General features: G+C 58.7%; 1 protein-coding gene across 7 annotated transcripts; it reads right to left on the reverse strand.

Annotated features, from left to right (window-relative positions):
• Positions 1 to 5628: 5628 nt before the first annotated feature.
• On the reverse strand, positions 5629 to 34437 carry Ctbp1 (C-terminal binding protein 1). Of its 7 annotated transcripts, none has more exons than XM_070021656.1 (10): positions 34263 to 34437; positions 26025 to 26215; positions 19976 to 20130; positions 15392 to 15536; positions 14128 to 14334; positions 8683 to 8897; positions 8218 to 8348; positions 7261 to 7388; positions 6884 to 7001; positions 5629 to 6517 (listed from the first exon to the last, which is right to left on the reverse strand). In XM_070021656.1, the coding sequence occupies exons 2-10, from the start codon at positions 26029 to 26031 to the stop codon at positions 6331 to 6333; spliced, it is 1293 nt and encodes a 430-aa protein (XP_069877757.1). In that variant the 5' UTR covers positions 26032 to 26215; positions 34263 to 34437; the 3' UTR covers positions 5629 to 6330. The 7 variants fall into 7 exon arrangements, with proteins under 7 accessions (XP_069877757.1, XP_069877758.1, XP_069877755.1 ...); XM_070021657.1 differs by lacking the exon at positions 34263 to 34437 and adding an exon at positions 33590 to 33829; XM_070021654.1 differs by lacking the exon at positions 34263 to 34437 and adding an exon at positions 33535 to 33829.
• Between the last annotated feature and the right edge of the window lie 24934 nt (positions 34438 to 59371).

The raw sequence follows: 59371 nt of genomic DNA on the forward strand, positions 1-59371 counted from the left end.
CGCCCCGTGTCCTGGCGTGCGTGCCGTCTGCCACACCGTGTCCTGGCATGCGTGCCGTCTGCCGCACGGTGTCCTGGTGGACGTGCCGTCTGCCGCCCCGTGTCCTGGCGTGCGTGCCGTCTGCCACTCCATGTCCTGATAGACGTGCCGTCTGCCGCCCCGTGTCCTGGCGTGCGTGCCGTCTGCCGCCCCGTGTCCTGGTGGACGTGACGTCTGCCGCTCCGTGTCCTGGCGTGCGTGCCGTCTGCCACACCGTGTCCTGGCGTGCGTGCCGTCTGCCGCCCCGTGTCCTGGTGGACGTGCCGTCTGCCGCCCCGTGTCCTGGTGGACGTGACGTCTGCCACCCTGTGTCCTGGCGTGCATGCCGTCTGCCACACCGTGTCCTGGTGGACGTGCCGTCTGCCGCCCCGTGTCCTGGCATGCGTGCCGTCTGCCACACCGTGTCCTGGCGTGCGTGCCGTCTGCCGCCCCGTGTCCTGGCGTGCGTGCCGTCTGCCACACCGTGTCCTGGCGTGCGTGCCGTCTGCCGCACGGTGTCCTGGTGGACGTGCCGTCTGCCGCCCCGTGTCCTGGTAGACGTGCCGTCTGCCGCCCCGTGTCCTGGCGTGCGTGCCGTCTGCCGCTCCGTGTCCTGGCGTGCGTGCCGTCTGCTGCCCCGTGTCCTGGTGGACGTGCTGTCTGCCACCCCGTGTTCTGGCGTGCATGCCATCTGCCATCCCGTGTCCTGGTAGACGTGCCGTCTGCCGCCCCGTGTCCTGGTAGACGTGCCGTCCGCTGCCCTGTGCCGTCCGCTGCCCTGTGCCGTCCGCTGCCCTGTGCCGTCTGCTGCCCTGTGCTGTCTGCTGTCCTGTGTCGTGGTGTGTGTGCTTTCATTCCCAGGGTGGTATGTTCCCACAGGGTTTGGCCGCCCCCACCCCTGTAGCATTGACTCCCCTTAAACTGCCCGCTACATCCTGAGCTGGGAATAGCACAGAGGCTGGGGCTTCTGCAGGGACTGAAGGCTATCCCTGTGGGGATGGGCTTTTCTGGCAGCCCCTCGTCTCCACATGACATCCGTAGAGGCCCCTGTGGGCAATGGGACTAGCTCCTACTTCCTTTCCTTAGTGAGGGCTGGTGGGGAAGCATGGCCCCCATCAAGCTAGGGACCAGGCCCACGTTGGCTGGACTTCCTGGGGGAGGAGCTGGCTTTGTCCTCCGCTCTGGGGTTGGGGAGCAGGGTGTGGTTTCTGGTGGTGTGTATCCGGCTGAAGAGAGGAGGTGACTTGCACCCTTGGGTGCTGACCAGCCTCAGACCTTCATGAACAGCCAAAGTACCTGATCAGTCTGAGCCAGCGCTGCCCCAGCAGAGCTGTGAGGCCCCTTGGGCTCAGGGCACAGCACCTGTGTGCCAGGGCCAGGCCCTTAGCCGACCTCAGCCCTGCTGAGTTTACAGTGTTGTGTGAGAAGTCTCAACTTTCTGGATACTCATCTTACTCTGGACGTTAGCTCCTTGTTACCCAACAAAGCGAGCAGGAAGCAAGCTCCTTGCCTGGTGCTGCACTGAGGCCTTCAGGACTTCTCTGCGAGATACCCAGGGTCATCCTGGCTGCTCCCTGGGGTCCCCCTTCCCTGCCTCTGTTTGGGCAGACTTAGGGTCCCCTGGGTTCTGAGTAGAGTGACTCCTCTTAAGGAAAGAGGTTCTCATTATTTCTGCACAACCCCACCTCTGGGACCTGTGTGGTAGCATCCACTGTACCTCTCTCCTGGGGACAGACCTGGCCACCCAAGCCCCCCAGTCTGTCTTATTCAATGTTCCCAAGATTTTGGAACACCTACTGTGAGTTAGGAGCAGACACTCCTGACTCTGGCTCTTCAATGGCAGAGAAAGATGATAAATGTACCTGTGAACACAACAAAGGATGACCCTGAGTTCGTAACTCCTAAGATAGATAAAAGTCTTAATTGCCTTAATATACAAAGAGCTCTCAAGTCAATAAGCAAAGGGCCCCCTGGACCGGCCCAGGCTTGGGGTGCATGGACGCAGTGCCAGGGCAGCGTGAGCCCTGCCGCACGGCATGGCGCCGTCTCCACAGACTGCTCACACGTGCGCACACGCACACACACGCTTAGCCAGAACAGCCTCCTCCCTCGGAGACATGCTACCCTTTGGAGTGTAGTGTGCGAATAAAGTTCCTCCTACAGTGGAGACCAGATAGCCCAGGGGCCAGTGACACCACAATGGCTAGAAACTAGAATCGCTTACTCAGAGAGCAGCAAACCAGGATGACTTTACACTGTCTGTAAGCCTTCCCGAGCCTGGGCGGGGCCCATGTGGCCTTCTGTCCTTCTGTTCTCCATCTCCCACATATGACCTATTAGAGACATTCCCAGATCCTGAGCACGAGGTCCCTCTGGACGCCGATGGAGGGTGGGCTGAGGGGCAGGAGGGGGCATGCCCATCCAGAGCAGTGGGAGGTTTGGGCCCATGTGGCGTCCAGATGTGGGGATAGCAGAGATGGGCCCTCCAGATGTGGGTGCTTGGATGGCCAGGCCCACTGCCAGGGTGGCCAGGGCTCCAGCCAGAGGGAGCAGGCCAGGCAGGAAGAGCCCTTTGGGGCCAGCTGGAGAGTGGAGCTGGCCAGAGGGCCAGAGGCCCTCCTCCGGCGCTGGCCCCGGCCCAGGGGCCCAGATGGTTTAGCTCACTGCGGGGCGCAGGGCGTCCGGAGGAGGGCTGGCAGCCGGTCCCTGCTGCTGCCTCCACTGTGATGCAGTTGCTGTTCTTTTTTCGAGTCCTGCTGTGCTCTGGCTGGGGGTAGGGTAGCAAGGGGCAGAGGGCGCTTCCTGGCCTCCTGGTGGAACCTTTGCCCAGGGCAAAGGCTAGGCCTGGAGTGAGGGTGAGGGATGACTGAGGAGCCACCAGGGACAGAACGTGGCCCCTGCCCTGGCCCCATGCAGGCTGCTCTGAGAGGGTATAGAGGAAAGGACACGTCTGAGGAGATGCCCCAGGCCCTGTCCCGAGGCCCGGCTCCCCCCCCCCCCCCCCGGGCAGGCCTGGAGAGCCGCCTCACTGCTGCTCCAGGGGGCCAGGCTCTGCTCTTGCTTCTCCTGCCTACCGTCTTTGGAATAGGAGCTACCAGGGGCCCAAACACAAGTCAGCCCAATTCTTGCTTCATGGTTTGTGCTAAAACGTTCCCCATCTCTCCCACCTGGTTAGTTCTACACCTTTTGCGGGGGTGGGAGGGGGGCAGTCCTAGGGCTTGAACTCAGGGCCTGAGCACTGGCCCTGAGCAACTTTGCTCAAGGTTAGCCTTCTACCACTTGAGCCACAGCTCCACTTCTGGCTTTTTCTGTCACTTGAGCCACAGCTCCACTTCCGGCTTTTTCTGTTGATGTGGTGCTGAGGCTTCATGCATGCAAGGCAAGCGCTGTACCACTGAGCCACATTCCCAGCCCCAGTTCCACACTTCTGTCCACTAAAATATAAACTTTCCTGATCAAGACTTCAGTTGTAGGCATGTGCACACATGCACATATATAAGCACCTGATATGCACACATGCACGGACACTCACCTCTGCACATACATGTACAAGTGAATTCAGCATTTATTCTAATGAGTAATGTAGGCCCCTAAGTTTGGGGTTCTAGAAAGCAAACATAACAGTCTGATTCTGACACAGCTCTGATGGAGCAAGTTTGATGAGTGTGCACATGACGAGTGTGGCAAAACTATTATGGGGCTCACTACAAACAAACATCATGCACTGGGGCTGCACATCCCGGGCTGCGCAGCGAGCGTGCTGCTGTGGTCCTCAGTGCCAGCCCTCCGCACGGGGTCTTCCTTACTCAAGTCCACACAGCGTGCTCACCTTGGAGACCAGGCAGCCCATGGCAGCAACTTCCTGTGTCGTACCTCACGTGGTACGACGGATGTTCCAACAACGAAGCTGACAGACGCTGTGTCTGGGGGCCTGCTCGGGACGCCGACTTCGGCGCTGGGAGGCCGTGCTTGATCCATTTTTTCCCACAATACTGTCCAGCTGCCATTCAATGCAAGCTGCCTCCAGCAAATCCAAAAGTTTCTCCTTTTCACCTAAGTTAAGTCCTGTTTATCTTGCTTTGAGGGCACTGTTTGCTTTGGGGGAGGCAGATTTTCACACAAGAGCAAGGAAACAGCAAATCACACAAGGATTTAAACGCAGTAATAATAGTACAGAGCCGAGCTTCTCTGGATCAACTAAACTGCTTTTTTGTCTTTGACATTTGATTTTTAAATTTTTATTTCTTAACCATGCTTGGCCAAACCCATAGGTACTAAATCCACAAACAAACTCACTGAACTTTGTTTCCACTGGCATCTCTTTCACTCAGTTGAAAAAGGCAGAGAGCTGCTTGCCTGGGGCTTGTTGCAACGACCCTACCAACCTTCAGTCTACTCTGCTCAGGCCTGGGTCCCGAGATCAGGGTCAACTCAGTCCTCCTGGCCCCCTGGAGTACCTCAGCACCCCCAAGGCCGTCCTGGATCCACCTTCAGACCCCTGCTGGGAACCCACAGTGGGACTCCGGACTTTTCCCTCGGGCTGTGCATGAAGGGACTCCGTCTGCTTACAAGGCTGCAGCGCAGGCTGGGCTGTGTGCCAGAAGAGGCCAGAATTGTTTCTTAGCTCTGGTCAGTGGAGCCAGACAGGTCTGTCACTTTCTCCCGGTAATTTGTGTTTGGTTTTCTTTCTTTCCTTGTTGAGGGTGTGGGGGTTGAAGCCCCCTTCCCCCTCCCTCGTGTCTGCGCTGTCTCTGGTCTACACCTCAAACAGCTGGTTATCAGCATGTGCCCTGCTCGGAGCTCCAGGGCCTCACCACACTGAGCTGCCTTGGGGCAGGCGGCACGCTTCCCTTTGAACAAAGGGGAGGACCCTGCCATCTCGTTTGGATGACCACATGTGCATGGACGTCTCCTCCCTGTCCCCAGCACTGCGTATCTGTAACTTGCGCTTTCCACCCACTGGGACAAAGTTTGATCAATTTTATACTAAGTTTTCCAAAGAACTAAATGTTGTTTTTCTTAATCCTGCTTGTTTGGTTTCTAATCTTACATGTTTCTTTTAATTCTGCTAGGGGCTTTTTATTTGCTTAACCAGGTACACATGATGCACATAAGATCCACCTTAATTTATTTTTGGGGGGGTTGGTTGTGGGGCTTGAACTCTGGGCTTGGGCGCTGTCCTTGTGCTCTTCAGCACCACTTCCTGTTTTTTAGTGGTTTATTGGAGATAAGAGTCTCACGGACTTTCCTGCCCTGGCTGGCATCGAACCGTGATTCTCAGATCTCAGCCTGAGTAGCTAGATTACAGGCGTGAGACACCGGTGCCCGGCTCCGCCTTAATTTCACCCTCTGGTCTTTTCTAACATTTGTGCTTAAGCCGACACTGAAGGCCGGGGTGGGATATGATGGCCACCAAGGAAAGGTGGTGCTTGGGGCTGGCAGCGCTAGAGGACCCCACACCCTGGGGCTCACAGAGTGGGAGAGCCGGGCCGAGGTCATGGGCCATGAGCGGTGGTGGGGTCGCAGGCCGGGCCACGGTACTGCTGGGCTGCTGGCTCAACGGGATGTCCCAAAAAATAAAACCACAGCAACAGACATGAGACAGGCCAGCTCTTTCTGGGCTTTTTATTTCTTTAAAATAATTCATACAAATGGTTACAGTCACAAACATGATTTTAACCAAAATATTGCTAGCCTACCACATGAGCAGGACGGCACCAGGTGACTGGACGGCGGGGCCGCGGCTCGCACCGCGCTCCTCAACCTGCTGCAATGCCGTCTTCATTTGGAACAAGGGGGTTCATGCCAAAATTAGGAAAAACAGCCTTGGTTTTGTTCTTCTAAATTATTCTAAAAATAAGAGAAGCGGGTAGAAAACAATGCACGTGTGGCGTAAAGGAAAGCGGGAAGGATTCGTTGTCCTGAGAAGTGGCCAGCGGCCTCGCTCTGGGGCTCGCTCCAACGCAGAAAGGGAAAAATAACCTCAGACTGACTTGCTGAATGCTCCCTCAGGTGTTCTTCTTGTTGACAGCTAAGCAAACAAATCCTCTGTAATGTTCTAAAAACTGTACACAGACAAGAACATTCATGATAGAATTAACTACTAACTTCTTTTGCTTAACGAGGAACGCAAAGGACATAGGACAGTGAGGCAGCCCGCGGGGCGGGACACTACAATCGCAGCGGGGGCCGCGCTGCCTGCTTCGCGCTGGGGCCAGTCTCTGGAGCACCGGGCTGCCGCAGGCACCACCGCGGCGCCGAGGGCTCGTGGTGCCCGCCACTGGGCACTGAGGCTGGAAGGCCCCTCCTGGGCTACAACTGGTCACTCGTGTGGTCTCTGTCTGCCTCAGGCTTGACAGCTTGGCCAGGAGATGGGGCGTGGGGGGGGTGGGCCACGGGGGGCAAGCCATGGGACAGGGACATGGCGCTGGGGACGATGCCTTCCACAGCAGCTGGGATGCCCGTGGGGGCCACGCCCACCACGCCCGGGGGGTACCTGCTGGAAGAGGAGGGGGACATGAGGTTGCACGAGGAGCACCCTGGCTGGCCCTCACCCCTGCACACAGCCTTTCCCGCGGCAGCACACCAGCAGCTTGGCACAGGGAGGCTAGGGCACAGGCACCACTGGCCTCAGCAAGGAGGCCTGGCCGCCCCCACTGCAAAGACGGACCCTGTCCATCTTGTGTCCCCGAGGCCAGGGCTGGCCCGTCCGTCCCCTGCTGAAGACCAGGAAGTAGGCCCGGCTCTCCGCGTGCACACGTGGTCCTGGCCATCGGGCATCACCCCTGAGGACACGTGCCTGGTCCCGGGGCCCCGCCACACTGGCCCTGGGCTGGGGCCTGTGTCCCTCTGCCTGCCCGCTCACCTGTAGGCAGCCCCGTTGAGTTCTGGGTGGACCACCGCAGGGTCCATGCTGGCCCAGTGGGTGGCAGCCGTCAGGTGGTCCTTATTGACACAGTTCTTCAGGCTGTCCGGAATCCGGCCTGAGAGAAGAGCAACGACACCAGTCAGGACGCAGGCACCTGGTGTGCGGCCCAGGTACCTGCCCACACTCGGGCCGGCACCCATACAGGGTCCTAGCCATCGAGTACGATCTCGAGGACCCCCAGCCACAGCACGCGCCCTGGCCTGCTTGGGAGGTCAGAGCAGTCACGGGGTGCTCTGCATGGCGTTCTGCATGTTCTGCCTGGGGTCTCCCCCCAAGCCAGCAGAGGGGTTTGGGGTGAGGACAGGGTGGCCCACCTGTGATGGCCCGCCGGATCTCCCTGGCGGCCTCCTCGCGCATCTCGATGGACGCCTGCTCACTGTACCAGGCGGCGTGAGGGGTGCAGATGAGGTTGGGTGCATCCTTCAGAGGGCCCTGGCTAAAGCTGAGGACAGCAGACGAGGTGGTCAGTGGCCTGATGCCACACTGTGGACAGGCAGGGGATAGCCTGGGACCTGAGGGTACCACCTGCCCTTGGGCACAGCAGGCAGGCTGGAGCTCTGAGCAGCCAGTTGCAGAAAAGCCCCTGGGGGGGAAACAGACCCTAGAGGGGGGGGGGACAGATGCCAGAGCCTGTGGGGGGAACAGACGCCAGGCGTGGGGACACGGGAGCAGGGACGGGGACAGACGCCAGGCGTGGGGACACGGGAGCAGGGACGGGACAGACGCCAGGCGTGGGGACACGGGAGCAGGGACGGGACAGACGCCAGGTGTGGGGACACGGGAGCAGGGACGGGACAGACGCCAGGCGTGGGGACACGGGAGCAGGGACGGGACAGACGCCAGGCGTGGGGACATGGGAGCAGGGACGGGGACAGGGAGCAGGGACGGGGACAGGGAGCAGGGACGGGGACAGGGAGCAGGGACGGGGACAGACGCCAGGCGTGGGGACACGGGAGCAGGGACGGGGACAGACGCCAGGCGTGGGGACACGGGAGCAGGGATGGGGACAGACGCCAGGCGTGGGGACACAGGAGCAGGGACGGGGACAGGGAGCAGGGACGGGGACAGACGCCAGGCGTGGGGACACGGGAGCAGGGACGGGGACAGACGCCAGGCGTGGGGACACGGGAGCAGGGACGGGGACAGACGCCAGGCGTGGGGACACGGGAGCAGGGACGGGGACAGACGCCAGGCGTGGGGACACGGGAGCAGGGACGGGGACAGACGCCAGGCGTGGGGACACGGGAGCAGGGACGGGGACACGGCAGCACCTGAAGGGCTCCGACTCGTGCACATCCAGGGCCGCGCCACGGATCCGGCCCTCCTTGAGCGCCTGGGCCAGCGCCTTCTCGTCCACCAGGCCCCCGCGCGCCGTGTTCACCAGGAAGGCCCCTTGTCTCATCTGGAAGGCAGCACAGGGTGGAGCGCGCGCAGACTCGGCCCGGGCGGCGCGGGGGGGGGGGGGGGGGGGGGGGGGGGGGAGGGGGTCGGCGCCGCCTGGCCTCACCGCGGCGGGCACAGGATGCGGGCTGGGAGGACTGGGGGGGGGGGGGTGGCCCGGGTGCCCAGCGACAGCTGGTGGCGGGCAGCTGGCACTGACCCACAGGGGGGCGTGTGGGGAGGGGGCGTGGCGTGGGGCGGGGGTGTGGCCGGGGCATGCGGGGGGGGGGGGGGGCGGGGGGCCTGGGGCGGGGGCGGGGCGAGCGGCCTGGGGCGTGGCGGGCGCATGCTCACACCTGCTTGACGGTGAAGTCGTTGATGAGGTGGTGGTTGTGCTCGTTGAGGCCGCAGTGCAGCGTCACGCAGTCGCTGTGGAAGAGCAGGTCCTGCAGCGTGCTCACGCGCTGCAGCCCCAGCGCCCTCTCGATGCCGTCCGACAGGTACGGGTCGTAGAAGAGGACGTTGAAGCCGAAGGCCTTGGCCCGCAGCGCCACTGCCTGCCCCACGCGACCTGCAGAGACAGCCGCCACCCGGTGACGGCGCGCACGCACGCACGCACGCACGCACAGGCCGCCTGCCCCACCGACCTGCAGACAGCCGCCGCCCGGTGACGGCACGCACGCACGCACGCACGCACGCACGCACAGGCCGCCTGCCCCACGCGACCTGCAGACAGCCGCCGCCCGGTGACGGCACGCACGCACGCACGCACGCACGCACGCACGCACGCACTGGCCGTGGGAGACGAGGGTAGCGCCGCCACCGAAGGGACCGGACCATTCAGTAAGGGCGGGGCAACAGCCGGGAGCCAGGCCCCTGACCTGACCGACCCGGTTCCGACCCCGACCACGATCCGACCTCGCCCCGGACCCGACCCCGGGGGACGCCCCAGGCCCACAACGCTTCCAGGCTGCGCTTCCTGAAGTATGAGGTGTGTGGACAGCAAGGACAGCGGCCTGGAGCCGGTCAGCAGCGACCACCCTCACCTGAGCTGTCCACCCCTCACCTGAGCCCCCACCCCTCACCTGAGCCCCCTCCCCTCACCTGAGCTGCCCACCCCTCACCTGAGCCCCCACCCCTCACCTGAGCCCCCTCCCCTCACCTGAGCTGCCCACCCCTCACCTGAGCCCCCACCCCTCACCTGAGCCCCCTCCCCTCACCTGAGCTGCCCACCCCTCACCTGAGCCCCCTCCCCTCACCTGAGCTGCCCACCCCTCACCTGAGCTGCCCACCCCTCACCTGAGCCCCCTCCCCTCACCTGAGCCCCCTCCCCTCACCTGAGCTGACCACCCCTCACCTGAGCTGCCCACCCCTCACCTGAGCCCCCTCCCCTCACCTGAGCCCCCTCCCCTCACCTGAGCTGCCCACCCCTCACCTGAGCCCCCTCACCTGAGCTGCCCACCCCTCACCTGAGCCCCCTCCCCTCACCTGAGCCCCCACCCCTCACCTGAGCCCCCTCCCCTCACCTGAGCTGTCCACTCCTCATCTGAGCCCCCTCCCCTCACCTGAGCTGTCCACCCCTCACCTGAGCCCCCTCACCTGAGCCCCCTCCCCTCACCTGAGCCCCCACCCCTCACCTGAGCCCCCACCCCTCACCTGAGCCCCCTCCCCTCACCTGAGCTGTCCACACCCCTCACCTGAGCTGTCCACCCCTCACCTGAGCCCCCTCCCCTCACCTGAGCTGACCACCCCTCACCTGAGCTGCCCACCCCTCCCCTCACCTGAGCCCCCTCCCCTCACCTGAGCCCCCACCCCTCACCTGAGCTGTCCACCCCTCACCTGAGCCCCTTCCCCTCACCTGAGCTGACCACCCCTCACCTGAGCTCCCTCCCCTCACCTGAGCCCCCTCCCCTCACCTGAGCCCCCACCCCTCACCTGAGCCCCCTCACCTCACCTGAGCCCCCACCCCTCACCTGAGCCCCCTCCCCTCACCTGAGCTGTCCACTCCTCACCTGAGCCCCCTCCCCTCACCTGAGCTGTCCACCCCTCACCTGAGCCCCCTCCCCTCACCTGAGCTGTCCACACCCCTCACCTGAGCCCCTCACCTAGGCTGCCCATAGCAGTTGCTTTAGTCTCCATTGTTCTCTATTCTACACAAGGTCTTGCACACCACAAAAAATTGAAGACACATGTAAAGTAGGAAATAGTAGTAGCTTCTAATTAAAAGAACACAGAAGCTGACCCCCAGAGAGCTCAGGTGGTGGAGCCAGCTGACAAGCATGAGAACCACACGTGCCCTCTTCAGACAGGAGCAGATCCGCGTGTGTGGAGACACACGCGAAGAAGGTGGGGTTCGGGGCTGGAACAGGGCCATCAGGAGGCCAGAGAGCAAAGACCGAAGTCCAGATCCCCAGAAAATACCCACACTACAGCAGAAAGAAAAAACTATTAAAACCTTTTGAAAGAACAAATGACCAGCTGAGCACAAAAGGATAACGAGCAGCAGGTGGGAGGGACAGAGTACCGGCCACAGGGCGCCCCATGCTACAATCAACAGCAAAACCCAGGCGCTGGCTCCAGGTCAGGACCAAGACAGGACACTGGCAGCTTCTGCCCAGCAATGCTCTGCTCACCACAGGGCAGGCATGAGAGGAGGGCCTGACCCGCACGTGTGGGCAACTCACGGAGCAGTGTGCAGAGAAGACCCAGTAAGATCCTCAGCTGCATTAAGAAAAGCCACGGAAACCCAACCACAAGCAGCAACTTAGTATGTTTCTAAACACACCTAACAGCCAACTATTAGAAAATAAAATAGGTAATTTGTAACAGCCTTAAAATACGCTATCTGCTTGGTTGTGTGGCTCAGTGGCCAAGTGCTTGACTAGATGGGGGGGTGGGGGGGACTCACAGTAAATTTAACCAGTGTGGTTCCTGAACACTGTCCTTAATTTCCTGAACTATTTTTCTTTTGTAATTATAAAACACTTGGAGTAAAGGTGTGGCTCAAGTGGTAGAGCACCAGCCATGAGCAAGAAAGCCAAGCAAGAGCACCAGGATCTCAGTTTAAGCCCTAGTACCAACACAAACCAGCCACTGCTGTATGAAATTCAAGTATGAAGTAACTACATACATGGGCCTGGAGATGCAGCCTTGACAGGCCAGCATCCCAAACACCAGAATGACTCTGCAAACGCAGGGACAAGGCAACGCTGAAGCAGAGCGGCCAGGATAAGCTGGAGAGAGGCCGGTGGGCAGAGCTCAGGATGGACCCTCTCTGTGCAGCTGCTTGAAAAGCGTGCCACGCAAGCTGGGGAGGACTCTGAAGGGTGCAGATGGTAGCCCCAACCTCAGGCCAGGTGGAAGCTTCTAGAAGGAAACAGGGTCTTTATGACTCTGGGGCAGGCAGACTCTGAGGACACAAAAGGCACCATGCTAGAAATGAGGACCCGGGAACGTCTCAGCACTCAGGAGACACACGGACAGAACACACGGCTCAAGGAACCACAGCTACCTAAAACGGGAAGCCTTCCCGACAGGTGCCGGAAGGCCCCCAGCCTGCCTGGCTGCTGAAGCCCGCTGGGAAGGTGTCGGGGGCACCGGTGGGGTCTGAGCGCCAAGTCAGTGGAGCTAGGCCTCCGCCCCGAGAACAGCCAGGCAGCCTCCTCCCTGCTCTGCTTTGGCAGCCCATTACTGCTGTCAGCCCAGGAGATGAGTGTCCCGTGCCACAGGCAGATGCACTGGCCCTCACGGGGCTCCCTAAATGGTCCCCCTTGACTCAGATGCTCTTTGCTAAGGCAAAGACAGACAGGGTCCTAGAACCTCCCCTGTCCTCCAAACCGAGTGCTGGGAGCCCGGGGCTGATGGGGTGGAGAGACACACGTTTTCCAGTGTGTACTCGGCACAGGGAAAAAACAAGGCAAACAGACAAGAGCAAGGGAAGGGTACGCTGTGGGTACTGGAGGCCTGCACAGAGAACATGGCTCGTCTGCATTACGGCACACCTACGCAGGGTGTGTGGGGGTAACGGAAGCACAAGCAGGCAAGGGCCACCCTCAGGGCCCTGGTGGCCGAACCTGTCCTCGGCAGGCCAGAGCACGCGGACGGGCTCAGCCAGGACATGGGAAGGAGAGCCCCTTAGGCAGCCAGGACACGGGGGGACGGGGAGCCCCACGGGAGACAGGGAGCCCCACGGGCAGCCAGGGCAGGGCGCAGGGGGACGGGGAGCCCCACGGGGGACGGGGAGCCCCACGGGAGACAGGGAGCCCCACAGGCAGCCAGGGCAGGGCGCAGGGGGACAGGGAGCCCCACAGGGGATGGGGAGCCCCACGGGGGACAGAGAGCCCCACGGGGGACGGGGAGCCCCAGAGGCAGCCAGGACAGGGCGCAGGGGGACAGAGAGCCCCACGGGGGACGGGGAGCCCCACGGGGGACAGAGAGCCCCACAGGGGACGGGGAGCCCTAGAGGCAGCCAGGACAGGGCGCAGGGGGACAGAGAGCCCCACGGGGGACGGGGAGCCCCACGGGGGACAGAGAGCCCCACGGGGGACGGGGAGCCCCACGGGGGACGGGGCAGTGGCTGTGCCATGCTAAGCAGAGCTTTTCTCCTCCCGGTGGCGCTCTGAGCTGACTGTAGCAGGCCCAGAGGGGCGTGTCCCGCAGGCTAGGTGAGGAAGCGGGCCTTGGGGGGCTCCTGTGCGAGGGGCTCCCGGGGGCGCACCGCTGCCATCCTTGGCGACGAGGTGCAGCAATGGGACAGGAGAGCGGCTGTCTGTCACACCAGCCCCGATCTCAGCCACGCACCTGTCCTCCAACTCTTGAACAGACTGGTCTAGGACCCTAAGATGGGAGATGGAGGCCCAGCCTGCAGTGGATAGGGAAGGAATGTTCCGTGCCCTCGTATCAAGTGTGAATGTCCAGGGAGTCAGTCCACTCCCACTCGGCCAACCAGGGCTGGGAGCAGTGTGTGCTGGGCCAGGCCCCAGACACCCCAGTGAGTGGCTGCATGCCACTCACGATGTCTGTGTGTGTGCCCTGTGCTTGCTGGCCCCGTGTGATAGATCCACACCAGGTGTGTCATCCAGGTGTGATACACATGATGTCTGTGCGTGTGTATGTGCCATCTACCTGTGATATGTACGTACACATGCCCACACAGCCGTGCAGGTCATGTGTGACATCTGTGTGTGTCACCACATGCTGTTCACGATGACTGTATACACACCCACAAGTACACTGTCCGTGTGTCATCTGTCACCTATTTTTTGTTGGTCACGGGGCCTGAACTCTGGGCCTGGGCGCTGTCCCTCAGCTCTTCAGCTCAAGGCTAGCGCTCTACCACTTGAGCCACAGCGCCACCTCAGATGGATGACAGGCGAGAGCCACTGCTGCCCAGCTTCTGTCACCCATCTGTGGTGTCTACGTATATACCTGTGTTTCTGTGCATGTCATTCATGTAGCATCCTCATGTGAGGTGTACGTGTCTATGTTAGACATCACCTGGCATCTGTGTGTGCTCATGTGTTACCTACATGCAGTGTCTATGTGCACACCCCTGTCTCTATGTGGGCTACCTGCGTGTGACTTGCTGGCACATGTGTGACACCCAGGGGCCATATCCACAGGTACAAAGCACTAGGTCTGGTGCACCTGGCCCGCCCCTTGGCTGTCTGTCCTCTTGCCCTCTCCTGGGCTGAGGTGAGGCCAGGCCCAAGCCTCCTGGTGTCCCCAGCGTGGGCTGAGGTCCGCAGCAGCGCAGACGCGGGCTGGGCTGTACGTGCTGAACCATGTGACCAGCCACGCACCTAGTCCGATGATGCCCAGTGTCTCCCCACGGATCCGGGCCGCCCCCGAGGCCACCTCACGGATCTGCTCCACGCTCTGGACACGCGTGCCTTCCCGTAGGGCCTGGTGCAGCCACGTGGTTCGTCGGTACAGGTTGAGGATGTGGCACATGGTGGAGTCGGCCGTTTCCTCCACAGAGGCTGCAGGCACGTTGCAGACAGCGATACCTGGGGACACAGCACACGTGTGGGGACAAGCACCGGACAGCCCCAAGAGCTGCCGCCACCACCACGCATACTGCCAGTGCCTTTCCCTCAGCTGGACCTCCCGAGCAGCCAGAGCTGCAGTAGGGAACCTGAACACACACAAGCACCATAGCTTCCTGCTCTCCAGATCAGTAGGCTCTAGCAAAGGACTCTGATACCCTAGAACCCCTGAATCCCTCTTACCACTCCACTGGGATCAAAGCAAGAAACTAGAGCACGCCAGATAGCACTGATCACCCTGAGCCCCAATAGAGTCCCAGTTCCCCTATGTGGTAAGGCTAGGTCCCCCTGCCAACTGAACAAAATGACTGCCCTCCTCCCTGCAGCTCCCTCCCCCAGCCTGGAAGGAGCAGAGGTCTCAGGCCACAGAGCCACCTGCAGACACTACAGGTGTGAGCTGCTGTCACACACATGCATGCACACCGACACAGTATCAAAAGGCTACCCACATGGCACGGCAGCGTGTGCATGTGCAGACATGTTTGTGTCCACAATGTGATGTCAGCATATGCCTTAGTGAATGTGTGTGCAGTGGGCACATGTGCCTTGATGTATGTGCACATGGTGTATGTTAAACTGGTCATACCTTTATGTGTATGCGTTGAGGCCATACACATCCTGGTATGTCTGGTACCTATGTGGGTATACGTGTGTATGTACATAGGTAGGTCTGCACTACATGTGTGTGTGGGCATGGCACCTGTGTATGCATGCATGTCTCTATACACTTCTTGGGGTCAAGTCATCAGTGGTCTCTCTCATACGCACAGCTCCACTTCTTTTTGTTCTTTGGTAGCTTAGTAGAGATGAGTCTCACAGACTTCCCTCCTGGGCTGGGTTCAAACCATGATCCTCAGCATCCGCCTCATTTGCTGTCCAAGACCACCCGCGGGAGGCTAAGGGAGGCTGCTCCCCATCCTCACTGAGACCTCCAATCACCCCCAGGAGCCCAGAGGCAAGGCAGACTCCAGGAAGACTCCCAAGGTCAGCACCAAACAGCAGGGACGGAGGCTCCTACCTAAATCCCCAGCTGACTTGATGTCGATGTTGTCGAAGCCGCTGCCGATTCTGACAATGATCCGGAGGGCCTTGAACTTCTCTAGATCTTCCCTGGTAAGCGTGATGGTGTGGTACATCAGAGCGCCCACGGCCTCATTCAGCACCTGTGGAGAGAGGACAGTGGCACTGACGGGGTGGGGGAGGGCCCCACTGGGAGATACTGGGGGGGAGAGGGGGGGTGTTGCCTGCGAGGCTGGGGGCAAACTCGAGCCCTGCATACAGTGAGCCTACCCATGACCACGTCCACATCTGCGGGACACGCCCACCCCTCTGGCCATGTCCTGACACAGGGCAGAGGCTGCCTCTGTCAACACTGCAGTCTCGCCGGCTGTTCTGCTGTAGAGACCTGAGAGGTCAGGGAACTGTGAGGAGGTGAGGAGCCCAGGTCTGGGACTGGGGACCAGGAAGTGGAAGCCCCAGGTGGCGGGCTGTGGCCAGGAGAGCCAGGGTCTGTAGACCCAGATGTGCGCAAGCCAGACCTGACTTGGCAGACAGATGCTGCCCGTGGCCGGGGCTGGGCCCGGCCGAGGTGTGAGCCGGCACGCATGCAGTAGCCTGCACCTCGATCCTTGCCTTCACTATGCTGGGGGATCCGTACAGTGCAGATCTGTACATTCCAGCAGGCGCTTAGAACGAGTTCTTAGAAATGGAGAGTCCACTGTAGAGGCTCTGGCCCTGCGGCTCCAGTGCACAGGCCGGGGGCATCACAGGGGTCAGGTGGCTTCCCGACACAGGGCCTGGGAGTCCAAAGCCCTTCAGCTTTCATTTGGGTGACTTGTGGATCCACGTTTCTTGAACTTTTCCACCAAGAAATTCATGCTGAGTGTGCCTTTACTAACAGTGCTAGCCAGCAGTGTTCTAAGAACAGGAATCTGAGTACGACTGACTCCCTCCCACCTGTTTGGGGTGGAACACAGACTGCCCTGTACTCAGCCCACAGGGCAAGTCTACTGAGGTAGGCAGACAGCGGGGGGCTGCCCAGAGACCTACAGCCCCCAGCAGTTCTGTGCGCTCTGCTCTCCTTAGTGGTGGCAAAGTGGCTATTTTGCCTGTGCGTGGTGCGTCGCCGTCAGGAAATCTGCAGAAGTTGGTGCAGTTAGACCTCCCAAACCTCACCTGCACACGTCCACCGGCTGTGTGACTGAGCAGCGCTCCATGTCTGCCAAACCTCACCCTGCACACGTCCACCGGCTGTGTGACTGAGCAGCGCTCCATGTCTGCCAAAGCTCACCCTGCACACGTCCACCGGCTGTGTGACTGAGCAGCGCTCCCAGCATGTAGCTGGGAGCAGAGTTGCCAGTGTATGCTGAATGCCCGGCCACACTCAGCTTGGCTGGAAACGGACCCTGGTCCAGCAGCAGCTGCTTCTCACCCACTCCTGGCTGGTGACTGGGGGGAAGGGCACGAACCCAGACGTCCTGCTCCTCCCCACACGGTGCAGCTCAACCTGCCATCCCAGCTCCCCAGGACACAGCTACCCGCAGGACGCTCAGGCTGCGGACGCAGGCATGCTCCCATGGGGTAGTTCAGCTGCTGTGCATCCTGAATGCCATCCTGTGACCCAAGAACCCGGCTCCTCAGCACTGCACCACAGGCCTGGAAGCCACGTCCATGTCCTTGTGTCTGGGACCCAGCGCCCTGGGTCCTCTGCGTGTCCACTCCCAGTGGCAAGGCAGCAGGTCTCAAGGTCTGGAAGGTACTGGGAAGGGCAAGTTCTGGGAAGGAACACCAAATCTGCCCACACAGTGAGGTCTCTGTCAATAAATGTCTGTCTGGTCTGAGGCACACCTGTCACTTGGTTCTGAGTTCGGCGTCACAGCAGCCTGCCTGCGTCAGAGGTCTCCTCCACCCAACACCCCACAGCATGACGGTGTCTTCTTCTGGTGTTGTCAGCAGGTCTGGGTTACTCTCCGGCGAGATGCCCCGCACCTGGTTCCAGAGCATGGACCCCTCCCTCCTCCTCTCGCCTCCCCAGAGCTCCCCACCTCACCCTCTGGTGGGAGCTGTGCCCCGGCCCGCAGCAGCCAAGTAAGAGTGCGGTAGGAGGCTGCAGATGGCTACCCTGGCCTCTGGCTTCCCTCCTATACCGTGGCACAAGAGCTGAGGTATCCAAGCGCCCCAGGGTTTTCTCCAGCAGGTTCTGCACTATACTCACATTCTCTCCACGGAGACACACATGGTAGCACCCCACTAGCCACGAGGGCAGGTGAGTTCCAAGTGGCAGGGCACTGCCTTCCCACGCTGAAGGCCAGGAGACTGGAGGCCTTTACCCCCGCCACATGGCCCGTCTGGCTGCTCCACCATGCACCTGAAGGCCAGGATGGAGGTCGGGGTCTGGGCTCCCCACACATCTTTTTCCAACCAGCAGGAGAGGAGAGGTGATTGTACACTCACAGAGGAGGTGAGGGATGGGCACCCACAGCTTCCCTTGCTAGAGTTCTGGCACTTGGCCGCACCCAGAGCTAGAACACTTGGAAACAGGCTTTTCCCAGGACTGGCACCTGGTCACGTGGGCGGGTATGAAGGGACGGCCAGACGCGCTGGCTGGCTTTCCTTCTTACCCCTGGGGCTCCTGTGTCAGGACTTTCATTCGTCCTTTGGTTTCCAAGTGTTCACCGGTACAGAATTGCAGCTGTCTGGGGGTGTAGCTGGACCCGGGACCCTGGATGGCTGTTCCTGACCACAGTGCTGTCCTCGGGGTGGGGAGTGACACCCCAGGGCAGAGAGCATGACCACCAGGATGAGGACCACACCCTGCGCTCTCCTTCCCGGCTTGCTGTTTGTGTGCAGCATACATTCATCTGTTGAGAATGTTTATTGGTAAAAGTGGTTTTAGTACTGCTTATGAGTTGGAAGTTTCTTTTTCACTTGACGCAATTTTTTATGAAGTTCTTCCTTCTCCACTTTTCCCTTGTATTCGATGTGCCAGCCACATAACCAGGTCGATGTCAGTTCGTAGCCAGCACCCATCCCAGACTCAGAGCCGGTGGGCCTCCTTGGCGGCCTCCGCCTCATACCATGCTGGCCACTTGGCAGCGACGTCTCCCACAGGGCACCTCTTGAGAAGGGCAGCCACGCATGGTGCAGAGCCATGTAGAAGTGGGCTTTGAGCTCAGTGTGAGGCCAGAGACCCACCGACATGCTGTACAAGTAGCAGCAGCTCCTTCTTCTGCCGTGGTGCCTGCAGACCACCCCTTCCCCTCTCAGCAGGATTCCACAGCACAGGAGCCTGCATGGCCCCTCTCCCCAAAGATCCTGGGCTCTCGTTGGACAGACACCAGCACCTTTCCCTGAAGGCCTCTGCTAGGCCTGAGGTTCATTTCTCCAGAACAAGCGTCCTAAGGGTGGTCACTGGTCACACGGGGCCATCTCTCCAGGGAAGCTATGTGCTGGCCCTTACAGGCTCTCCGCACTGTACTGGTAGGTTTTTTCTACCATTTTGGGGATTCTCCCGTTGCTGGGCCCTTGGATTTTGCCGGCGGCCCTCCTGGCCCTCACCGTCTCTTCCGTGCCTCACCCGCTCCCACACAGCCTCTGGGATGAGACCTGTAAGCCCTTGCCATCCGCTGTGCTTCGACTGGCCATTAAGCAGGCCCATCAATTCTTGTTTTCAGCTTTGCTACTCTAGTTCTGCATTTTTCACCTTTCTCCAGATCTGCAACTTCACCTTACGTGTTTCCAAGTCAAACTTTTCTCTCTTGCTATGGTGGCCGTACCAGACTGTGTCCCCCAGCAACCGGGCTTCAACTCCTTGCTCACCTGGCTGCTGGTGCACAGCATGGAGAGCCAGGGAACACACACAGCCCAGGCGGGCAGGCATCCTCGGTGGGACTCCAGGTCTGATGAAGGCATTGTGGACGGAGGCAGCCAGTGTGATGGCATGTGGGCCTCAGCCCAGACCCGCAGGGCAGAGACCTATCCGACGGAGAACTCTGGTATTTTCCAGCTGTGTATCCTTGACCTTTCTCCTTCAGACCTGTCACTCCTCCCAAAGGAGTGAGGACAAGGCCCAGTGGCCAGATCCAGCCCCACTGGCAAATGCTGAGTTTGCTGTGGGTGTAGCCTATGACTGTTCTCAATCTATTGGCTCCTGGAGATTTTGGATTGAGTTTAGATAGGGAACACCAGTTCCCACTGCTGGCACTGAGGTGTGACACAGGTAGAGGCCAGGTGAACAAACTGTACATCACCTGCAGATCTGAGGGAACACAAATTGTGGGAGCTTCCCAAGACTGGACTACTGCTCCAGGAGTTGGGGGAGAGGCAGTCCGCCCAGCCTCCATCGCCACCGGTGCTCCCTGGTCCCAGTTCCAGAAAGAGCTTGTTAGGACACAGTCAAGAAGCCACAGTGAAACCTATCTTGACCTCCTGACAGGGCCAGGGGCAACAACAGCAGTATTCCCAAGCTCAGGTGGGGCTTAGACCAGCCACAGCCAGAGGCTGAAGAGTTTGGCCAAGTGTCTTGAGCCAGCTCAGGCTGTGGTCTATGGTAGGACAGCCTACGCTTCAGGCCCCTCCCTAAGGCAGGGACGCACAGCCTTACCTTCTCATGGATCTCCTGTGTGGACTGGGCATCACAGAAAGCCACCGTAGCTACATCCTTTAGGATGGGCATCTCCACTGTGCAGTCCCGGCCATCGAGCAGCGCCACCAGGGGCCGAGGGTGCATGGGCCCATTCATGATGGGGGGTCGGACGCCTGCGGGAGAGGGGGGGGCAGTGAGAGCCGGCCACGCTCAGATCACCTCCCGCCACGCAGCAGCCTCTGCAGTGAGAGCCACACACGCTCAGATCACCTCCCGCCACGCAGCAGCCTCTGCAGTGAGAGCCGGGCACGCTCAGATCACCTCCCGCCACACAGCAGCCTCTGCAGTGAGAGCCACACACGCTCAGATCACCTCCCGCCACGCAGCAGCCTCTGCAGTGAGAGCCGGCCACGCTCAGATCACCTCCCGCCACGCAGCAGCCTCTGCAGTGAGAGCCACACACGCTCAGATCACCTCCCGCCACACAGCAGCCTCTGCAGTGAGAGCCACACACGCTCAGATCACCTCCCGCCACACAGCAGCCTCTGCAGTGAGAGCCACACACGCTCAGATCACCTCCCGCCACGCAGCAGCCTCTGCAGTGAGAGCCAGCCACGCTCAGATCACCTCCCGCCACGCAGCAGCCTCTGCAGTGAGAGCCACACACGCTCAGATCACCTCCCGCCACGCAGCAGCCTCTGCAGTGAGAGCCGGCCACGCTCAGATCACCTCCCGCCACGCAGCAGCCTCTGCAGTGAGAGCCGGCCACGCTCAGATCACCTCCCGCCACGCAGCAGCCTCTGCAGTGAGAGCCACACACGCTCAGATCACCTCCCGCCACGCAGCAGCCTCTGCAGTGAGAGCCAGCCACACTCAGATCACCTCCCGCCACGCAGCAGCCTCTGCAGTGAGAGCCACACACGCTCAGATCACCTCCCGCCACGCAGCAGCCTCTGCAGTGAGAGCCGGCCACGCTCAGATCACCTCCCGCCACGCAGCAGCCTCTGCAGTGAGAGCCGGGCACGCTCAGATCACCTCCCGCCACGCAGCAGCCTCTGCAGTGAGAGCCGGCCACACTCAGATCACCACTCGCAGGAGTGCAGGGGTGGGAACCCAGAACTTCCATGTTCATGCAGGTCTTTGAAAACTAAAGTTATCAAGGAAGTCAGGCTGGAACTTGCTACGCTCACTGACAACTGAGTAGACACAAATCACCAGCAGTCCCCACCTCCCACTCTGCGTGTGAGGCCTCAGAGACCCAAGTTTAGCTGTGAAAATGGAAGACGAGGGACAGCAAGCACCTAGGCTCTGGCTCAACCCCGCCAGAGGTCCCGTCCCGTGTTAGCACAGGCACGGGCAGCCACATGTGCTTCAGGGAGGTGCCCCGCACAGCACCACACTACCCAACAGCACCTCCTGCCGGTGAGACACCATGGAGACGCCCTCCCCCAGTGAGAAAACATGGAGACGCTCTCCTCCTGTGAGAAAACATGGAGACGCTCTCCCCCAGTGAGAAAACATGGAGACGCTTTCCTCCTGTGAGAAAACATGGAGATACTCTCCTCCAGGGAGACACCATGGAGACGCTCTCCCCCAGTGAGAAAACATGGAGACGCTTTCCTCCTGTGAGAAAACATGGAGACGCTCTCCTCCAGGGAGACACCATGGAGACGCTCTCCCCCAGTGAGAAAACATGGAGACGCTTTCCTCCTGTGAGAAAACATGGAGATACTCTCCTCCAGGGAGACACCATGGAGACGCTCTCCCCCAGTGAGAAAACATGGAGACGCTTTCCTCCTGTGAGAAAACATGGAGATACTCTCCTCCAGGGAGACACCATGGAGATGCTCTCCTCCAGTGAGACACCATGGAGATGCTCTCCTCCAGTGAGACACCATGGAGATGCTCTCCTCCAGGGAGACACGATGGAGACGCTCTCCCGCAGTGAGACACCATGGAGATGCTCTCCTCCAGTGAGACACCATGGAGACGCTCTCCCCCAGTGAGAAAGCATGGAGACGCTCTCCCCCAGTGAGAAAACATGGAGACGCTCTCCCCCAGGGAGACACCATGGAGACGCTCTCCTCCAGTGAGACACGATGGAGATGCTCTCCTCCAGGGAGACACGATGGAGATGCTCTCCCCCAGTGAGACACCATGGAGACGCTCTCCCCCAGTGAGACACAATGGAGACGCTCTCCCGCAGTGAGACACCATGGAGACGCTCTCCCCCAGTGAGAAAACATGGAGACACTCTCCCCCAGTGAGAAAACATGGAGACGCTCTCCTCCCAGTGAGACACCATGGAGACGCTCTCCCCCAGGGAGACACCATGGAGACGCTCTCCCCCAGTGAGACACCATGGAGACGCTCTCCTCCAGTGAGACACGATGGAGACGCTCTCCCCCAGTGAGAAAGCATGGAGATGCTCTCCCCCAGTGAGAAAACATGGAGACGCTCTCCCCCAGGGAGACACCATGGAGACGCTCTCCTCCAGTGAGACACAATAGAGATGCTCTCCTCCAGTGAGACACCATGGAGACGCTCTCCCCCAGTGAGACACCATGGAGATGCTCTCCTCCAGTGAGACACCATGGAGACGCTCTCCCCCAGTGAGAAAACATGGAGACGCTCTCCCCCAGTGAGACACCATAGAGACGCTTTCCTCCTGTGAGAAAACATGGAGATGCTCTCCTCCAGGGAGACACGATGGAGACGCTCTCCCCCAGTGAGACACCATGGAGACGCTCTCCCCCAGTGAGACACCATGGAGACGCTCTCCTCCAGTGAGACACAATGGAGACGCTCTCCCCCAGTGAGACACCATGGAGACGCTTTCCTCCTGTGAGAAAACATGGAGACGCTCTCCTCCAATAAGACACGATGGAGACGCTCTCCTCCAGTGAGACACCATGGAGACGCTCTCCTCCAGGGAGACACCATGGAGACGCTCTCCTCCAGGGAGACACCATGGAGACACTCTCCTCCAGTGAGACACCATGGAGACGCTCTCCTCCAATAAGACACCATGGAGACGCTCTCCCCCAGTGAGACACCATGGAGACGCTCTCCCCCAGTGAGACACCATGGAGACGCTCTCCCCCAGTGAGACACCATGGAGACGCTCTCCCTCAGTGAGACACCATGGAGACGCTCTCCCCCAGTGAGAAAACATGGAGACGCTCTCCTCCAATAAGACACCATGGAGACGCTCTCCTCCAGGGAGACACCATGGAGACCTCTCCTCCAGGGAGACACGATGGAGACGCTCTCCCCCAGTGAGACACGATGGAGACGCTCTCCCCCAGTGAGACACCATGGAGACGCTCTCCCCCAGTGAGACACCATGGAGACGCTCTCCCCCAGTGAGACACCATGGAGACGCTCTCCCCCAGTGAGAAAGCATGGAGACGCTCTCCCCCAGTGAGAAAGCATGGAGACGCTCTCCTCCAGTGAGAAAGCATGGAGACGCTCTCCTCCCAGTGAGAAAATGTGGAGGGGCTCTCCCACACAGGTGGAGTGTTTCACAGGTACACAGCCCCCCTGGCCACCAAAGGCACTTCCCAGCTGCCCTGTGCTGGACAGATGGCACCATTGGAGCAACCACAGCCCCACTGCCACAGGCAGCTAGCTCCACAACCTCACAAAGTCCATGGGGAGGTACAAAAGTGACCCCATCCAATCCCTTCACAGCAGCTGCTGGCTGGCAGCCCGTCCTCTGCTTTTCCTCACACCTGCTGTAGACAAACAGAGGCACAGTGGCAGGAAGCAGGGAGTACCTTGCAGAACCCACCCCTGCCAGCTGACTCCCACAGAACACCATGCGATGCACAGCAGGACCACAGGATGCTCATGGAGTGAGCTCCTGGGCCTGGAACTAGACACCTGCTGAGTTGTGGCAGGGGTCTTGCTGACCACCCGAGAACTTAGCAGGTCTCACTGGCCACCCCAGAGCCGGGCGGGTCTCACTAACCACCCAGACGGGTCTCCACTGACCATCCCAGAGCTGGGCAGGTCTCCACTGACCACCCCAAAGCTAGGCAGGTCTCCACTGACCACCCCAGAGCTAGGCAGGTCTCCACTGACCACCCCAGAGCTGGACAGGTCTCCACTGACCACCCCAAAGCTAGGCAGGTCTCCACTGACCACCCCAAAGCTAGGCAGGTCTCCACTGACCACCCCAGAGCTGGACAGGTCTCCACTGACCACTCCAAAGCTAGGCAGGTCTCCACTGACCACCCCAGAGCTGGGCAGATAGATCTCCACTGACCACCCCAGAGCTGGGCAGGTCTCCACCAACCACTTCAGCGCTGGGCGGGTCTCACTGGCCACCCCAAACCTAGGCAGGTCTCTGCTGACCACCCCAGAGCTGGGCAGGTCTCACTGACCGCCCCAGAGCTAAGCAAGTCTCCACTGACCACCCCAAACCTAGGCAGGTCTCATTGGCCACCCCAGAGCCGGGCGGGTCTCACTGGCCACCCCAGAGCTGGACAGGTCTCCACTGACCACTCCAAAGCTAAGCAGATAGATCTCCACCGACTACCTCAGAGCTGGGCAGGTCTCACTGACCACCCCAGAGCCGGGCGGGTCTCCACTGACCACCTCAGAGCTGGGCAGGTCTCACTGACCGCCCCAGAGCTAAGCAAGTCTCCACTGACCGCCCCAAAGCTAGGCGGGATCTCACTGGCCACCCCAGAGCCGGGCGGGTCTCACTGGCCACCCCAACTAACTGGGTTCCAGCTGCAGGTTGGGGCGCCACCATACACAGGCCTCTTCCAGGCCTACAGGCCCAGCCCTCCCCAGGAGAGGACATGCCACACTGCCCACTGACCTTCACACAGCAGAGGTCCGAGACCTGGCCGGGCCACGGGTAGGCTGTGCAGTGCCTCCCCGCCCCCCCGGGTGGTCCTGCCATGGTACCAACACACACCGTCTGTCACCACCAGGTGGCAGCAAGGGGACAGTCACTGCCTTTAGCCACAGGACAGTGCTTAGTACTGAGTAAGGGATTTATTATTGTTTTAGGAATGCTACTTTTAGAATTGGTCACCTTTTTGTTGGGGGGGGGGGCAGTCCTGGGGCTTGAACTCAGGGCCTGGCACTGTCCCTGAGCTTCTTTTTGCTCACAGCTAGCACTATACAACTTGATCCACAGTACCACTTCTGGCTTTTTCTATGTGATACTGAGGAGTCGAACCCAGGGCTTCATGCTAAGCAAGCACTCTACCACTGAGCCACCTTGCCAGCCCAGCTTTAGTACCTGTAAGAACACAGACAGTGATGGCCTTTGCCCAGAAAAGCTCCTAAGGCCACGCAAGTCATCACAGGAGTCTGAACTCATCCAAGGGGCTGCCCAGCTGCCTTACCCCAAAATCCCTCTTCCACCTCAGGGCCCCCAGGTGCTTGCTGGCTGGGCCAGGTCCCAGCCACAAGGGAGCTGAGAGCCCGGGCCTTGCCCACACGGTGGCCTCGTGGTGATGCTTCTTGGTAACTGAACAGAGCTGGCCCAGCATCAGGGCCACCCACAGATGACAGCCCTTTCTCAGTGGAGGGGCCAAGGCTGTGACAAAAGTCCTAGCCAATGCGTAGGTCAGTTTCAGGAGGAGTACTGCGACCTGGGCTAGGCTTACAGCATTTCCCTGGCCAGGACCTAGGTGACAACAAACCCCTGCCGGCACAAGCAAGGACTGGTTGGCTGAGATTTCAGGAATCCAGAGGGCCTACACAAGGCCCCAGGACCCCTCTGGCTACCATGGGAGAAGACCTGGCCTAAGGCCCCATACCCGGGCCTCTTGGAACACTTCTGGATAGAAATGGTGTCCAAACACAAAGGCTGAAAAGGCCAACAGGAGCAGCTCACTTCTACTCAGATGAACTATGGACAGCTGTGGTGGACCTGAACAACAATGCCTGCTCGGGACAGCCCAGTGATTGCGGGCTACCTCTGTGCATCTGCAGACGGGACAGCGCAGTTTGAGCACGCTCTGAACAGCGCAGCCATGAGCACGCGGCCTCTGTGCATCTGCAGAGCAGCTTTGTACACTGTATTTCAGGAGCCCCTACCAACCTGACATTGCTTAATTGGGGCTGGGTCTCCACGACCATGAGTTCGCCTGTCCAGAGCGTTTGGTCTTCGGGGTCCCCAGGCAGAACTGCGTCCTGTCACGGAGCCTCATCCCACGTCTTACTGTCTCCAACCAAAGCGCCCAGGCTCCACTTCACGCAGCCACTGAGGCCTGCATCAGGTTCAAAGTCTGACTAAAAATCAAACACAAGAGACAAGGGTCAGCTCCAACGCGGGGTTGCTCGTGCGCATCCTCAGCCCTGACCGGTGCCGCCTCCAGCACACCCACCTGCAGCACAAGCCCGCAGCCTGCTGCAGCCCCAGAGGCAGTGGGCTCTCCCACACTGCACTGCCCCAGGCCAACCACTCACACCTGGAGCTGCCCTGCGGCCGTGGCCGCCTCTGGCCTAGCCAAGTACTGTGTGTATAGATGAGTAGGTGGTGTGTTCATGCCTCTCCCAGGGAGGGGCAGGAGCCTGTGGGCTCCAGGACACAGATGTGTTCGTGAATGGTGAGAGGAATGCACAGTGCACAACTGTATTGGGTGTAGGACCAGAAAACAACTGCAGAAAGAGAGCTTCATGTTGGTTCTGGAACTTTCTATCACATGTTGACAACTGCTGGCCTGTGAGGCTGGGAAGAGGTCTTCCAGCAAGGCCACCAGGGGAAGGGGTGATCTGGGCAGGGCCTGCTAACCGGCAGGCTGGGCTGCCCAGAGACGTCCAGCCTTAGCACCCAGCGCCAAGCTGCCCAGGCCCTGCCGTTGGCACAGGGGCCAGCACCATGCTGGGCAGGATGTCGGGACGGCTGGGGTGGAGCCTGGCCTCTGTACCCTGTAACCACACAGGGAAACAGAAGCACCTGTCTGGCCTCTGGTGACTCAGTAGAAGAACACATGCAGCATACACTGCGTGGGGTCACCTCCTTCCGGAAGACCGTCCCTCAGCCTCTTCCTGTTTCAAGCACAAGCCTCCACTGCTCCCAGAACACCAGCCAGCTCAGGAGGCCACACACAGGGCTCGCTGCGGACACGGCGGCAAGAGTACCCCCACCCAGGCGGGCACCAGCACAGGGCCCAGCCCCGCTTTCCTCAGAGGGCAGCCGGCAAGCAGGAGGAGAAGAGCCCGGAAGCATGGGCCAGGGTGCTGGACCACCTCTCACCCCTCAGCTCAACACTTGTCGGAACTTACACATTCATCAACGTCCAAGGCTAATCAGGGCCAGTCCATATTGGCTAACACTTGTCGGTATCAGCTGCCACAAGGAGGGAGGCAAAGCTGGAAATGCCACTTGCACTGCTCAGACAGCAGACCTGCAGCAACCTGGACCTCTGCCAGGGGATGAGCAGCTTCCACATGCCCTGATCCTTCCCCCAATGTCAGGGCAGACACCTGGTTTGTTCAGCCAACAGGGTGAGCAGGCAGATGGGGACAGCATCCTCAGCTCAGTCAGATTGGGCACAGCCTCACCCTCGGGGCACGCCTCCAGCAGAGCCCAGAAGGCACAGGTGCACAGCCACACAAACCTTGCAGCCCTAGCAGTATGCACCGGCAGAAGCAGGACCAAGACACACTTCACCAGCGAGTGAATTCTACTGCATCCAATGTATGACAGCAGGTGAGGGGCGGGGGGGGGGGGGGTCCAGAGTGGCAGCAAGGTGGCTGACCAGGGACCAGGCTGGGCAGGCATGAGGAAGAGGAAGGAGAGCCGGTGCCAGCCCCAGACCTGGAGAAGATGGGGAACAAAGGTGTCCTAGCCAGGTCTTCTCAGGCCACGCCCGCTCTCCAGTAGACCTCTGACAGGTCTGGTTGGCCCATACCTCGATGAGAGGAAACCCAACCATCGGCTGTGTGGTGTTCTTGAGAGCAGAAGACAGAGCAGAGCTGGGACCCCAGGGGCCCAGGACGCAGCCTTGGCTCTCCCTGCCTATCACTGACCTCTCCAGAAACAACTTAAAGGCAGACATGTGTCTATGCTGCAGGAAAGGGGCCCGGGGAGGGGGCTTGATGTACACAGAGGCCCTGGCAGGACTCTCCACAGACAGGTTTGGATGATGCCCTGGACCTGACACCGAAGAGGCAATTCCTCGATGCTGTGGGCACAGACGAAGTCTACCCTCCCTTCATGTGGTCACTGAGGCCTGCCAGAGCCATGGGCACTCTCCACCAGGCAGCAGGGCTGAGGACACATCCCAGCAGCAGTGGGTGGCAAGACGCAGCTTCAGTGGCCAGAGTGGGCTCTCCATAAAGCAGGGAGACCAAGAGACTCTGAGGGACAAGCCTGTCGGGAAAAAGCCAGACAGAAGTCCTGAGAGGACGCTGGCCAAGCACAGGCCCATGGCAGCCCTGGCCATTGCCCACCCACCTGCCTCCCTTAACAGCTGCCCCAAACCCAGGCCTACCTGGCCTCACACGGAAATACCCAAGACAGAACTGAAGTGCCACCAAGCAGGTAACCATTCAGTCCACCCTCCAGACAGGCTCCAGCACCCACAGGGTCCCAGAGGCCCCCACGATCGGCACTGGCCTAGACACGCACAGGATGTCATCTCCACAGCCACTAGGGGGCACGCAGCACCTGGGCTGTGGTTCAACCACGGGGGGGGGGGAGCCTGAGTGTGCACATGGGGGGCTCCGTGTGCATGGGGGCTCTGAGTGTGTACATATGGGGGGCTCAGTGTGCACGGGGGGAGGAGCCTGAGTGTGCACATGGGGGCTCCGTGTGCATGGGGGCTCTGAGTGTGTACATATGGGGGGCTCAGTGTGCATGGGAGGCTCTGAGTGTGCACATGGGGGACTCAGTGTGCACGGGGGCTCTGAGTGTGCACATGGGGGACTCAGTGTGCATGGGAGGCTCTGAGTGTGCACATGGGGGACTCAGTGTGCATGGGAGGCTCTGAGTGTGCACATGGGGGACTCAGTGTGCATGGGAGGCTCTGAGTGTGCACATGGGGGACTCAATGTGCATGGGGGGCTGAGTGTGCACATGGGGGGCTCCGTGTGCATGGGGGGATGAGTGTGCACGAGGGACTCTGTGCATGGGAGGCTCTGAGTGCACATGGGAGACAGTTTGCACATGGGGGGCTCTGAGTGTGCACATGGGAGACTCAGTGTGCATGGGGGCTCTGAGTGTGTGCACATGGGGACTCAGTGTGCATGGGGTCTCTGAGTGTGCACATGGGGGACTGCATGGGGGCTCTGAGTGTGCACATGGGGTTCTGAGCATGCACACGGGGACTCTCAGTGTACACAGGGGGACTCAGCGTGTACACATGGGGGCTCCATGTGCACATGGGGTTCTGTGTGCACGGGGGAGGAGTGTGCACATGAGGATGCTCAGTGTGCAGAGGGGACTCTTGAGTGTGCACAAGGGATTCTGAGTATGCACACAGGGACTCTCAGTGTGCACAGGGGGGACTCTGAGCATGCGCACCCTTGTGTTCTGAGTGCACCTGGGATTACTGATTGTGTGCACAGGGGGCTCTGCAGGTGGGGACTCAAGTGTGCAGAGGCAGCTGTTTGCCTGTGTGTAGAATCCCCGTATGTGTGTACGGGGAGTCACGTGCCCATCCTCATGGGCCTTCCTCTACCACCCGAGTTGGAGCTGGCCGGCACCAGCACCTGGAACCCCAGGCAGGATGGCTGCAGGGAAAGGCCCCACAGGCACATGTGTAGGTGCAGCTGAGCCCTGTGCTGTACACGTGGGCAACAGATAGCACCGCTGAGCTGCAGGGACCAAGCTGGGGCCCAGCAGAAGCCGGAGGTGTGTGACGGAGAACAGAGCAGCCAGAGGCTACACAAGGCACAGAGGCCACATGGGGGCAGGAATGCACAGAATGGCAGGGACACCCAAGACATCAAAACACTGCGGAGACTTGGAGGAGATCTTGGCAGGCCACCAGCCGTGCGTGACACACGCTCACGTGGAGGCAGGGCGGTGTTCAGAAATTCTCAGAACCATCTGTACAGTCGTTTGTTAAATCCAGAGCTGTTCCAAAATTAAAATCTTATTGTTTAAGAAAATGGCAAGACAAGGGATGGTAGCTACCTAGGTTTTGGAGACGCTCAGCCCAGGGTCTTCCAGATGGCACAGCCCACACTGTGGATCACCGCGCTGGGAGACACCAGAGAGCCCAGGACCAAGAGCCCTCCACCGCCATCTGGACAGGCCACACGGCAGGCGGCTGGGCCGACGGAGCGCCCGGCCAGCAGATCTCCTGCCCCGGAGGTGGGAGGCCTCCACCTGCCCAGTGCGGGCGGGGCTCATGCACACATCCCAGGATGCACGTGCTGTCCACCCCAAAGCGGCAGGTGCTTGCTCCTTCCAGAGAAGGGTGGCTGCTGACACCACAGCGGAAGGGGGCTGCCCTCTGGCCTCTGCCCCGTCTGCCAGGGGCACCCTGCAGGGCCGAGGGAAGCTGGCCACAGCTTTCCAGAGACCGACTCTGAAGACCCTGCCTCCAGATGGCACGGCACTGCTGGTGGTGGCACCAGAGCACCCAGCAGGCCACCTGGCCCCCCTGGGGAGGCAGCAGTGCCCAGGAGGTGCAGAGAGAGCCCGAGTTGGAGTCCCAGGGCCTCCAGCCCCCAGCCAGCCAAGCCAGCCAAGCCAGCCGCGGTTCCCGCGCACCCCAGGCCAGGAGTCTCAGAGGCAGGGCTGAGCTCCAGGGCCTCCAGCCCCCAGCCAGCCAAGCCAGCCAAGCCAGCCGCGGTCCCCGCGCACCCCAGGCCAGGAGTCTCAGAGGCAGGGCTGAGCTCCAGGGCCTCCAGCCCCCAGCCAGCCAAGCCAGCCAAGCCAGCCGCGGTCCCCGCGCACCCCAGGCCAGGAGCCTCAGAGGCCTGCCTCCCACCTCACCCTGGAGAGCGGCCAAAGGCACAGGTGTGAGGCTGGCCGGGGGACATGCAGCACCCCAGAAGCAGCTGGTAACGCCTGGGTTTGATGCCTAGCTTGGCCAGTGGTTTCTCCACAAGTTTTGCACAAAAGAAACAAGTGCTTGCTCCCCAGACACCACACCACAGCACAAGGCCTCGGCTCTACAAGGTGGCAAGTGACATGAGCAGCACCCGATAGGTCGGCCCCCAAGGGGTGAGCCTCCAACAGCAGCTGCAGGAGCACAGGGACTCGGGAGCTGGACACGCTCCCACACGGCTCTCACCAGCTGGACACGCTCCCACACGGCTCTCACCAGCTGGACACGCTCCCACACGGCTCTCACCAGCTGGACACGCTCCCACACGGCTCTCACCAGCTGGACACGCTCCCACACGGCTCTTACCAGCTGGACACGCTCCCACACGGCTCTCACCATGGGAGCTGGACACGCTCCCACACGGCTCTCACCAGCTGGACATGTTCCCACATGGCTCTCACCAGCTGGACACACTCCCACACGGCTCTCACCATGGGAACTGGACACGCTCCCACACGGCTCTCACCAGCTGGACACGCTCCCACATGGCTCTCACCAGCTGGACACACTCCCACACGGCTCTCACCATGGGAACTGGACACGGTCCCACACGGCTCTCGCCATGGGAACTGGACATGCTCCCACACGGCTCTCACCAGCTGGACACGCTCCCACATGGCTCTCACCAGCTGGACACACTCCCACATGGCTCTCACCACGGGAACTGGACACACTCCCACACGGCTCTCACCACGGGAACTGGACATGCTCCCACACGGCTCTCACCAGCTAGACATGTTCCCACACGGCTCTCGCCATGGGAGCTGGACACGCTCCCACATGGCTCTCACACGGGAGCTGGACACGCTCCCACACGGCTCTCACCAGCTGGACACGCTCCCACACGGCTCTCACCATAGGGGCTGGACACGTTCCCACACGGTTCTCACCATAGGGGCTGGACACGCTCCCGCCCACAAATGCCACTGCCCATACCTAGGGCCATCCAAGGAGACTGGGGGAGGACGGGCTGGACAGAAACAGCAATTCAGCCCATGCTGTCTTTCCTGGCTCAGCACCCGACATCCAGCCACCCTGGTCGTGAAGCCAGGCCACCCTACCCAACACCCCTGGGCTGAGCTCTCCCCTCACCACTAGCAGGGTAAGAAGTCCAAATCCCCGCAAGTGCCGCCACAGGCCACACAGGCCTCTTCTGTTTGTTTCTGTTCTTTCGCAACAGCCCTCCCGGCCATGCAGGCTGACTCAGCCCAGGCACAGGCCGGCAGGTGCAGTGACAGGAGTGTACAGCCATGCCCACTGGCAGACCTGCGCCCCGCGCGTCACAGGGAGAAGCTGCAGGGACGGGTCACTGGAGCAGGACTCTGCTGCAGAGCTCCGGGCCAGGTGCTCCGCATCCCTGCACCCAAAGCCTTCAGACCAGGTCCCTCGCGCAGGGCACTGGCCAAAGGACACTCAAGGAGCAAGTGGGAAGTAGCAGAGGGCTGCTGGCAGGGAGGGGGAGGCAGGCCCTGCCTGGGCTTCCTGGACTTCCCTGAAGAGACGGCCACCACCACCTCCAGCAAAGCTGAGCACCGAGGGACTCGAGCTTCAGACCAAGGGCAGCGGAAGGAGGCCGCGGCACGACCTCGCGGGGTCAGGGCGATGCCCATGGCCGTGGGCCGCACACTGCCCGCTGGGCAGGGCGCTTAGGCTGCACACGGGGGCTGCAGGTGCCCGGTCTACGGCCACAGCGGGGTGAGGCCGCCAGGCACCCACCTCGGTGCTCCACGCGAGGTGAGCCATGGCCATGGGGCACCAGGAGGCCGTGGGCCTCCCCCAACCGGTGGGGGATGGAGGAGCCGGAAGGAAGGAGCCAGGCGGCCCCGCCCCGGCTCAGAAGAGCGGCGCGGCCCGGGCCGTCCTCCCCGGAGCTCACCTCCCCCCGGAGCTCACCTCCCCGGAGCTCACCTCCCCGGAGCTCACCTCCCCCCGGAGCTCACCTCCCCGGAGCTCACCTCCCCCCGGAGCTCACCTCCCCCCGGAGCTCACCTCCCCCCGGGGCTCACCTCCCCCCGGAGCTCACCTCCCCGGAGCTCACCTCCCCGGAGCTCACCTCCCCCCGGAGCTCACCTCCCCGGAGCTCACCTCCCCCCGGAGCTCACCTCCCCGGAGCTCACCTACCCCCGGAGCTCACCTCCCCGGAGCTCACCTCCCCCCGGAGCTCACCTCCCCCCGGAGCTCACCTCCCCCCGGAGCTCACCTCCCCCCGGAGCTCACCTCCCCCCGGGGCTCACCTCCCCCCGGAGCTCACCTCCTGGCTCACCTCCCCCCGGAGCTCACCTCCCCCCGGAGCTCACCTCCCCCCGGGGCTCACCTCCCCCCGGAGCTCACCTCCTGGCTCACCTCCCCCGGAGCTCACCTCCCCGGAGCTCACCTCCCCCCGGAGCTCACCTCCCCGGAGCTCACCTCCCCCCGAGCTCACCTCCCCCCGAGCTCACCTCCCCGGAGCTCGCCTCCCCGGAGCTCACCTCCCCCCGGGGCTCACCTCCCCCCGGAGCTCGCCTCCCCGGAGCTCGCCTCCCCGGAGCTCGCCTCCCCGCTCACCTTACAGCCCCGGGACGTCCTCCCCGGCCCCGGGAACGTCCTCCCCGGAGCTCACCTCGCGTTGCGGGCCCTCCTTCCCGCCCGGAGGGCGAGGCGGCTCCTCGGGCCGGGCACAGCCGGGCACGGCGCCCGAGGGCCCGGGCTGCTCACGGCCGGGAGGGAGCTGCGCCCCCGACGCGCGCCGCTCCGCGCCCCAGGCCTCGCGGCAGGTGCGGGCCAGTGGGGGGGCGGGGGAGGCCGCGCCGCGCCCGGGGTTCCGCCAGGGCCCCGCCTCCGCCGCGCTCGCCGGTGGAGGACCGGGCGGCCCGGGGGGGGGGGGGGCGCGGCGGGGCGGGCGCTGCTCCTCCCCGGGGCCGCCCCTGGCGTCACCAGCCTGCGGACGCACGAGGATAAACACGAGCGGCCGAGGCCGCGGGGCCCTGACAGCGGCCGGCCCGCGCGGGGCCTGAGGCCGGCAGCCCGGCCCGGCGGGGACGCGGCCGGCCGCGGGGTCCAGAGAGGCCGCGGCCGGCCGGGCCAGGCCCCGCGGGCCCCTTTGTCACCTGAGCGGGCGGCGGGGGGCGAGGGGGGAACACCCCTGCGCTTGCGCACTGCCCCGCGGCCGCTCCGCCCCCCGGCGCGCGCTCCCCGCGCGCACGCGCACTCGCATACAAAGCCGGCGCCGCGCGCGCCCGGCCGCCCCGCCCCCGCCCCCGCCCGCGGCCGGAAATGCGCGCGCGCGGCCTTACCGAGAGGCAGGCCCTTGTTGAGCAAGTGCGAGCTGCCCATTGAAAGGCGCGGGCGGCCGCCGGCCCCGACGAGTCCAGCGCGCTCCGCCGCCGCGAGCCCCGCACCTGGGGCGGCCTCGGCGCCGTCCGCCGCTCCGCCCGCCCGCCTGTGCCCGGGCACCGCCGTGCCGAGCCGCCGCCGCGCCGCCAGCCGCGCTCCGACCGACGAGCGGGCGGGGACGCGGGCGCGCGCGCGGGCGGGGCCTGGGTTGGTCTCGTGTTTGCCGGCGCAGCGGCGCTGCGGGCGCACGCGGGCGGCTCCCAGGCCCCGCCGCCCGCCCGCCCCGCCCGCCCGCCCGCCCCCGCCCGATGGCGGCCCGGGACGGAGGCCCGGCGTCCGTTAGCGGCGAGAACCGGAGAGCAGCCAGGCGGTGGGAACGGAGCCCGCACGCCGCCCCCCCCCCCGCCCCGGCGCCCCCCGGACCACGCGGGAGGCTGCGGGAGCTTCCGGGTCACGGAGACCAGGCCCTGACCGTGGCCGGCGCGGGGAGGCAGAGCCCAGGACAGCCGGGGGGAGCCGGTCCCGTGCCTCGCTGACGGCCGGGCTCCGAGGCCTCAAAACTGAGTTATGCTTCACACCCCTCTGCCGGCAGACGACCTCCGCCGTGTGCGCGCAGAGGCCGTGTGCGCGGAGAGGCCGTGTGCGCGCAGAGACCTTGTGTGCAGCACCCGTGTGCATGGAGAGACCATGTGCGTGCAGAGACCGTGTGCGCGCAGAGGCCGTGTGCGCGGAGAGGCCGTGTGCGCGGAGAGGCCGTGTGCGCGGAGAGGCCGTGTGCGCGGAGAGGCCGTGTGCGCGCAGAGGCCGTGTGAGCGGCCGTGTGCTCGGAGAGACCGTGTGCGCGCAGAGGCCGTGTGCGCGCAGAGGCCGTGTGCGCGCAGAGGCCGTGTGAGCGGCCGTGTGCGCGCAGAGACCGTGTGCGCGCAGAGGCCGTGTGCGTGGAGAGACCGTGTGGGCGCAGAGACCTTGTACAGCACCCGTGTGCATGGAGAGGCCATGTGCGTGCAGAGACCGTGTGCACACAGGGGCCGTGAGCGCGCAGGGGCTGAGTGTGTGCAGAAACCGTGTGCATTCAGCGCCTGTGTACGTGCAGCGACTGTGTGCAGTGTCCATGTGCATGTAGAGACTGTGTGCGTACAGCGCCCGTGTTCATATAGCAGCCATGTGCAGCAACCGTATGCATACAGTGGCCGTGTGCAGTGGCTCAGTGCAGAGCGCTCGCCTGGCACGCACGTGGGGTCAGTACAGAGCGCTCCCCTGGCACGCATGGAGCGAGGTCAGCACAGAGCGCTCGCCTGGCACGCACGTGGGGTCAGCACAGAGCGCTCGCCTGGCACGCACGTGGGGTCAGCACAGAGCGCTCCCCTGGCACGCACGTGGGGTCAGTGCAGAGCGCTCCCCTGGCACGCACGTGGGGTCAGCACAGAGCGCTCCCCTGGCACGCACGTGGGGTCAGCGCAGAGCGCTCCCCTGGCACGCACGTGGGGTCAGCGCAGAGCGCTCCCCTGGCACGCACGTGGGGTCAGCGCAGAGCGCTCCCCTGGCACGCACGTGGGGTCAGCGCAGAGCGCTCCCCTGGCACGCACGTGGGGTCAGCGCAGAGCGCTCCCCTGGCACGCACGTGGGGTCAGCGCAGAGCGCTCCCCTGGCACGCACGTGGGGTCAGTGCAGAGCGCTCCCCTGGCACGCACGTGGGGTCAATGCAGAGCGCTCCCCTGGCACGCACGTGGGGTCAGCGCAGAGCGCTCCCCTGGCACGCACGTGGGGTCAGCGCAGAGCGCTCGCCTGGCACGCACGTGGGGTCAGTACAGAGCGCTCCCCTGGCACGCACGTGGGGTCAGTGCAGAGCGCTCGCCTGGCACGCATGGAGCGAGGTCAGCGCAGAGCGCTCGCCTGGCACGCACGTGGGGTCAGTGCAGAGCGCCCGCCTGGCACGCACGTGGGGTCAGTACAGAGCGCCCGCCTGGCACGCACGTGGGGTCAGTGCAGAGCGCTCCCCTGGCACGCACGTGGGGTCAGTGCAGAGCGCTCCCCTGGCACGCACGTGGGGTCAGCGCAGAGCGCTCCCCTGGCACACACGTGGGGTCAGTGCAGAGCGCTCCCCTGGCACACACGTGGGGTCAGTGCAGAGCGCTCCCCTGGCACGCACGTGGGGTCAGTGCAGAGCGCTCCCCTGGCACGCACGTGGGGTCAGTGCAGAGCGCTCCCCTGGCACACACGTGGGGTCAGTGCAGAGCGCTCCCCTGGCACGCATGGAGCGAGGTCAGCGCAGAGCGCTCGCCTGGCACGCACGTAGGGTCAGTGCAGAGCACTCCCCTGGCACGCACGTGGGGTCAGTGCAGAGCGCTCCCCTGGCACGCACGTGGGGTCAATACAGAGCGCTCCCCTGACACGCACGTGGGGTCAGTGCAGAGCGCTCCCCTGGCACGCACGTGGGGTCAGCACAGAGCGCTCGCCTGGCACGCACGTGGGGTCAGCGCAGAGCGCTCCCCTGGCACGCACGTGGGGTCAGCGCAGAGCGCTCCCCTGGCACACACGTGGGGTCAGTGCAGAGCGCTCGCCTGGCACACAGGAAGCCCTGGGTTCCATTTCTCAGTACCACATACACAGAGAAGGCCAGATGTTGTGCTGTGGCTCAAGTGGTAGAGCACCAGCCTTGAGCACAGAGAGGCTCAAGGACAGTGCCCAGGCCCTGAGTTCAAGCTCCAGGACTGGCAAAAAAATAATAATTCCAGCTGTATACAATAAATGCTCACTCTGTTAAAAAACAAAAACAGTGAGCAGAGACCTCCAAGACCAGAAACAGTACAGGAGACAAAAAGCCAGGGCTAGAGGTCAGGGACAGCTGGGCTCACAGGTCAGGGCTGTGGGAGAGGATCCCACTGGACTTCCTTGTCTGATCCAGGACTTGGAGGGAGGGGCCAGCCTGGGCAGCAGGAGCAGGGCACCGGGCCGAGGGCAGCTGGCCGCAGAACCAGAGACCCCCCAAACCCACAGCAGGCGTCTGTGATATGAAGAGTGGGGTAAACAAATGGGATCGTGGGAAGAAACCCAATTAGAATATGTGGACGGCAGAGCAAACCTCCTGACAAGCAACCAGTCTCAAGTCCAGAAGGAAGCTCTCTGCAGGACCCATTTTATTTTGAGACGCTGCTTGGGCAGCCTGGAGCAGCAGCAGTGGAATGTGGCCAAGGCCACCAGCCCCACACCACAGCTCCCGGACAGGCCCGGCCCGGCCTCACCCAGCCTCGGCTCGGCCTCCCGTCTGCCTTTTGGGTGCTTCCTTCTTAAGCCCCCCACTCTGGCCTGTTCCCCATGGAGATGCCCCGAGCCCCGCACCCCGCAGCAGCACAGGCCTGTCTTCCTCTCCACCTCTGCCCACCTGCCGTGCCTTGCCCGAGCCGGCCTGTAAGTACCCTGTAAGTACCGTCTCCGTCGGGGGAGTCGGGCCCTCTGTTCTGTGACATCGATCAGGGTATCAGATGCAGCGGAGTCTTTATGTGAAGGTTTTTTGTTTGTTTTGGAATTACTGGAGTTTGAACTCAGGGCCTCCTGCTTGCTCCACAGGCAGTCCACCCCCTGAGCCATACTCTAGCCTTTTTTGGCTTGGTTAGTTTTGAGGCAGTCTTGGTTTTTGCTTAGACTGGCCTGGACTATGATTCTCCCACCAGACCTTGGATGAGAGACATAAACCACCAAGCCCATCTTTTTAGAGACTGAGATGGGGGTCTGGTGGAAACGATTTGCCTCAGCTGTTCTGGGAACTGTGACCCTACTGGCCTGAGCCCCTGAGCAGCCCTGGGGTCACAGAATTAAGCCTCCACCCACAGCCACAAGGCCCAATAACCAGTAACAAGCCTTGGGTTGTAGTGTGTTGGGCCCATCCATTCAGTTCCTTTTCGAAGCCTATAACTGTCTGGTCCCTTTGCATTTTCATAAAAACATTAGACTAGCTTGTCAACGTCTGTGAAATAAAACTTGCTGGGAGGGGCTGGGAAGGTGGCTCAGTGGTAGAGCGCTTGCCTTGCATGCCTGAGGCCCTGGGTTCGATTCCTCAGCACCACATAAGCAAAAAGAAAAATCTGGAAGTGGCACTGTGGCTCAAGTGGTAGAGCGCTAGCCTTGAGCTGAAGAGTTGAGGGACAGTGCCCAGGCCCAGAGTTCAGGCCACACGACCCCCCTGCCAAAACAAAAACAAAAACCCGTTGCTGGGGTTTTGGCGAGCATTGCGGGAGACCGGCTCGTGGGTGGGAAGTCTTGACACTTTGTAATTACAAGCCTGGGGGGGGGTGTCCTCCCACCCACTTAGAGATCTGATTGCTTTGGTCAGCTCCATGTAGAGATTGACCACATGGCATTCTCAAAGTTGATGCTATAATGATTATAGATGGTATGGCTTTTATTTCAGTTCTTGTGTATTCATTGGTACTACACAGAAATGTAACTGATTTGTTTGTCTCACATCCAGCAACTTTGCCAGACTCAGCTATTAGCTCCAGACGTGTGTATGTGTGTATTCCTTGGATTTTTTCATATAGGCAGCCATGCTATCTACACATAGGGATGGCTTGATGTTTCCCTTTCAAGTCTCTACTGCTCTGCCACTGTGTGTCTGTACTTTGAGTCGAGGTAGTGAGAGGGATGTCTGTGCTGTTTCTGATCTTCAGTGACAAACATTCTGTTTTCCACCATTGAGTGTCCAGTTGGCTCTGAGTTTTGTTCATCCACTTGCATTCTTCCCTGAGTCTTTTCTTAAATCATGAACAGAGGTTAAATTTTGTCAAATCCTTGATGGATCAGTAGGGCCAGTGTTTTTTCATCTCTAGCCTGTCTCTGTGGATTCTCACATGGGTGGTGAACCAGTCTTGGAGTGTCCAGGAACCGGACCCCCTGGTCCTGGCACTGATGACGGCTGCAGACATGTAGGTGTCTCTGTTGATGTGAGATTTTTGTCTGTTCTGTTATCTCTCTGAACTATACGTGTGGTACTGGATTCACAAAATAACTTGAGGAGTGTTACCTTCTGCTTTCTGGGGTAGATGATGTAGAATTGATAGGAAATCTTCCTGGTGTGTTTTGAAGACTTCCTCATTGAAACAATGTATACCTGCAAATCTCCTTTTGGAAAGCATTAAAATGACAGACTCAATCTTTTTAAGTTATACAAACCCACACAATTTGTTTCATAAGCAGTGTATAGGAAACCGCCCTGGGGTCGTCAGGCAGAAAAAGGAGAGTTTATTCGAACTGTGCCGAGGAGGGGTTGACACCTGCGGGGATTGGGGTTAATGGGGGGGAGGTGACCTCAGAATCTGGGGCCCTCCGTGGCCCCAGGAGGCATGACAGGGTGGTCTAGGGCGTGACCACGGAGGGAGGGAGGTAACTGACCCTCGCTGTCACACGGTGCTTGGCAGTGGGGTTTTCTAGGGAAGAGGCCAGCTGTCCTGTGTGGAAACCAAGGGGCAGGGGGTCTGCGTGCAGACTTGCACAGGCAGGGGGTCTGCGTGCAGACTTGCACAGGCAGGGGGTCTGCGTGCAGACTTGCACAGGCAGGGGGTCTGTGTGCAGACTTGCACAGGCAGGGGGTCTGTGTGCAGACTTGCACAGGCAGGGGGTCTGTGTGCAGACTTGCACAGGCAGGGGTCTGTGTACAGACTTGCACAGGCAGGGGGTCTGCGTGCAGGCAGGGGGTCTGCGTGCAGACTTGCACAGGCAGGGGGGTCTGTGTACAGACTTGCACAGGCAGGGGGTCTGTGTACAGACTTGCACAGGCAGGGGGTCTGTGTGCAGACTTGCACAGGCAGGGGTCTGTGTACAGACTTGCACAGGCAGGGGGTCTGCGTGCAGGCAGGGGGTCTGTGTACAGACTTGCACAGGCAGGGGGGTCTGTGTACAGACTTGCACAGGCAGGGGGTCTGCGTGCAGACTTGCACAGGCAGGGGGTCTGCGTGCAGACTTGCACAGGCAGGGGGTCTGTGTACAGACTTGCACAGGCAGGGGGGGTCTGTGTACAGACTTGCACAGGCAGGGGGGTCTGTGTACAGACTTGCACAGGCAGGGGGGTCTGTGTACAGACTTGCACAGGCAGGGGGTCTGTGTGCAGGCAGGGGGTCTGTGTACAGACTTGCACAGGCAGGGGGTCTGCATGCAGACTTGCACAGGCAGGGGGGTCTGTGTGCAGACTTGCACAGGCAGGGGGTCTGCATGCAGACTTGCACAGGCAGGGGGGTCTGTGTACAGACTTGCACAGGCAGGGGGGGTCTGCGTGCAGACTTGCACAGGCAGGGGGTCTGTGTACAGACTTGCACAGGCAGGGGGTCTGTGTGCAGGCAGGGGGTCTGTGTGCAGACTTGCACAGGCAGGGGGGTCTGTGTGCAGACTTGCACAGGCAGGGGTCTGTGTACAGACTTGCACAGGCAGGGGGTCTGCGTGCAGACTTGCACAGGCAGGGGGGGTCTGCGTGCAGACTTGCACAGAGAAAAGTCCAGGCAGACCTAACAAGCCGAATAGTTCTTTTTTCCAAGATATTGGTTCATTTGACCAAGGGCATCAAATTCCTGTGGACAGACAGTGTTCTCTTACTATTTTTGTGTTCACAGCATCATGAATTGTCCTCTCCCTACATCTCCAGAATCAGTCGCTTATGTCTTCTACGTTTTGGTCGCTTCTTTTTCTCTCTTTCCTTCCCTTCCTTCCCTTTTCTTTCTTCCTCTCTTCTTTCTGTGCTCACAGCAGCACTATTCAATTTGCTTAGATGTGTAATGACCCTGGATTTGGCCTGCCTTGACCATTGTTCTCGGACATGGGAATGCAGTGTGTGTTCTGCACAAACTCCACTGGGAGCTGTTGGTCCCTGGTGTTGCTGAGTGTCTTCTGAATTCTTGCTGATCTGTTCTAACGCTGTTGGGAGAGCTGTGTGGAAATGTGCAACCACGACGCTATTTCTACTTTCAGCCTTTGGCTTTTGCTTCATGTGTCTTACAGCTTTGTTGTCCACACTTTGTGATGTCTCCTTGTTGAATTATCCCTTATCATTATGCAAGGTTCTCTGTGTATCTCATCATTTTCTTTGTTCCAAGACCCATTTTATCCAATGTTAATATGTTGATTAATCTTTAGATGACTTGTTTTTGTCTAATCATTTCTTTGAAATTTGCCTGTACTAACAATTTTTTTTTCTTTTTGCCTATGTGGTGCTGGGGAATCGAACCCAGGGCCTCATGCATGCAAGGCAAGCACTCTACCACTGAGCCACCTTCCCAGCCCCAAAGTTAAGTAAGGTTTTTATAAGATAGAATAGAATTGGTTTTGATGATGCTGAAATAAGGATACAGGTTGACCCACTGTAACAATGAGAAGTACAAGACACTATGTTGAAACCCAACTTTACAACTGGAGGGTGGGGAGGAGCTGGGGAGGTGGGGAGGGAAGGAAGGGATGGTAGGGGGAAAACAAAGGAGGGGGTAACAATGCTTGATAGGAAATGTACTCATTACCTTGCTCATGTAACTGTAACCCCTCTGAACAGTATCTTTACAATATAAAATATATATTAAAAAATAGAATTGGTTTTGATGGGGTTTTTGTGGGTCATGGGGCTTGAACTCAGGGCCTGAGCGCTGTCCCTGAGCTTTTTCACTCAAGGCGAGCGCTATACCACTTTGAGCCACAGCGCCACTTCTGGCTTTCTGGTGGTTCACTGGAGCTGAGTCTCATGGACTTTCTTGCCTGACTTTGCTGGCCTTGGCCATGATCCTCAGACCGCACCTCCTGAGTAGCTAGGATCACAGGGGTGAGCCACCAGTGCCACCTGTTTAGAGAGGCTTGCTGCAGAGAAGCGTAGTTCCCGCTGCTTGCCACCCTCCGCTCCCCCAGTCTGTGGCGTAAGGACGGACACGCATGTACTTCGCGTCCTTTTCCAGAACCAGTCATCCACTCCTCTAAACAAGTCATCTTCCACGTGGTAAATTGACCTTTCCACGAACGCAGGAATGTCTGCGCCCACCAGGCCGTGGGCGTGGATGGTGACTGGCCTCCCAGCCCCCGTGTGCCTGACGCGGCGGCCAGGCCACACCAGGTCTGGGTTCCTCAGGGCGACGTGTCTCTCCGTGACCTTTGCACAGCTCTGAGTAGGGTTGCCATCTGTCACATCTGGTAAAGTGGACAACGCACAGACCAACGAAGAGGATAGCAATAGTAACTCCCCTCCAGCTCCTGTGGGTTCACACTGAGGTCACAGGAATGCCAGTCATCTCTGGAATGTTCCATCTCTAAATGTACCAAGGACACTTAGGGATTGTGTCAAATAAACATTCCTGCTAAAATACCTTGAGGGCTGGGAAGGTGGCTCAGTGGTAGAGCGCTTGTCTAGCACGCATGAAGCCCTGGGTTCGATTCCTCAGCACCACATCAAAAAGCCAGAGTGGCACTATTGCTCAAGTGGTAGAGCGCTAGCCTTGAGCAGAAGCAGCTCGGGGCAGCGCCCAGGCCCTGAGATCAAGCCCCAGTCAAATAAAATACCTTGGATTTCTTGTCCTTTGAGTTACTGAAGTCCTCCACAGCCCCGTATGAATCTGCTTCTGCTTCTGCTTCCGTGGCAGGCGCGGCCTCTGTAGGGCAGCATCAACAGTCAGTCTTCCTGCCCGCAAGCACAGAATGCCTTTCCAATTACTCATTCTTTAGTTTCTTTTAACATTTTTTTTTTTTTGGCCAGTCCTGGGGCTTGAACTCAGGGCCTGGGCACTGTCCCTGAACTTCTTTTGCTAGCGTTCTACCACTTGAGCCACACTTCTGGCCTTGTCCGTGTATGTGGTACAGAAGAATCAAACCCAGGGCTCACGCATGCTAGGCAAGCACGCTACCACTAAGCCACCTTCCCAGCCCTTAACAATCTTTTCTAGTGCTCAGCCTATAATTCTTGTGCCTCCTTGGTTAGGTTATTCCTAAGTATTATTTTACATCTCATTATACAGGGAATTATTTTCTTAATTCCCTTGTGAGATTTTTTTTGTGTGTGCTGATGTACAAAATAAACCGTATACAATATTTATGTGCAGGCACACACGTGTGTCTGGGTTCCATGGCTTGGATATTGCAACCATGCTGCAATAAACAGGGATTCAGGCTTTTCTTATGTATTAATAGAGACTCCACTGGATACTCACTCAAGGGTAAGGCAGGGTCGTAAGGTGCTCTGATTTCCGTGTTGTGAGGAGCCTCCCCGCTGACCTGAATAGTGAGTGTACAGGTCTGAACTCCCACCGACAGTGTGTGAGGACCCCGCTCTCCCCCAGCCCACCCCGCTTCCTCCACAGCATGACTTCCCGGCTTCTTGATGATTGCCTTTCTGACCAGGGTAAGATGGAATCTTACTGTGGTTTGGATTTGCATTGTCTTTATGGCTAAGGATAGTGAGCATTTCTTCATAAGTATATTATCCATTTGTATTTCTTATTTTGAGAATTGTCTGTTCCGTTTTTGTTTTTTTGGGTTTTTTCTTGTCAGTTGTGGGGCCTGAACTCTGGGCCTGGGCGCTGTCCCTCAGCTCTTCAGCTCAAGGCCAATGCTACACCACTTGAGCCACAGTGCAGCTTGTGGTTTTCTGGTGGTTAACTGGAGATGAATCTCATGGACTTTCCTGCCTGGGCTGGCTTTGAACCGTGATCCTCAGATCTCAGCCTCCTGAGAAGCTGGGGTGACAGGCATGAGCCACTGGCACCCGGTCCTGTTCACTTTTTAAGTGGATTATTTGTTCTGTTATTTTGCTGTTTGTATATTCTCGTTATAACCTTTAGCTGCTGAATGCTACTGAGATTTTTTTTTTTCTTATTCAATGGGTTTTCTCCTGGTATTTGGGGTTTTTTTTTGCTGGTCATGGAGCTTGAACTCTGGGCCTGGGCACTGTCTCTCAGCTCTTCAGCTCAAGGCTAGCGCTCTACCACTTGAGCCATAGCACCCACTTCTAGCTTTTTCTGTGTATGTGGTGCTGAGGAATCGAACCCAGGGCCTCACGCATGCAAGGCAAGCGCTCTACCACTGAGCCACCTTCCCAGCCCCTCCTGGTATTTGTAATTGGGTCTTGGCTTTGCTTTTTTAGGACTGGGATTTGAACTCAGAAGCCTCATGCTTGACTTGCCCACACTAGTACTGTACCATTTCTACCATTTGGTTCTGCATTAAAAAGTTGCTGTTTGGCAGTATGGCCATTTTCACAATACTGATTCTGCCAGTCTACACACAGGAGAAGTGTTTGCTCTTCTGGAATCTTCTTCAGTCTCCTTCTCCTTCCTTATTGCTCTGGCTGGGGATTCTACCTAGTACCATATTTGATAAGAGTAAGGAGAGCTGGGCTGGGAAGGTGGCTCAGTGGTAGAGCGCTTGCTTTGCATGCATGAGGCCCTGGGTTCAACTCTTAGCACCACATAAGCAGAAAAAGCCAGAAGTGGCGCTGTGGCTCAGGTGGTAGAGCACTAGCTTGAGCTGAAGGCTGAGGGACAGCGCCCAGGCCCAGAGTTCAGGCCCCATGACCGGAAAAAAAAAAAAAAAAAAAAAGGCATTGGTTGTAAGTTTGTCATAGCTCAGCTATGATTGAGATGGTCATGTAACATTTGTTCATAAACCTGTTTATGTGATGTATTACATTTATTGTTTTGTGTATGTTGAACCATCCTTGTACACAGGGGATGAAACCAACTTTATCATGATGTATGGGGCTTAATCTACGGGTCTGGGCGCTGTCCCTGAGCAATTTTGCTAAAAGCAAGCACTCTACCACTTTAAGCCACAGCACCACTTCCGGTTTTCTGGTGGTTAATTGAAGACAAGAGTCTCATGGTCTTTTCTTCCCAGGCCAACTTCGAACCATGAATGATGAATGATCTTTTCTTTTGATCAATTGTGGGGCTTGAACTCAGGGCCTGGGCGCTGTCCCAGGGCCCTCTTTTGCTCAAGGCTAGCACAGTAACATTGTGAGCCACAGCACCACTTCCAGTTTTGTTTTTTGGGTTTTTTTTTTTTTTTGAGTGATTAATCAGAGATAAGAGGAGCATGAGGACTTCCTGCCCAAGCTGGCTTCAAGCTGGGATCCTCAGATCTCAGCCTCCTGAGTAGCTGGGATTACAGGTATGAGCCACCAGCGCCCAGGGATCTATGATCTTTTTATTTTTTATTTTATTTTTTTTGGGGGGGTCCGGTGGTGGGGCCTGAACTCTGGGCCTGGGCGCTGTCCCTGAGCTTTTCAGCTCAAGGCTAGCGCTCTACCACTTGAGCCACAGCGCCACTTTCGGCTTTTTTTTCTTTTTGCTTATGTGGTGCTGAGGAATCGAACCCAGGGCCTCAGGCATGCAAGGCAAGCGCTCTACCACTGAGCCACCTTCCCAGCTCCCTATGATCTTTTTAATGTGTTGAGTTGTTAGCAAGAATTTAATTGAGAATTTTTACATCAATGTTCATAAAAGAGATTGGTCTATAATTCTCTCTGTTGTTTCTCCGGTTTTAGAACGAGAGTTATTTGCTCCATAGAACGACTTGGTATCATTCTCTTCCTATTTCATGGAGAGTTTGTGGAGTACTGGTGTTATTAGTTCTTAAAAGGTTTGATCAAGCTCAGCAGTGAAGCTATCTGGTCCTCGGCTTTTCTTTACTGGGAGACTATTACAGCTTCAAACTCATTGCTTGTTATCGATCTGTTCAGGTGGTTTATATCCTCTTGGCTGAGTTTTAGTATATCAGCTGAACCTAGAAATTTATCAACCATAACATAAAGAAAAGCAACTCAGTTCAGAATGAACAAAGGACTTGAACAGATAGTCTTCCAAGTGGCCAGCAGGCCGGAAGTGCACGTGCGGTGTGATCAGTCTCTCTCTGTGGACGTGCTGCTTCTCGGTATTTATAAAAATGGACTCATGCGATAGAAGAGCTTTTGTGTCTGGCTTATTTCTCTTGGCATAATGTTTCTGAGGTTCATTGGGGTAGCATTGTCTGTATCTCACATCTTTCCCCGCCCCCGCTCCCCCTCCCCCTCCCCCTCCCCCTCCCCCTCCCCCTCCCCCTCCCCCTCCCCCTCCCCCTCCCCTTGAGTCTGGGCCTGGGCGCTGTCCCTCAGCTCTTCAGCTCAAGGCTAGCGCTCTACCACTTGAGCCACAGCACCACTTCCGGCTTTTTCTGCTTATGTGGTACTGAGGAATTGAACCCAGGGCCTCAGGCATGCAAGGCAAGCGCTCTACCACTGAGCCACCTTCCCTGCCTGTATTTCACATCTTTTCATGGTTGAGTAATATTTGCTGGATGCATGGGCCACATTTTTCTTATTTCTTCAACCGTACGTGGATGTCTATTTTGACCTCTGGTCTGTGATTTGTGCCTCCTGTGAAATCTGAGCGCTGTCAGGTGGGTACGGCCAGGGCAGTCCCTGTGTCTGGTGATGCTGTGTTTACCCTTTCAGGAGTGGCCAGGCTGTTTCTCACTGAAACTCAGCACCTCGGCCGTTCCCATCAGCAAAGGAGATCCCTCTCCACATCCTTCCTCTACAGTGGGGATTCTGGCTTCCCGGGTGGGTGGGACACGGGGCATCTTACTGCCGTGTGGCTGAGCATCCTGTCATGGCTGTTGTTGACTTGCGTCTGCTGGGAAGCAAGAGCTGTCCCAGTCCTTCGTGAGGTCAGGACGCTGGGCCTGCGCTGCTCTAGATAATTGGCCCTTGCTTTCCCCTGATTGTTTCCCGACATGGTTTGTTTTTCCATTAGATTTAAGTGTCCTCATCTGGTTTTCTTTGCTTGTGTATAACATTTGCTGGGTTTGATTCCACACACCTTGTGTGGTTTTGGCCTATATAAGCTTTGTGCTAGCAGCATTCAGGGTTACTAATAATTTTTTTTTTTTTTTTGTCAGTCCTGGGGCTTGAACTCTGGGCCTGAGCACTGTCCCTCAGCTCTTCAGCTCAAGGCTAGTGCTCCACTTCTGGTTTTCTGGAGATTTATTGGAGATAAGAGTCTCACTGACTTTCCTGCCCAGGCTGGCTTTAAACCTCAATCCTCAGATCTCAGCCTCCTGAGTAACTAGGATTATAGGTGTGAGCCACCGGTGCCCGGCAGGGTTACTGGTCTTTGGGACAAGAGTCAACCAGCAGTCCACTGACTCACCAATAAAGACTCAAAATGTGGGACTGGGAAGGTGGCTCAGTGGTAGAGTGCTTGCCTCGCATGCATGAGGCTCTGGGTTCAATTCCTCAGCACTACATACACAGAAAAGGCCAGAAGTGGTGCTGTGGCTCAAGTGGTAGAGTGCTAGGCTTGAGCAAAAGAAGCTCAGGGACAGTGCCCAGGCCCTGAGTTCAAGCCCCAGGACTGGCAGAAAGACAGACAGAAAGAAAGAAAGAAAGAAAGAAAGAAAGAAAGAAAGAAAGAAAGAAAGAAAGAAAAGGAAGGAAGGCAGGAAGGAGGGCAGGATGGAAGGAAGGAAGGAGGGAGGGAAGGAAGGAAGGAAGGAAGGAAGGAGGGAAAGCAGGAAGGGGGGAAGGCAGGAGGGAAGGAAGTCAGGAGGGAAGGAGGGAAAGAAGGAAGGAAGGCAGGAAGGAGGGAAGGAAGGCGGGAAGGAAGGCAGGAAGGAGGGAAGGAAGGCAGGAAGGAGGGAAGGACAGGTTGGCCCGTTTGCCAGAGAGGGTGGCTGAAATGCTCCCGGTTTAATTGAAGAAACAATGTGGAGAAGCCAAGGCGCCCCCCCACCCCAGAGGCCAAGCCCCCCCCCACACCACCCCCCATGCCCTCTGCACAGGTGCTGTAGTGCCCTGGAGACCTGGTGGACTGTAGACTAGACACTGAGTTCCAAAGAACTGCCAAAGTGTGTGTGTGTGTGTGTGTGTGTGTGTGTGTGTGTGTGTGTGTGTGTGTGTGTGTGTGTGTGTGTGTGTGTGTGTGTGTGTGTGTGTGTGTGTGTGTGTGTGTAGCACTTAAAGTCCACAGAAGAGAATGTTCTGGGAGGCTGTTTTGTCAACTTGATTCGTCTATATGTGGTTTTTTTTATTTTTGGGCTGGGGCTGGGGCTTGAACTCAGGGCCTGGGCCCTGTCCTTGAGCGCTTTTGCTCAAGGCTAGCTTAAGTCACAGTGCCACATCCAGCCTTTTTTTCTTCTGTAGTTAATTGGAGTTAAGAGTCTTAGCTGGGTGCCTGTGGCTCACACCTGTTACCCTAGCTACTCAGGAGGCTGAGACCTGAGGATCATGGTTCAAAGCCAGCCCAGGCAGGAAAGTTCATGAGACTCTTATCTCCAATAAACCACCAGTGGCGCTGTGGCTCAAGTGGTAGAGCGCTTGCCTTGAGCTGAAGAGCTGAGAGACAGCGCCCAGGCCCAGAGTTCAAGCCCCATGACTCAAAGAGTCTTAAGGACTTTCCTGCCCAGGTTGGCTTCAACCACAATCCTTGGATCTCAGTCTCCTGAGCAGCTAGGATTACAGGCATGAGCCACTGGCACTCAGCTTATGACATTTCCTATGAAGGAGTTTAAATTTGTTTTTAGTGTCCTTTGAGATGCGTGTTTCCCAGGCTGGTCTGGAGCTCCATCCTCCCGCCTCTAGCTAGGCACGTTGGAACTACACCTGGCTCGAAATGTTCTCAATAATCATGTTCTGTGCATCAGCTTAAGTAAATAATGTAAACAAATCTGTCAGAACACATAAGCCATTAAGCATGAAAATATCATCATAAGTCAACGCGTGATAATGTGAACTATGAAAAATCTAAAATGAATAATTACCCTTAGGAAGTAGAAGGGACAGTCAATTGCAGAGAATAATAAATCTGCTTTGCTACAGTAGAAAATTCATTAAAGCCAAATGAGCTCAGAGCTGAGCGGAATATCATTGTGATCTAGGCAGCCAGAGGCTGGAGGCCAGGGCCGGAGGCCAGAGGCTGGAGGCCAGAGGCTGGAGGCCAGGGCCAGAGGCACGCACCCTCTCACCGGGTCACAGGGCATTGGTGCTGCCCAGGTCCCACCCACCCCAACACTGGGAGCTAGCTAGGCACGCCACAACACTGCTTACCTCTATCAAAGAGCTAAGGATGGGGGCTGGGAATGTGGCTCCATGGTAGAGTGCCCGCCTAGCATTCGTGAAGCCCTGGGTTCCATTCCTTAGTACCACGGAAGCTCAGGGGCAGTGCCCAGGCCCTGAGTCAAGCCCCAGGACTGGCAAACAACAACAACAACAGCAAAAGAGGTAAGGGTGGAGCTGGGTGGCTCATGCCTGCAATCCAGCAGCTCTGCAGACAGATCCAGAGACTCTGGACTCTAGCTCAGCCTAGACAGAAGTTTCCACAGACTGTGTCTCAGCAGGAAAGCTGGGCGTGGCCGCGGGTGAACAGTGGTCTGGGACAGCCTGGGTATCTCCTGTCTCACACAGTGTGGGCTTGGGCTCGGGGACTGCTGGTGTCAGGACCCAGGCCCTGGACTGTGAAGTCAACACCTGCTTTCCGACCTCTGCCTTCTTCCCTGGAAGCAGGCTGCTGCCGCCGGGCAGGGGGCTCCTAGGAGAGAGCCTTCAGACCGATCCTCTCTGCACTGTGGCTTCTGAAGTCTGGGGACAGGACAGAGGGCAGGAGGGGCGTCCTGAGTCTCAGCGGGTGGAGAGCGCGGTCCACCAGCGCGGACAGGCCCCAGGTCCTCCCATCTAGGAGCGGTGATCCCACCTCCAAAATGCAGCCCACAGTAAAGAAGTCCCAACAGAGCGCAGACACAACTCAGCCACAAGAAATTGGTTCGTATTGTCACACAAGTGTTCTGTGCCAGGAATGTACTCAGAACTGGGTCTGAAGCTCACGGTCTGAGTGCTGTCCCTTAGCTTCGATGCTGAAGGCTGATGCTCAGGGTCTGAGTGCTGTCCCTTAGCTTCGATGCTGAAGGCTGATGCTCTACCACTTAAACAACACCTCACTTCTGGCTTTTTCTTGGTTAACTGGAGATGAGAGTCTCACTGACTTTCCCACCTGGGCTGACTTCAAGAAACCTTATCCTCAGATCTCAGCCTCCTGAGTAGCGAGGATCAGAGGTGAGTCACCAGAGCCGAAGAGCTGCTCTTTTTTTTTCTTTCGGTCGGTCGTGGGGCCTGAACTCTGGGCCTGGGCGCTGTCCCTCAGCTCTTCAGCTCAAGGCTAGCCCTCTACCACTTGAGCCACAGCGCCACTTCTGGTTTTCTGGTGGTTTTTATTGGAAATAAGAGTCTACTGGACGTTCCTGCCCGGGCTGGCTTTGATCTGTGATCATCAGATCTCAGCAGCCCAAGAGCTGTTCTTCCTTTTCTTTTTACTAATCATTGCAGTGTTGGCTTAAAGCAAAGGAGGACGAGGAGGAGGAACATAGTGATGGTGTGCTTTTAATCAAGCTATCCACTGAACAAAAGTGTTTGCCCCTCCGTTTCTGGCTCCTGTTCTGATAGGGTATGAGATCTATCCTACCTGAAGATGATTGTGAACCTGACCATGCTGACCGGAGAAGCCCACCGAGCCCCCAGAGGGGTAAACACAGGAACACCACCCCTAGACATGTCAGGTGAACTGTTGAAAAGAAGAACAGGGGAAATTGTCATGAGAAGAAATGCGGAGGAAGAGAGAACGCTGTGAATACTGGAGCAGTGGCAATGTCAACCCAGTCCGTGTCCTGCAGGCGTGGCGGGGAGCAATGGTGTGTGCTGCGGGGCGGACTGAGGTGGTGAAGGGTAGATGAAAGATGAAGGACCCAAGAATGGAGAGCAAACCTGTTGTGTGTTTAGACAGGCGGATGCAGATGCGTATCCTCCCCTTTCTCCCTCCCTCCATATATACTGGTGTAGGGGCCGAGGTCCCATGCCCTGGGAAGGGGTGCAGGCTGGGGTGCCCCTCCAGTGTCTGGACCCCGCAGGATGCCCGACAGGAAGCCTGCTGTATTCCCTTCAATGTAAAGGCAGTACCAATCCGGTAGTTCTGCTTGTGTATACGTGGAGGAGTTGGGCATCTAACGCACAGCCTGGATGCGTCCCAAGAGCCCCTTCCCCAAGCCACCGCCACTGAGGACGCTCTCCGTTGTCTGATGATAATTTTTTTCTTATTCTCTTTTCCATAGCTCTTTTTGGATTTTTTAACATCTTTGCTCTATTTCCATATTAACTGGGCTGTGCATTGCACCCTGGTCTTCCAGGAGGCCACACACACACAGGCACACGCGCACACACGCACACACGTGCACACACATACACACATCATCTACTTGATGCAGTGCGTTCTAGGAGCCCTTCCGTATCGTACTGAAGGCTTCTGTGGTCAGACCCTCCTGTTTTGGGCTGAGTGATGAGGACCCGGGGCCGCTCTCGGGTCACGCTGCAGAGCCGGCGTCCCAGGCCTCCACACAGGCCGCGGCTCCCCCGGAGCCCCACCCCGGCACACGGGGACTCGCACCGCCCTGGCCCTGCAGGTGCCCCGGGCCTCCATTCTGTCTCAGCCTCTTTCCAAGAACGTCAAAGCACTTGCTCAAGACAAATGTTCCATTCCAATGGTTGAACATCGAAACCGCGATGATTATACCGTGATGAACAGCAGCAGCTCCAGATGCGCTTGGTGTAGATCAGGACACCCAGCACCCCAGGAGGAAGAGCCGTGGAGCAGTGTGAGCCAACACTGAGGCTGGCCAGTAACTGACAAACGACATAACCAGCATCCATAGTGATGGATGCATTGATGGGCAAATTAATAAAACAGATACTACAAGGCATACATTTCTATTAAAGAATCGTTCTGTGATATCAGGGGATGTGGGCCCCCACCGCACGCAGACCTGGCGCGTGGTGATAAACGGCAGAGGCCGGCACTCCGGGCTGGGGAGGGCCACGCTCCAGTGTAGATAAACATGTTTTACAAAGCAGCCACCAAAACAACACGAAGACAACCAAGGGCCTCGGCCTGCAGGGCCAGCCTGGAGTAAGAATGACCTCTCCAAGGCCATGTCCTTACATAAGACATCATTTCCACTAACAGCTCAGCTGCACAGGTTAAAACCTCATCATTATTTCTAATGGGAACACACAACAAACTACACACAACAAACTACATGCCTCTTTTAACTTCTGTTTTTTTGGCAGTCCTGGGGCCTGAACTCTGGGCCTGGGCGCTGTCCCTCAGCAATTCAGCTCAAGGCAAGCGCTCTACCACTTGAGCCACAGCGCCACTTCTGGTTTTCTGCTGGTCTATTGGAGATAAAGTCTCATGGGGGGCTGAGAAGGTGGCTCAGTGGTAAGAGCGCTTGCCTTGCATGCATGAGGCCCTTGGTTCGATTCCTCAGCACCACATAAGCAGAAAAAAAAAAGCTGGAAGTGGTGCTATGGCTCAAGTGGTAGAGCGCTAGCCTTGAGCTGAAGAGCTGAGGGACAGCGCCCAGGCCCAGAGTTCAGGCCCCACGACCGGACCCAAAAAAAAAAAAAAGTCTCATGGACTTTCCTTCCAGGCTGGCTTTGAACCATGATCCTCAGATCTCAGCCTCCTGAGTAGCTAGGATTACAGGCCTGAGATACCCATGCGTGGCTCACCAATATCTCTTGCACGGGGTACTCATGACTTTGAGCATTGTTTTTGTTTTTGTTTTTTTTGGTCAGCTGTGGGTCTTGAACTCAGGGCCTGGGCACTGTCCTTGAGCCTCTTTGTGCTCAAGGCTAGTGCTCTACCACTTGAGCCACAGAGCTACTGCTGGTTTTCTGGTGTTTATTGGAGATGAGTCTCACAGGGACTTTTCTGCCTGGCCTGGCTTCAAACGGCGATCCTCAGATCTCAGCCTCCTGAGTGATAGGATGACAGGGGTGAGCTACTGATGCTCAACGGGGCAGTTTTTTGAGCGCACAGTCACTGGACTTGTGCAAACAGCTTCCCAGCTCTCCAGCAGCGTGACTGTGGGTCCCGCCATGTCTTTCCTCACTGCGGGGGGGCTAGGTTGCAATCTCCGGAGGGTCCGAGGCTCAGCCCTGGCTGCAAAGGCAGCCAATGAAGACAGAGGCTGTGACGGAAGCCGTGTGGTGGGCTAGGTGCAGGACCACAGGCTAGACCACAGGAAGCCACAAGGAAACGCCTGCCAGGAACAGGGCAGAGCCAGGAGGCGCCCCGAGGCCTCGGCCCTGTCACGCACAGACGGCTGGCCCCACTGGGCGTCCCACCCCGAGATCCCGCTGGCCACACCCCACCTTTGGAGAACACCCATGGGGGTGGGGTCAGCCTTTCCTTCTGCAGACCTGAACACTTCCTCCAGGGGCGTGGCCCCAAGAGACAGCTACACCCCTGCTCTCCCCCGTGGTCCCCCTCAAATCACACCTGGAAAACCTGGGCTGGGGTTGAGGGGAGCGTGAAGCCGGGGGCACGAGGTCTGATGCGTCCAGCAGAAGTACAGAGCCGGCCCTCAGGTCGAGCTGCGTGACTGTGCTCCAGACACACGGCACCCCGTAAGGGGCCCGTAGCGGGAGACAGCCCCACCATCCACCCACAGACAGACAAGGCGGCACACCCGTAGACGAGAACAGAATGAACCACCACGCTGTTTGTTACACAGCCTGGCTGAGTTCACTGACTTCGGGTTGGACGATAGGTGTGAGAAAACGCCGGCATTGTGTGGTTTCCTGCTCACGGCAACTCCTCATTGCTGGGAGTTCCCAACCACCCTTCCAGTCAGTGATATTTCAGGGCCTGACTAGTCTATTGGAGGTAAGAGTCTCATGGACTTTCCTGCCCAGGCTGGCTTTGAATCCAGATCCTCAGACCTCAGCCTCCTGAGAGGCTAGCCTGACAGACCGGAGCCACTGATGCCCGGCAGGTCTGAACACATTAGGTGACATTTTTAATATTCCCAAAATAAATTTATAAAGTCTTAAGTGCCTTGGTATAGCATATTATAATCATTGCATCTTATTATTGTTGTTGTTACTGCTCCTGATTTGTAACTTAAGCTTTATCGTAGAAGTTAGTGGCTTTTGCACAGCAGAACCCAGCTGCTTCCTCTGCCCGCAGCTCCCTGGGGCCGGGCCTCATAGCCTCTGCGTGTGGGGGGGAGCTGGGATGGAGGAGTCAGGGCAGGAGATAGCCCCCCAGCTTCAGTCATGGCCAGAAGGCCAGCACCGGGGCTGCACGCACGGAAGCTCCCAGCTTGCTCTTCCTAAGGGGAGATGTGCTGACTGCCAGGCCAGCGCTGCCTCCCACCCCCCCCACCCCTCTACCGCCAAGGCAGGGCTCTCACGCACATCCAGACTGTGCTGTGCTCTGCTGACAGTCAGGATTTACCCAGCACCCCGAGTGCGAGACCCAGAGCGCGTCCCCCCAGGGCAGGGTGGACAGAACGGGTCTGAGAGACAGGAGCGGAGCAGCAGCCTCTGGTAACAGCGATCTCGAAGGGTCGCGTGGAGTCTTGGATCTGGAGTCCCAAGATGGTGGCAGTGGAGAGCCCATCACGTGACACATTCACCTTGGGCACTTTGCCGTGTAAGTTGTATTTCTGCATAGAGACAAAGGAAGCCGTTCATGCAAACATTTGGCTTATGCATTCATTTTTAGGAGACCAAGGCTGGCCTCCCCCTCCTGACCCAAGCCATCCTCTGCCTCAGACTCCTGAGTGCTGGGACTATGGGCATCCCACCAACGGAGCAGCCTTAAACATGGACAGCGCGGCACCAGCCTCTGTAGGCTGCAGGTGGTGAGACGCTGCTACCGCCACCTGTCAGAAAGGCCTGCATGTGAGGTACCCTTGGCCCTTCCCGCAGTGATTCGGGAATGAAAGGTAGGAGTTCTGGAAGCTCACTGCGTGCTTTCTCATATAGCTGAGGGCAGAGAGCTCAGAGATGCCCTTCATTCATCTATGACCGTTCCTTGGTCATTTCCGACTTTCTGTTTTGGTAACATCTTGTTACTAATAGTGGGAATATTCCACAGTGTGTATGTATGTATAGACACACATATGCCGATATGTGTCATGGCTGCGTGTCTATAACTATTATATATACGATACCATATATGAAATGGCTCTACCACTTTTAAATTGTCTGACCTTGTAGTTTTTTATTTTGTCTTTGTTCCTTCTTACTTTGTAGGTTACTTTCGTTTGTTTTTTGTTTGTCAGTCGAGGGGCTTGAACTCTGGGCCTGGGCGCTGTCCCTCAGCTCTTCAGCTCAAGGTGAGCGCTCTACCACTTGAGCCATAGCACCGCTTCTGGTTTTCTGGTGGTTCATTGGAGATAAGAGTCTCACGGACTTTGCTGCCTGGGCTGGCTTTGAACTGGGATCCTCAGATCTCAGCCTCTGAGTAGCCAGGGTGACAGGCGTGAGCCGCCGGCGTCCGGCTCGTGGGTTACTGTTTTATGTTCCTTTGTGGTGCTGGGGATTGAGCCTAGCTTGTGCCAGGCAGACACTCCCTGCTGGAACTGCAGCCTAGCCCCATTTGATCCAGCAGACAAAAGCCTCCCTTTGTGAGATACAGCCCTGGAAAACTGTGCCTTTGTCCAGCGTGAGGGTCCCTGACCAATGCCACGTGTTGTCGCTGCTGCTCCGAGAGCCTCTGCAGGGCCCCCCGGCCCCCTTTCCGGTTCAGAGGTAGGGTCTCACCTTTCAGGTGGGAGCTCCTTGGTGGTCCCCAGCTTGGGGCCGCAGTCAGGGACACAGACATGTTTGTCTGCTCTTTTTGCAACGTTCTCATTGTGATCTCATCTAGATGCCCTCTTAGTGAGAATCCTAATTTCATCTGCTGGACTCAGTTGTGAAGAGTTAGGGAAACCGGTTAATTCCACTGTCATTAGCATGGCCCCAAACAAAAAAGTCTATCAAACGATCCAGACCTCAGCTGGTCCCAGTTTCCTAACGCGCACCCCCGAACCAGATCCCTGAGGTCTCCCGGGCCTCTCCTTGCGCTCGGGGTGCTGTGAGACATCTGAACGCACACCGCACACGTGGTCTCGTGGCCAGGCTGTGGGTCTCACCAGAGCGCTCGCTGGCCCTGTCAGCCGTCGGGGTGAACTCTGCTGGTGACCACGGTGTCTGCATGACCCTGACCACTGCCATGTCCAGCCTTTCTGAATCTGAGACACTTAGCTTTGTCCTGCATGCCAGGACTGCTCTCTCCTTCTACAAGCAACTCTAAGACTATCTTGGCTACAATGGGATCCAGCTCAGACCCCGGGCCTCCATTTGTGCTCACCCGGTTGGAGCCTACCCAGGGTCCTGAGACACCACCTCTCAGTGCTCTGCCCCAAGCAAGGGCTCTGCCTCCCGCCCGGGGCCAGCAGAAGCCGTTTCCTTGGAGACATTTACAAGCAGATGTTGTGAAAATAACAATTATGTGGTTTGGGTAGATTCCATCTCTAGCTAATCATAGAAACTAATTATAGGTTGTATTACTAAATAATTTCAAGGAAAAATCAAATCGTGCTATTTTCTTGCCAGCGAACCACTCAAGAATGTGCAGTCTCAGTTTTTAATGGGAGATACACATTTTATTCAAGAATTAAGTTTTTAAACAGCGTTGGCAGGTGTCAGCTACCTCGTAGGCCAGGCACAGATCAAAAGAACCACGAGGGTGATTCTAGTCAGCTCAGCCTGGGCAGGTAAACAGCAACCTGGCCTGTGGAGGGAGCGGAGCCCTCCAGCCCAGCCCTGATGGAGTCGGCCAGGCCGGGGCATACCCAGACACAAATTCCTGACATAACTTAGGGCTTACGTTGTTTCTGCCGGATCCTTCCAGGACAGTCTGAGACCCGCTGGTCAAGCGCCGACAGGCAGAAGCAGCGGCCTGTCCCCTCAGTGCCCTTCTGACAGCACGGGCTCCAAACCTCTGAGCAAAGCGTAACTCCCTGTGACAAGGCAGGAGGAAGCCGGGCGCCGGTGGCTCACGCCTGTCATCCTAGCTACTCAGGAGGCTGAGATCTGAGGATCGCGGTTCAAAGCCAGCCCCGGCAGAAAGGTCCGTGAGACTCTTATCTCCAATTAACCACTAGAAAACCAGAAGTGGTGCTGTGGCTCAAGCGGTAGAGCGCTCGCCTTGAGCTGAAGAGCGGAGGGACAGCGCCCAGGCCCAGAGTTCAAGCCCCATGACCGACAAAAAAAAAAGTCAGGAGAACAAGCAAGCCCCCTCTGGACATCCATGCCCAGCTGTGCCTCACTTCCTGTAACTGGTGATACCAGCTGGTGGGGGGGGGGGCAGGCTTGAATTGACCTCCTTGAAGGCCAACTCAATAATAAAGCATTTTCCTAGAGGGCATTGAGTTTAAGGCCTGGGCAATACCGGCCCCATCTCAAAATGAACAAACCAACAAACAGAAAACAACCACAACAAAGAAAACCAAACAATAAATCCTTCCTGCACAAGCCCAGTGCTGTGGTCCTTACCGGCTTCCCCGCTCACCACCAGCAAGCCCTGTGCTCCACCTGGAGGTACTGGATGATTTGTGGGAGAAGAGGCCCAGGGTGTACAGCCTCCAGCTGCAGACAGCTGAGTCAGGAGTGACCCTAAGTCCCCCAGACTGAGATGCAGGAGCTCAGACAGTGACTGTGGCAGGGGCCCTGGTGCAGCCTGCCTGGCCCTCCCCTGCCCGGCCACAACTCGGGTGCCCCAGCTACCCTCAGGGGCCTTCTGGAAGCCGTGTGCAGTTGGTTCAGCCTTTCATGCAGTTGGTTAGTCAGCCAGAGCGATTCCAAGTTCCACTCAGACCTCACATCCTAAGGTTTTAGAAGTCTGAACCGAGGACGGGAAGCCTTGGTGCTGAGCCGTGGAAGGAAAACACGTGCCTGAGCCCCACGGAGCCTAGGAGTTTCTGGAGTAACAGTGGCTCTGCTGTGCGTAGAAGCCACGGGGCTCCCTGGGGCTCAGTGTCCTGAGATGGACTCGGCGGGGGCTGGTCCCTCCAAGACCAGGCCTGTGCTGGGAGCTGTCAGCCCCTCCATCCACCCTCACCTCCACAGAGGCCATGGGGCAGGAAAGGGAGGTGCCAAAACTCTGGCTGAGCTCCCCGCTGATCCTGCGCACGCCCCTCTCCGTGTCGCTGCCCGGAGTGGGGTATTCAGGGCACACCAGTAACACGGGAAGCCACAGGCACGTGGGTGAGGGGCCCCACCGCGCGGGCAGTATGGGGGGTCCTGCCCCTCTCCTGCGGGACCCCTGGGGCCCGGGCCTCCGAGCTGTGAACACGCAGCCCCACCGAGGATGGGGGCAGGCGATGCGTCCACGGCCAACCACCGGCGGCAGCCCAGGGCCCTCCCCGGACCCCCTCTCTGCACCCACTACATCCTGGGCTGCCCTGGCCTGCGGTGTGAGCCGCGTGGAGGGGGACCTGCACGCCTGCGCTGCCACAGACCCCGGCAGCTGGCTGGTCAGGCAGACGCCAGAGGCCCCTCAGCCCCAGCTCAGATCTGCAGGCCTGCGGCACTCTGATGCCCCCACACCCTCTCCTCAGGCCCTCACCGAGCCAAGCCCCACGGGTGACGAGCCGCCAGGGCCCTGGCCTGGCTGCATCCGGGGCCACTGCTCCTGAGGCAGCTCCACCGAGCGTGGCCCTCGGTGTTCTCACGCCAACCCGCTGGGGCGACCGGCCTCCGGACTGGACACCTGGGAGCCCACCCATCACACGGTGCTGCCCGGGGTCCCCTTCCCAGTCCTTCTCCCTAAAAGCAGCACGGACCCAAGCAAGAAATCTTCAGTGCAGGGACGGCTCATGATCCCTGGAGCTGCGCTCCAGTCCCTGAGCCCAACACACCGCATTGCCCGGGGGAGGGACAAGGAGCGGATGAGGCTGTCTAGAAGCACCTGGAATGCTGGGATGGCACCGCCCGCCCGCCCGCCCGCCCACAGGGGGATCAGCGGAGCGCATCCCACAGCACGCGCAAGGTCTTGGGTGCGAGGTCCGGCCCTGTGTGCACACAAACGTGTACCTATGCACACATAAAATACTATTTTGTGTTTTTTAGCCACAGTGGGTGTGAACTTGGGGCCTGGGCGCTGTCCTTTTGCTCAAGGCTAGCACTAAGCTGCTTTTAGCCACAGTGCCACTCCCGGTCCCTGGTCGTTCATTGGAGATAAGAGTCTCATGGGAACTTTTC

Source organism: Dipodomys merriami, unplaced genomic scaffold (assembly GCF_024711535.1).
Source record: "Dipodomys merriami isolate MVZ:Mamm:240054 unplaced genomic scaffold, mDipMer1.0.p SCAF_143, whole genome shotgun sequence".
NCBI lineage: Eukaryota > Metazoa > Chordata > Mammalia > Rodentia > Heteromyidae > Dipodomys > Dipodomys merriami.

Bases quoted from the DNA above. Each gene is read 5' to 3' on its own strand.
- Ctbp1 (XM_070021652.1), bottom strand. From the start codon at position 34,302: ATGGGCAGCTCGCACTTGCTCAACAAGGGCCTGCCTCTCG. The intron at 8,898-14,127 runs GTGCGTGGCTGG...CTGTCTCTGCAG, and splicing joins ACTGGGCATCATCGGACTAG to GTCGCGTGGGGCAGGCAGTG. The intron at 8,349-8,682 runs GTGTGAGCATGC...GCTGCCTTCCAG, and splicing joins ACGACTTCACCGTCAAGCAG to ATGAGACAAGGGGCCTTCCT.